Here is a 68,570-nt window from a genome sequence, read left to right as displayed (position 1 = left end):
TAGAATAAGGTCCTCCTGGTTAAAGATGGTCTCACTCAAGTTATGAAAATAAAGAATGACAGGATCACTTTCAGTCGATATTGAGTGGTTAAAACCATTTCAACAGATTTCTTACTCTTCTCACAAAGTGTGTGTGTGTGTGCGCGTGTGTGTGCGTGTGTGCGCGTGTGTGTGTCCACATCGTCACCCATCAATCATCTATGTCTCTCTACTTGGGCTTTGCAGCGTTCCAATCCTTCACATCACACTTGAAGCCTGAACTGACACATGTTGTTGTCATCACTGACGAGAGCTTCTAGAAATATCTGGTGGAAACCAGCCGAGCAGGAAGGGGGGGGGGGGCGCTCAGAAGGGACAGGAAGTCAGGTGACCAGAGAGGAAAAACAATCGCACTCTGCTGCTACAGTATAGAAACACTCCGACCGAGAGAGAGTTCATCAGCGCCACACAAAGCTGAACAATAAGGCTCACACCCGAAGGAGACATGTTTAAGTTATGGAATCAGCCCCCCCCCATATCCTCCCTGAGGCGCATGTCTACCAGATGTCCAAAGTAGAGGGGATATGAAAGGACGCCAGAGGTTTCTGCTATCCAACGAGTTATTACCCTATTGATATGACATCACACATGGCGTCAGTCCCTCCAGGAGCAGAGCCACGCCTTTCCATTCAGGTGACCCTTCCTGGAAGAGCAGAGGATAAAGGTGACGATGACGTTTCCTTTCCATCCAGGACTCTCGGGTCTGGCCCTGAGAGATCAGGCCTTCAGTGTTTGCATCGCACAGATTAAAGTCCTCAGGTTGACCTTTCATTTAGCTTATGCTGCCCTCTCATTCATGCAGCATGGGATCATGGGACTTGTTGTCTTTTGGGGGTTAAACAATCCCTGCTGACTCACGAGCGCAGTCATGTGTTAAAGATTTATTCGGGCTGCTTTCCACTGACTTTTCTGACTCTCCCGGAGTTTCAGTGCCAAGCGACCAAAATGAAACCCACATTTACCCCGGATTGGGTTACACGGATCTCTCCGGGTCTGACCAGCGCTCGGAAACATTCGGAACTAGAACGTCCCTCAGCAGACGGCAAAACCGCTGCCAAACCCAAACACTCAGACACCTTACATCCATTCGATCTGGATCCCAACAAACATCTCGAATAAAATCATGACGGATGTTTGTAAACCCGTAGAACTCTGAACTCGATTAGCTGAGCTGCTATCTGCCATGTTTGTTAGCATATACCAGCTGAGAGCGTCTCCGGTCGGGGTTAAGAGGTCTCATATGCGGCCCTACGAGGAAGGGCTCCGTACCTCCTAGCTACGCCCCTGCTGATTTAGCACAGGCCGAAAGAATGTAATTAAATGAGGGAGCCTGGAATCCGTCCTTGAGCTTGTTGTAAACCATCTCGTACACATGCGGGGGAACCGGATCCAGCGCCCGACTGGAGTCGCACCGTGTGGCACACATGTATACAGACCCCCGCTAGATGAGTATCTGCCCCCTCGGCCCCCGGGAGCATTTCGGTGAATAGATGAGGAGGAGGGGAGGCAGTACCTGACATTTACTCAGCAGCACAGGATAGACAGGCCATTGTCTTTGCTGAAATGAGAAACTCTGGTGCAGTAGAGCGACCGGGGGGGGGGGGAGACAGAGGGCGGTGTCAGACAACCTGATAGCAATCTAATGAAATAATAGTGAGTGCTGTGACGAGGATATCTGGGCTATCTAGACTTCGTACCCCCCCGTTGACGTTCGTCTTCGACCTTGGGAAGCACAGAAACACAAAGAGGGACGTCAGGGGTCCGACCGAAGCAGCGCCGCCGGCCCAAATGTGCTCCTGGTGGTTTCTGGGACTGTCTGGTGGAAGCTAACAAGCACATAAGGGCGGCCGAAACCACCCAGCCTCGCCGGAGAGAAAGAAGAAGTGGCGCGCCGGTGAAAGAGGCACAGAGGCCAACCAAACATCTGCTCCAGATCCCTCTCAGCTCAGCTCCTCGTTTTGTTTGTTTTTGGGTCGGGACAAACAACGAGAAAGCTAATGCGGCTCACATGGGCCGGGTCTTAGCGGCCCGTCCGGCGAAACAACAAGCGGGACTGACAACAAATCAACGTTATCTTTTCACTGGTGAGGGGCGAGGGAGAGAGCCAAAAAGAACAAAAACAAGGAGAGAAATGGAGGGAAGAATCAAAAGCCTCCTTCTGACTCGCACTGACCCACATACACTCGCCCAGCTTTTCTGGGCCTCCATCGCTCTTGGCAACGGGAAGCCTCTGTGAAAGAATCTGAGCGTTCAGCCAAAGGCAAAGCCCATGTGAGGGGAGGAGGACGCAAACTCCTCCTCCAGGAGGCCTGTTGCTCCTGGCCCAGCGTTACACGGAGCAGCGGAGGAAGTACAAGCACATCAGTATAAAAACCACCCTGAAACAACGCGGTCCAAAACGTTTGAGCACCGTCTTCTGCCAAGATATGAAAAGAAAGTTCTTAAAAAAGGGATGTGAATACAAAAACCCAATAGAGCGACTCCACGCAGCCTCGGGGGGGGGCAAATCCAGGGTTTAACCCCGGTCTAACGAAGCTCTGGAAAGGATTTAACCCTGTCAGTTCACATGCTCATTAACGTTAGCACGTTAGCGCCAGGCTACAGGTGAATCTGGTTAAAGGTCGCCATGTTCTCAGACTTTAAAACCCACAGCTCTCGGTCCACAGAAGGGATTCAGCTTTTTAGGTTTATTTATTTGATCCAAGAGGAACAGAAATGGAAATCACGTCGTTTTGGAGCGCCGGGCAGCTGCAGTCGGGGGCCGACCTGAAAGGGACCAGTCGAAGGTTTTAATGGGCCGTTTGATTGGCTCGTCCAGACGCGACGCCTCATGATGGATGAATGCGGAGCCTTCTAAGCGACAGTGACATAATCAGAGAGCTGTAGGTCAGCGAGTGACAGCTGAGTGGTCGGAGAAAGGGCCCATTCAGCCCCGGCGCTCGCGGACACCTATCCAGCTTCATTAGCAGTCGGGTCGGCTCCGGGCCCCCCCGCTGCAGCCGAGGCATGACCCACTCACAACGGGCATCACACAACAAGCAGCATTTTCTCCCTGAAGCGAGTCCGTTGTTGCTCCGAATGGTCCAGAGCCGCGAGTTTTCTCCCCTCGACCCGCTTCGCTAATGGTTCTGGCATGGCGTTTTATCTATAAACAATAAAAGGTTGGGGCTGAAGCATTTCTCTCTGGTTTGGCCCCTTCATGTCTAATCATCTCTGCACTCTCCCCTCTTTTCCTGCCATTAAGCCGCGATTGAGCCAAACCCGCAGCCCGGCCAAAGAACCTGATAGTCGTGGAACCCGTGCAGCGCTACCCCCACCTTGGAATGCATTTCTGCTGCGCTGCACTTTTTCACCATCCAGCAGGGAATGGATGCAGCCCCCCCCCCCGCACCCCCACCCACCCACTCAGACACAAACACACCACCACCAAACTCTGGAGCAAATTCACTCGGAACCGCGTCGGTCCTCCGAGCGCTGTGCCGCATTACGCAGTAACTCTGTACTTTTTACTCAGTTACATCACAGCTGTAGTTACTTAGAAGAAACACACAATGATCACGTGGGATTAAACGAAAAAGGAGTCCAGCTCAGTGTCCTCGGGTTTCAGCTGTTTGAAAAGCTGCAAGCGTCTCAAATGTCTTAGGCATCCATAAAAAAAAAAAGATTTCCAAAACCGAATTTGTCTCTTTTCTCTCCTGCTGCATTAAACGACACACCCTCTTCCTCCTCATGTCCACTGCCAGCTCTTTAGTTTTTGTCATGCTGAGCTGCAGATGGTTTTGTTGGCACCGTTTGACAAAGTTTCCGACCTGTATTCAGCCTAAATGACCTTTTTCCGGACTCATCTGGGACCTTCTGGAGACTTGAACTGAACGGACTCATTTTAGGTTTGCCTTTTAAAACTGTTCTTCTTCTTCTTCAGGTGTTTCAGTTAATAAAAAGACATTTTGAGGTCCGAAACTTCTCCTGGCTTTCAAGCTAAGTGGAGGCGAGGCGATCAACACTGAATTTGAGGCGATCAACACTGAACTTCTTGGCCTAAAGCATCAAACTAGACCATAAAGTGTCTCAGAGGAGAATCAGTCTCATCCAGCATGATGATGATGATGATGATGATGATGTTTCTGTGGTTTTACTCAACTTTACCTCGTGAGAAAGTCTCCCACTGTACTCCCGACACCCGATCTCAGGGTTTAAAAGCTTACGTTACAAATCAACAAGCTCTCGGTCAAACACGCCCTTCTCCTCATAAATGACCACAACTAAACCGAGACTAATCCCCCCCCCCCCCCCCCATCACGCTCCTCGGGTTCTCTAAACCACAGCAGAAAGGAAATGCCGTCCAGACGATTGTTCCTCCTCGCCGAAGACCGGTTTGCTTCACCTATGACCTACGATGCCCATCCCCCCTCTTGTGCACGTCTGCGCGCCGCTCCTCTGGACGGCCCGCTGCCATACAGTACAGGAGAAAATAACTCCATGATTGAAAGCAGCGCGAAGAGGAGGAGGGACGGAAGGCGGGCGGGGGGGGATTAGAGTCCAGAGGAAGAAAAGCAAAGACAGGAAACCAGAGTGTGACCTGCATCCTGACAGCGAGGCTCCTGAGGGAACTCTTCTACTGCCCCCTGGTGGTTCATCACACAACCCTCCCCACATTCCCACACTTCAGACCCCCCCCCCCCCCTCCCCCCCTTCATTCACTCTATCTGCAATGTGCAATGACTCAAATTATTCACCGCACTCGTTCTGTAATTACATCGACTTTAATGTGTGCGTCAACACAAAAGCTCCACCGCGCGTTTCGGGAGCTGCTGCGTGATGATTGGTTCCACGCCCCGGCCACCCTATACTCCTCACCTGCACCTCCTTTCTTAAAAGACATCAACTGATTACAGGTGGGTGAATGCGGAGGCGTGAAAAAGACATCCAATCTACCTGAGACTGCTCCCCCCACCCTTGTGACGGGCGTAGCCGTGCAGCTTTGTGGGCCTCCCCAGTGTACTGAAACGCATTTCTAATAGTTAAAGACTGCTTTAACAGACAGGATCCCGTCAACCTGCTCCACATTAGGAGGTGACGCAGCTCTCTGAAAGCACGAAGAGGAACGGACGCCTCCATTAACCGTGACAGAGTCTGCTCTGTGTTTGTGGCGTCCAGATGTTGGACGGCTGGTCCTTGTGATGCTGGCGAGTTTAAAGGGAGCCCATGGTCTTTCTTATGGGTCCGTAAGCTCTGTGGGGTCCTAGCCGGCCCCACCACCCCTCCTTAGCCTGCAGCTGAGCAGGTTATGGGCTGTGGCTGCAGCACTGGGAATATAATGGTCTCATTGACTCCATCATAAGCTCAGACCAGCCTCCCAGTTTTGTGAGAGAGTTGCAGAGTGTGCATTATAGTAAAAGGGCTTCAGAGCCACTATTAAACCACATTGTGTGTGTGTGTGTGTGTGTGTGTGTGTGTGTGTGTGTGTGTGTGGTGGATGTTTTGATGTTCTTTACTCCAAAAATAACCGGAGTGCAGTTTAGAGTGTATTACGGGCTGTTTAAGTCGATTTAACGGTTTCTCCGTTCGGTCGGTAGAAATCAGAGGGAAACATTTCCCTTTCAAGTCAGATCGATATTTGAACTCTGCCGCTGCGTGACTTCCTGCAGTTCTCGCATTTGCTGAATCTTAAAGTGCGAATGTACCGCAGGACTTTGGGAAAGTGCTCGACTGACAGCTCACGTTGTAAAACAGGCTGTTGTCGATAAAGATTGGTTTGAAAGCTCTTCTGTAGCAGGCAGGCGTTACTTTCTCAGCTGTGCTTTACTTCTTCTATATTCATCCCATAAGTCAGATCTTTAAGCAGATTTATGGGCGTAGAATCTCAGTTTACAGTCACATTGATGTTCCACCGTACCGACTCTATGTGCTGCCAATAAGACCATAAGGCAGATCTCCCAGGATGCATTCTGGGTAACAGCGCTCATATCAAACCCTCCTGAGATTTTTGTGGTTCAGATAATTCCCTTCATTGTTATTTCCTGAAGTTCCCACGTCTGTCGGCAGCAGAGCCTCGTCATGGGTCAACGTGTCTGGTAACGTCTTTCTGATCCATTTCCAGGGGTAGACGCAGCTGCCCCGGGGTAGATGCAGCTGCCCCGAGGGTAGTTACAGCTGCCCAGGGGTAGACTGACAGAAGCCAGGCTGCCAATTTCACTCGCTCACTACATTCACACAGACAGTGTGGGTGAAGTGTCTTTCCCAAGGACACAACAACAGCAATGTGCGGGAGCCGGGACTCAAACCGCCAACCTCTCGATCACAGGGCGACCCGCTCAACCACCTGTGCCACCGTTACCAAGTGCCGGTTAATCAATCACTTGCTGATTATTACTTTGTACATCAGATAGCGTCCGGCAGAAACAATGACCCGTTTGTGACCGGGTGCAGCCGTTCCGTGGACAACATGACCTCTGACCCTCGGTAACACGCTAAATATTTACCACCGTGTCATCGTAAATCTGTCCGAATTTAGGCGTCATTTACCGCTTATTTGATTTATTCTTTATCAGAATTCTCTCAGATCAATCAGCTGAATCAGTCTGACTGGCACACACACACACACACACAGAGGTGCGGCTCGAGTCTCCAGACACATCGTGTCGGTTGCGTCCTCTCTGTTTATCAGCACAAACGTCCACTTCATCTTTTATCACCTTTAACGGCCGGGACGTTTCACATCTGCTCCGGGACCGTCCCATAAACTCGACCGGTCGCCTGCCGTTGGACTGAATCAACAGCGGCGCCGGAGGACTTTGTCCCGAGTGACTAGCGGTGAACCGAGGTTCCCTTTACCCCGCCGAGCCTCCACCGGGCCCGTCCAGCACCGGCCCCGACGACCGGTCCTCTGTCTGGTTTCGGGTTCCCGTCACACGAGACCAGAGCAAATCAATCTCAAGTATTTATTGACTTCATAAAACACGAGTGAATTTCTTTAGCGGATACTGAGACTTTGGAATTAACTTTCAGAGGCTCTCAACTGTCCCCGAGGGTGTGGGGGGGGGGCACACACCAACCTGTCCACGGCCATCTATGCGCGGTTTCCCAGGTCGGAGGGGTCCAGATGGGCCGGGGGCTGCTCAGATGGGCCGCATTCCTCAGAAAGTTTCAACCTGCCGGGACATTTTTGCAAATATGGGTGGTCTGCCGGCAAAACGTGGGATGGGCGAGGCTGTGGAGACGCACCAACTGGCAGTGATACGCCAACAGCAGACATCAAAAGGCGCCGGGCGTCCCGTGGAAAGCGACCCATCGGTCCAGTCTGTCGCCCCCCCTCCCCCCTCCTCCTCCTCACAGCATCCCAAAGGACCACAAAGGACACTCACATTCCCAGCATCCCAGATTCCCAGTCAAGGTCACAGTGTGGCTGGATGGGACTGGGAGGGCCAGTTCAGAACCCTGAACCCAGTGACCTTTGACCTTTGGGGGCCAGCCCTGACTCACAATAGTTAAATGAGCAGATTCATCAGCTTCCTGGTTGAATCTTTCTGTTAAACCCAGAGATGTAAGCGTGCGATGACATCACAGTTGGGGGGGGGGGGGGGGGGTCATTGTGAATCTGACCAAGCTTTTTGTTCAGGGAAATTAAAGAATGAGGTCAGTGATGAACTCAGACAATGACACAGACCTGCTCACTGCTGTAAACCCAAACCTGCTGTTCCAGTTCTCGAGCCATTTTCCACCTCTCGTCACCCGTCAAAGTCTGAGTGTGCTGTTTGTCTGTGTGTACGTGCCAACCGGCTCTGTGATTGACGAGGCCGATCGGCCTGAGCAAACATTACAGGAGCCTGGTGAGCCCTGGTGAAAGGTTGAAGGGTGTGTGTGTGTGTGTGTGTGTGTGTGCGTGTTAGCTATCAATCACTAACTCAACGCACGCTAGCTAACAGAGGTCAAAAGCAGCTCAGGTGAGACAAAAGGCGAGCCCTCAGGTAGCGTTCCCACCGTTACGTCACAATGGCTCTCAACTCTGTGTACCGTCTACACGCTGGCTCTCAGCCAATCACGGAGCTGGAAGGAGGGAAGGCCTGCCAAGATGATGGATGAGGATTAAAGACTACCTAACAGGTCGGGTCCTGCCTCGGCGCCCCGGCGGTGTTTTCAACGTTGAAGAGGGTGAAATGTGTAAAGTGAAAATGGGTCAAATACTAAGACACGCCCCTTTACCTGCCTGTGTGATTCCAGTTCAGGTTTGTACAGATTTCTCTTAAGTTGTCTCCATGAGAATGATTCAGGTTTCAGAGGATGTGACCACGTGTCAGATTTTTGTCAGCTGTCGGCTGAAGCCATGAATTATTCCTCAGACTGTCTTTCCGCTGACAGGGAGGTGACGTTTTTACTGGAGGTGCTTTTTTCTGCCTGTCAGCAGGATTACTCTAGAAGTTGTGAATATTTTAGTGGCATTTTTATTTTTATTTTAAAAGGAGAGAAAGAACGTCCCCCTCGGAAATATACTCTTTGTTCACACAAAAATGGTTTTGCACAAAACAGTCTCTCTGCATGTTAGTGTTGACTTTTTTTTTTTTTTTTACTGCACACTCATTAGCATTAAGATTGATTTTTTATTTCACAAGAGCACTCGATGCAAATAAAGATAAGTAAAATAGCGAAGCCTCACATATTCGTAAAAATCCTTTGTCTGGAAAGCTTGAACTGATTTTCACTTCGCCTGTCAATCATCATAATTTCTGATAAAACATCAATCAATAAATCACAAATAAGGCCTGTGAGCCACTGATCTGATCGGTACATGTCCCATTTATTGATTAGTTATTTTTAAAAGGACCCCTGGCCTCAAACATTAGTCATTACACCGGACATTAAAAACGACTCAGCCAGGTTACCTGCAAGTCGTTTAAAAGCCCTGAACCGGGACCAGAGGGGGGGGGCTGCTGCGGATCAGCAGACATGATGTAAAATAACTTAACTGCTTCATAACGTGCAGGAGGGGGGGGTGAGGAGGTCCCCATGAGGGCATGGAGGTCCGGGCCAAAGTCAACATGAGTAAACTGAGCACATGTTTTACTTCTTTTTAGGCACGCGAACACGGCCGACGAGTCGTTCCTTGTGATCAGACATACAGGCTCTAACATATAGGCTCAATAAAACATTAATAAAGGGTTTATAACAGAACGGATCCGCTTCACACCACAGCTTCACTCTCACATCTGTAAGTTCAATTCTTATCAGATGGGAGACTCTGGGACGAAGTCTGATGACGGGGGGGGGGGGGTCTCATAAAAATCGGTTCAGCTCTCGGCGTGAAAATGTGGAGTTGGTCAATCCCTACGAGCAAAACGACTCCACGAAGAAATAGTGCTGCGATGACGGACACGGCGGCGACTGTGATGAGTTCCAAAGTGGCTCCGGCTGTTCTCGTCTGCTCCGGCCTGAGGAACATCCAGAAGATTTATTTACGGGCTTTGGTGGGGATCCAGATCTGGTGGAGGGACGGCGTGCAGGACTGCTGAGCCCCGGCGGAGAGTTCAAGTCTCTTCTGGACGTCAGTGAACGCACAAATACGATGACATCAGCATGGGAGTCGGATCTGGATGCGGTAGAGATGCTCTAATCTCTATTTAAACGGTTTGATTTCTGCGTCTGCGTGATGATGGTTGAGTGACAGCTCAGTCTCCTCCATCAGAGGAGGCGTGGCCAGCTCGCAGGTGTCTTTACGCAGCGTTCACAGGGCGTAGGGAAAGATCGGCTGTCAGTCATCACATCAAAGCGACCTCTGTAGATGAACGCTGACGGTGCCCCTCTGCCTTCAGCTGGGGGGGCGGGTGTAGGGGGGGTGGGGCGAGCAGTCGGTGGGCTAAACCGCAGAATCTACCCGAGACGGAAATTGCCCTGTTTTCCTTCACTCTCAAACGAGGGCCGTTTGAACGGAGTGAATGGTTGAGAAAACAAAGATGTGAACGTGCAGCATATTTCAGAAGCAGACGTCATGCTGCAGCACACCTGCACAAACAGCAGCAGCACTGTGGACCCCCCCATGCAGACAGCAGCGAGCACCTCTGCAGCTCATGCAGCGCCATGTTTGGGCTGAAGATGGAGTTTAACACAGATTCATCAAGGCGGGGGCCGTGTGCTCGCCGGCGTCTGTCCGTCCGTCTGTTAGCAAGATGACCCAAAACGACCTGGACAGATCCTGATGAAAGTTTCAGGGAATGTTGGGAATGTTACCAGAAACAGAGGATTTAATTGGTGATGATCCAGAACAGATCCTGGATCACTTTTCTTCTGGACCAAACAATGTTTTATTCACATCTTGTTTCTGCTGCTTTCAAATAGCCCCCAAATGTTCTTCTTTTCTTTTCTTTTTTTTAAACACGCACACAGCTTCTGTTTTTTTGCGTGAAAATCCCCATCGGACGTTGCTAAATCTGACGAATAGCGGCGAGGCAACCGACCAATGAGAGCAAACTGTCCTGAACGCAGCAGCAACATCCCGCCGCTCCTCTGGAGGCCCGTTTCAGACTCCGCCTGGAAGCCTCGTATGGAAAACCCAAACACCGGCCAGTCATCCTCCCACACATGGAAAACGTGACAAAGACTGCAAAAAGAAGCCCCGACAGTTTTGCCCTTGGGTTGGGGTGTAAGGGGGGGGTGGGGGGGGTGGGGGGGTGCAGCTCAATTCTTATCTGTTTTCGTTGGAATTTTGAAACGGCTTGATCAGCAGCTGTCCGTAACACAAACAGACAGGTGACACGATGCCGTTGAATACAGTTGAATAATAACTCGGGGGGGGGGGGGGGGGGGGTTGCTTCTACCTGAAGCCACTTTGTTTCGCTTCGCTGAGAGGCGGGGGGGAACAGAAAGATGAACGACGATCACACTCGTTCAGCCACGACAAACTTGACCTATGAAAATGAGTTTTCCCGAGGCTGTCGGGGAGAATCCGGCAACGTTTGACTCCACCTTCCCTCCAAACAAAGCAGCACCCTTCACAATCATTGTCCTGTCAGACGTTTCTTTCACACCTCGGGTCAGCAGATCATTAAACGGAACGGACATGAAGACACGGCGGCGGCGTCACGGCGGGGCCGCTTCATGGTCGCTGCTTGATGAGGAGGAGCCAGAGAAACAGAGCCGGCCTCATTTGGGTCCCATCAGAACCAAACTATGATGACATTCGAATGTGCTAAGTGCCAGATTTACCACTTCAAAGGGTGGGGGAATGGGGAGGGGGGGGGGGGGCAGTATAGTGTGGAGTCTGTTTGAGGCCCAGCGGCACAGACGGGGGCGGCTGCCATCGGCCGCGGCGGACACTCTGATCTGTGACCAAAAGTCTGAAAAGGCCGAGAGGAAAGGAAGCGGGACTTTAAGCCGGGATCGTACAACGAAAATAAAAAAAAGGCGTAAACCAGCGCTCCCAGGATAAGCTCCTCCCACAGCAGGAGAACCAGCGACACATTCAACCGAATAACCGCTGCGCTGCACACCTGGAAAGTTACAAGTACTCAGATACTCCAGCAGAAGTACAATTAAAGTACTAATACATGTTTACGCATCATTGTACATGTTTAGGTTTAGCCACACTCTATTTTTATTTTCCTGCATAATATATGGGGGGGGGGTCATGCTTTCCACCGGTAACACAAAGGCTGTTCACGCCCCGCGGTCCGACCACGAGCTCCACGCAGAAGGAAAGCCTCTGGATCTTTCCCGGAGGATCCGATGCACTGCGATGAATCCTTTAACGCTAAATCGACTATTTAAATTGCACGTTTAACTATGGAAAAACGGCGAGACGAGCAGCGCTGTGGAGCGTTCGTCCTTGTTGGCGGCTTCTCTTCTGACCTCAGGCTCGAATCCTACACTTCAGTGCCGTGCGGTTACATGAGAATGGCGCTAATCTAGCATTCAAATGGGGCTGTTGACATTGGACACCCCTGCAACAGCTCCCAACGCCTCGCCTTAGCGCTTAGGTTTGGTATAACAGTTGATCCGCAGTCGTTAGCCGCGGCTCCGCCGCAACAGGCTTCTGCTCTGGAATAAAAGCAACGTAAAGCCGCGCAGGAAAGTACCGGCTCTTTATGCAAAGTCTTGCAGGAGATAAGCCGCGACCGTTTGCAGGTTTATTTATCAGCCACATGTTCAAACTGTCAAATGTATGGGCCGACTCTCTGCCTGTTGCTGAGGCTCCTGCGGGACCGTCAGGCAAACGGGCCCTAAATATAGACGACTATTCAGGGTCTTTAAAGACCCTCATCTCTGAGGCAGAGGGTGTCTCATTTCACACGCCTTCAGACAGGAAATGGATGCTGAGTGTTTTAAAGCTCACCTCAGGGAAAACACCTGGGACCGAGGAGCTTGCAGAAAATCCACAAATCAACGCGACTCAGTTGCAACATAAGCAAATAGCCTCATAATGTCGGCTCAGGGGACAGAACTCTTACCTTTTCAATGCGTTTCTTCGTAAGATGACGTCCTGTTGTTGGCGCTGAATACTCTCCAGGTCCAGTTCTGGAAAGACAAAAGGACAATGTGTAAAGGCCCGTCTGCAGAAACAAGACAAGCAGTCATCGGACAGAAATGATGCACTTTGGAGCAGCGAAACTACAAAGGTGGACAGAGGTCATGTGATCGTCGTGTTTGTATTTGTGTAAAAGTTATAAATACATTTTGATTAAAGTCGATGGCGGGAGGGGTCAAAGGTCAACGGATAATGATTTGGTTTTCAGGTAGATCCATGTCTCTGATGAACATTTATAAAGCGCGGTGCTTTGTCTGAGGACGGTTTCCTGACTGCTCCAGGTTTCCTAGCGAAACCGCTGCGTCAGCTGAAGTGGCGTTTTGGGGTGTTTCTCCTGCGTGTCCGTGGCCTGTTCTCAGGGTTGTTTGTCCTCGTCAGGTCAGTGTGAAGACACACCATTCAGTCGGGCCAAGAGGAAGAGGAGTACATCCTCCCTCTGCTGCTGGGCCAACCGACTGCCAACAACCTACTGGAGGGGAAAAACTGACTAAAAACGCTTTCCCAGCAGGATCTGAGAGAAATCCAAAAGTTGTGAAGGCATGAATGTGTTTCTGCAGAAGCCTGACGCGTTCGCTCATTCACACATCAGGCAAGTTTCCCCTCCGCGGACGGCTCTTTTCCTGATTCGGTGGAAATGCAAATGTTACAGTCTTACCCTGATTTGATGGAATGTTTCGTTTTGTCTACTTCTGTGCCCCCCCTGCCCGCCGCTTGATGCTCCCTATGACGGCGTCACCTGGCCCCCCCACTGTCCACTGCCAGCCTGACATTCAACATCCAACTAATGCTCTCCTCCTGCAAAAACGTATTCATTTAAATATTTATACAAGTAAAACTATAGAGAAGTACTTCATCCAGTTCTTCAGTTTGTATAAAGTAAATTAAAGTTATCGATGTCCAGTTGCTTCCTCCTTGGCTGCGACTCTCCAAAGGGGGCAATGAATTTAGCAGGCTTACTGTTTTCCCTGCTCAAAGTGGCTCCGATTTGAAGAGTTTCATCCAAACACAAATGTCCCCAGAAACATCAAGCCCAAGCGAAGCTAATTCAAACCACATCTTCCCTAAATAACATCATCATCGTCTTCCCCTCAGGCCAACAGGAGGCCGGTTTCATCAGCAGCGAAACATTTCTTCACAGCCAGACAGCGAGTCTAACAAGCAGAAAGAGTTGGCATGCTAACAGTCTGAGAAGGTTCCTGCAGCAGAGGAATAAGACCGAGGTCTGTGTTCATTCCGGGTTTGTCTTAAACTAGTCTCATTTTAAACGCATTGCTACCTTAAACCGCTGCAGATTAAGAGGATCCCATTAAAGCAGGTGAATAGAAATGGGCTTGACCAGTCGCTGTAACAGAGTCTCAGTGACTCAGCCTTGCTCATCGCATCATTTCATATTTAGCTTCCAGAAATCAGGCAGAAACTCTTGAAGCCAACGTATGAACTGAGGGCTTGTGTTCTCACACAGAGCACAGATTAGCCTTTTAAACAACAAGCTTTCTATGACAAAAACATTTGAGTGTGTCCCGTGGGTAGTTTCAGGGACATTGGGTTACAAGATGGTTTATTTTAATCCCTTGATGTCTGCCCATCTCTACTTCCTGTTGAGCAAACTGGGAACCCGATGCTGAGAACAATGAAGTCATGCATGAAAATCGCCTTGAAACTCAACACACCGCTGGATGTTCATGTGAGCCCAGCGCTTTGGCCCTGAAATGAAATCTGCCTGAGGAGGACACATGTCATCAGCTCTGCTCAAAATGCAACTCCTTATTTGAGGGGGAGGGCGACAAAGCTGGAGCCAAAATGAAGCGGAGCCAAGGTGTGTTCGTGGCATTATGCAGCAGAGTGTGTGAATCAGACACACCTTCACACAGGTAAAGAGACCTTGCTTTGGTGGAGAACCCCGAGACCGCAGGCAGCCAATTAGAGGATTTGTCGGGACAAGTAAAATAACCTGCAGCCAGGTATAAGGTGTGGCAGCGGGAGGGCGGTTGGTGCTGGAAGTCTCCTCTAAAAACACAAATGGAAATATACCGTAGCTTTATTTTAAAAGAAGTGGAAAAACCATCACAGCCCGACGGTACGTTTGGTTTACTGCCGATAGTCATTACCAGCTCACACACAACCAGTTCAGGTGGATCAATACCACAGAGATCAGTGTTTTTACTGACCGCAGCCTCTCTAAATGATCCAACCTTCTGAATATCATCATCACCATCACTAACAGATCACATGTAGTTCAAATTCTGTGCCTACCGTCATCATCGTACTTCAGCAGGTCTTGACCCATCAGCTTCAGGACCTTCATCACCGCTGATCCAGAGGCCCAGAAAAAAGGCTCCAGCAGCTCAGAACCATCGAGATCAGACGCAGAACGCGTGGGACGCTGTTCTGTGGATCTTTGGAATGAAACTGGACCTTCTGGGTCAGCTGTATGTCTGAAGGAGGAAGAAAGAAGTTGTTGCAGTTGGTAAAGCAGGAATGTTCCAGAACTTGATGCTGCAAAACTGCATCAAGTTTTGCAGCATCATAGCAGCTAAAGGGTCTCGAGAAGTTGGAGACACTCATCATTAAGGTCTGAACCATCAAAGGCTACACTAAAAAAAGACTTTAATATCTGCTGTATCAATTTGTTTAAACTGATCTTGTTGGATTTATTTACTGCAAACAGCAGTTTCTACCAATAAACCTGATATTGGATGGGGATGGGGTAAAATTGCTTTCAATCAAACTCACATCTGGTCATAAAAGTCTCACAGGTTATTGTCTCCTGTACGGGAGCTATATTTTAAGCCAATCTTTGTCCCGTTGCAGGAACACGCCTGACATTATAAAAATACAAATAAATCAGGGGCAGATGGATGAGTCGGGTTCAACCTGCGAAGCAAATGGTTTCATTTCTGGTGAAAAGACGTCACCATGTGGCCACATGCGGTACTAAAGCGACATATCATTTAGTTTTTTACGCCGGATGCCATTCCTGCCGCAACCCTCTGCATGTATCCGGGCTTGGGACTAAATATATTTTAAGTCCAAACAAACCTGTTGTCAGCCTCCGACATACCCAGAATATTTTACCAATTAATTAATTTAACAAAGTCTCAAATAGAAACAGAATTTCATTGCGACGAGTTTCGATCAGGCACATCTCAGTTCACCTTCTTTGACTTTCAGGACCACTTTCGCGCCTGCGCAGAAGCGATCAAGGAACTAGCAATGCTGTTTTAGCCTTAGTCCGCGAGACAGTTGCTAATTTCATGACATAAGTATTTATTAGAGTGTTTACGCTTTCAGCAGGAGTTCATCTTTAATTTGTTGCCTGTTTAAAACTTGTATTTTCTTTTTTAAAGAATAATTAGCAATGCTAATTCTAGCCAAGCTAGTAGTAACGTTATTTATTTACTTTCTCTCGATTACATGATGCTACAATCAATAAAGCCCATTTTCCCCAGAAATATTCTGCAGCAGCGTCGACATAGTTTGAATATATACTGAAACTACACTTTAACTAACAGGAGACATTTTAACACTGTGAAATAGTGAAATATTTCATATAAGTGTCCAAGAACTGTATTAACTTGTGGAAAAAGGGTATATGTCTCCTTTAAATTTGACTTAAATTTCAGGAAATTAAGTTTCTCGAGTTTTTCAGCCCCTGCTGGAATAAATGGAAGTTGATTATTCCTTTCTATTGATTTGAAGCGCTCGGATTTTGATTCCCTTCCATCAGTCGTCGTAATTTGACCCTCAGCGACAGCGGAACAAAAAAGCTTAGATGATTTCCGAGTCGGAGGATATTGTGAGGGACAACAACCGGAAGTCAACAAATGCTTTTTATAGCGTTAGCTAGCTCTCTGCGCACGTGAGATCAGTGAAAGTCGGTATATTATTTGTTTCTCAAGTATTTCGTTCGGTTAACAAAAATGTCTTCATTTGAGTTCTTGGGAAATGTAGTTAAAAGGCGAGTAACAGCTCCGGAAGAGGATATCTTTGGAAAGTTTGAAAGAACTGCCGCCAAGGACGAAGAAGATATGTCCTTTGACATATCTACGAAAACATATAGTTAGTATATGAATTGACAATGTTTTGAGATGTTGTGTAGAAATATCTGTTCTTGAATGTTGTTTGGGTTCAATGTGTGAACAGGTAATAAATCCGGTTTATCAATAGTAGTATTGTTACTGCAGTGACGAGAACAGATGCTTTTTGTTAAATTTAATCTAAGCGACATCTGAGAATTTAATTAAGACCTACAAGTTTCAGCCAAGAGACAAAATGATGCTGCGTTCGTGTCTCAACTAGAACGTAGGAAAATACCTAATTCTGTACAGAGAAAATTATTTCAATCATTTTTGCTCAGTAGAGTTGTTTACTGATCAACATGCCACTTCTCATTGGTCGACATGAGCATGATTGGCTTTTGTTATGGCCGTCAGATCATTCCTATGTTTTCAGAGTTGACCACGTGACTACATGTTCTTCAGTTTCTGTTGCCAAATTGGGATTAAGAAATTTAACTTCATGAATGAATTCGGGCATCAGTATTTAGAAAGTAAAATGCTTTGTACGAAAAATAACAAACAAGATGGTTTCTGATGCAAAAGTGAAATTAGGTGACCAAAATTCAATTTCATCCTCGGATGGAAAACTGCCTTCAACACAGTAAAATGCAGTTTTAAGAATGAGACGAGAAGATCAGAGGTTTTCCCACATAATTAAACAAAAAGAAGGGGTTATACTTTAGGCGTGTATAAGTATGGCAACAGTGTAAGTAATATTAACCGTATGTGAATATGTTTCATGCCTTCATGCTAAATAGACTTGATAGTGCCACTAACAAGCTAGTGGTAGACTTTCCAGCGATCTGATTGGCTGTCGCTTCTGTCCGTCGTAATATATTACTTTGGGAAAACAAGTAAATGTAACATTACTCAAGACAAAAAAGTAATTCGTTACACTACTCATTACTGGTAAAAAAAAAAAAAAAGTAATATTACTTTAAGTTACTAGTAACACTCCCATTATCTATTATGGGTTTTCAATAATAAAAATCAGAGGCAGATGAGTCAGGATCAACCTGCAAAGCAAATGGGTTCATTTCTGGAGAGAGTTCTGCGGCCCGCGACACGACAAAGACGTTTAAACGACATCATTACCTCATTCTGGTAAAGCTGGTTTCCTCTCCAAAAGCGGATGCTGCTTCTGACTCAGGACATCGATCACTTCTCTCCAAACCTGCAACGTTCACTTCCGTGGCAAACCAGACACTCCAGGTACGGAGGCTCCGTTTACATGAGGTGACCGACCTACGTACAGGTGTAACAGTCAAGAGAGGAGGAATGATTGCACCCCCTTGTGGACGGCGCTCCCTTTTCCAGACTCCGGTGCATCACGTGAGCGTGCCCACGTGATTAGCTCAAATTATAATTTGAGTTTTACGTGGAATAAATCGATGCATCAAGGGTAACTTCACACTCTCTTGAGGAGCCTTCAGGGACCGCTCGGTAAAATGAGCTTTACTTTCTCCACCCGTAATCAAAGCATTCAGGATACTCAAACAGTTGAACGTGATAACACAGACCTTTAAGACTCGCATTGAAAATCTAACCAGCAGAATGAAGATCGAAATCTAGTTTCATTTGGAAACATTCGGCTTCAAACTCTTTGACCTGAGATGTCCCTGCAATAAATTCCATACAGCTCATTCATACATGCTCTGAAAACCACCTTGGAGTTCAGCATCCATCTACAGACGAGCGCAGAAAGGAAATACAAGCCTCACTATTTATCCATGACGAGTTAATGGATAAATAACCACATCCATTTCTGGAGATCAGCAGTTTGAGCTGGACGGGAGAACAAAACAGTGTAACAGAGGAGTTAGGGTATTAATTATTCTTATAGGACAGCTTTATTCTCTGACCATAATATTAAACAAAGATATAAATCCTCCAGACATTCCATCGTCGGGGAGGAAAAGAACGACTCTGCACCGACAGAAGAAGGAAATCAATTATTTTTTTTTGTAATTCTTTTTTTTAATTATCTAAGCATCGATGCAGTACTTGTGAAAAAGGTAGAAAAAACAGCAAGTCTTAATAACTTAACTTATCCTCAATAAGTTAAACCTCTCCGGCCTCAGAACAGAAGACTCATTCAGATCCGTGGAACACGAGAGTTAACGTGTCGCTGAAATCAAAGTGCATCTCATTGAAATTGAACTTGTTAAAACCAGAAATAATGTGAGCGGCGTATGTTACAGTACGGCGCCCTCCTTCCTCCGGGCTCGGCAAGTACTTCATGAAACTTCACAAGTTCCATCGTTTGATCGACAAACAATAAGCGGAGTTATAGTTGGTACAAAAAAAAAACAATGACAATAATTACATTACAGTTAGGAGAAATGTGGGTAATAAACACAGTCCTGTACAGCCAGGCTCGTCTTCTGATTGGCTGCAGCCATCCACGGTCCGTCGGTCTTCAGCGCCGTGACAGACCCGTTTTGACTGAAGAATGGTTTACTGAAAACGTATCCCGTGCCACGCCCACCTCCACTGCAGGAACAAACAGACGACGCGGTGTCATCGTCACGGAAACACCCGAAACACAGTAGAAACAATCCACAGGTGGCACCCTGGGTCCAAAGTCCAGGTCATAAAATCCAGCAAAACCAGCAGATCTCTGGTTTGACCTGTGGAGCGGAGCGCTGGGCTGCTGCGTGAACATGACCCGAATCAGGACGGGCCCGGGTCTCACCTGAGTGGTTTTGGAGTGGATCCCAGAGCTTTCAGTCCAGTTCATGTACTTCATCCTGCAGGGAGACGGAAGCTCTGACGTCGCTCATCCGTTTGGTCATGATGGAGTGAAGCGGAGCCAGAGCTTTGGATTTACTTCCTGCACGCACACACACACACACACACACAACATTGAGATGAATTTTAGGAGAATGTTGAACTGCTCCTTTAACAATCAGCTGCTGCTGAGAATCAAACATCCTTAAGGAACACTGATTCCTCCTGATTTAATTAATGAAGAAAATAAATAATAATAGACAATAAATATAATTGAGGATTTGAGTGGCTGCGTTTTAAGAAGAGAATAAATGTAAAGCTAATCCCGCTTGCGTTATCCCAGTCTGGACTCGCACTCCAGTGCCTGTGGATACACTCGCCAGACCTTCCTTCCTCCTCTCTGCTGTTACCATGACAACGTAGACTGTAGCCTCAAGCTGAAGCAGCAAGGCCGACCCCTCTCTATCGGTCCTTGTCTCACCTCACGAGGGAGAGGAGAAAGTGGGACATAACCCCCAAAAAAATAGCGATCCAAAGGAGCCGCTAGCGCCTGGACAATCGAGCAGAACAGCAGAACAGCTATTATAGATTATCTATTATATACAGAGAATAATAATCAATCAATCAATGTAAAAAAAACAACAACAACATCATAAGCTGCAGGTGCTGCAGGCTCGCTAACGTTAGCTGCAGCTGCTGCAGGCCCGCTAACGTTAGCTGCATTTGCTGCAGGCCCGCTAACATTAGCTGCAGCTGCTGCAGGCGCGCTAACGTTAGCTGCAGCTGCTGCAGGCTCGCTAATGTTAGCTGCAGCTGCTGCAGGCTCGCTAACGTTAGCTGCATTTGCTGCAGGCTCGCTAACGTTAGCTGCATTTGCTGCAGCTGAACTGTTGATTTTACTGTTTTTCTCTGGCCGCCGCCCCCTAAAGTCGGGACCCGCCCCCTCCACTAACCATCCAGCCCGTTGTGCTGTTCGTAGGAGCGTTTGCCGAGGATAGTAGGGGAGCTGTTGTTGAGGATGGGGGAAGACTTGATGGGGGTCAGGCTGCCTGTAGAGATGGAGCCTCCACGAACCGGCAGGTCCGGTTTCGCTAGACGGGGGTGTGCTTCTGGGGGGAGGGGAGAGGAGGAACGGACCAATAGTCATATTAATCACTCGTGATCAATACCCACTCTGAGCCCCTCCTCACCTAAATACCGAACCACAGACTCCAGTGGTTTGCGCTCCACTGGTTTTAGTGGCGAAGGCTTGTGGGGGCCATCTGGCAGCCGCAGAGCACCTGGGGGGGGGGGGGGGGGGGGGGGGGTCCAAACACACCTTGGTGAAAGCCGTCCCCTGAACACGCCGGGCTCATGAATGGGGAGGGGGGTCCTTACACTCTGCCTTGATGGCGGCGGCATTGAGGGGGAGGTAAGGGTGTCTGGCCAGGTATCGCGGTCTGATGGCATCCTGGCAGAGGCGGCGGGCCAACCTGGTCAGGCCGGTGGTCTGCAGGTAGAACGCCTGCCGCGTCTTCACTGCGAACTTGGGGCTGCCGCTGTGGCGCAGGGGGAGGCCGTGGGGGGTCTGGAGGGGTCAGCAGACGCACAGTTAGACTCCGTGGGGATAGTCATCGATGCAGACGTGTGTGTGTGTGTGTGTGTGTGTGTGTGTGTGTGTACCATGTTGTTGCGGTTGGGGCCGGGTCGCTCCCCATCCAGTCTGGTGGGCATCTTTAACCCTCCATACTTCTTCCAGTACGTCCAGCAAGAAGCGCAGAGACGACACTGCATGTTGGGAGGCCCCCAGGAATACCACTGATAGGAGCTGCTGGCTGCAACACACACAGAGAGACACAGAGACACACAGAGACACACACACGCAGAGAGAGAGACACACACACACAGAGAGAGACACAGAGACACACAGAGACACACTCTCACACAGAGAGACACACACACACACACAGAGAGAGACACAGAGACACACAGAGACACACACACAGAGAGAGAGACACAGAGAGAGAGAGACACAGAGACACACACACACAGAGAGAGACACAGAGACACAGAGAGAGAGACACAGAGACATACACACACACAGAGAGAGACACACAGAGACACAGAGAGAGAGACACAGAGACACACAGAGACACACACACACACAGAGAGAGACACAGAGACACACAGAGACACACACACACACACAGAGAGAGACACAGAGACACACACACACACAGAGACACAGAGACACACACACACACAGAGACACACACACACAGAGAGACACAGAGACACACACACACAGAGAGACAAAGAGACACACAGACACACACACACAGAGAGACACAGAGACACACACACACACACACAGAGAGACACAGAGAGACACAGAGACACACACACACAGAGACACACACACAGACACACATCTTGTCAGACATATTTGACAACTTGATTATTAGAAACATGAATAAACAGATTCTGAAGCAGCTCTTGAATAGAGGAGGAGCTGGAGGTCACATGACGCACGTACTGTAGCAGCTCTCACAGGCCCTGCCGAGGGCGGGGGTCTGTCCTGGACCTGCAGGACCTGCAGGCCCTGCAGGTCCTGCAGGTCCCGGAGCCACTGCTCCCGCCCCTCCCGCCGCTCCGTTCACCAGAGCTGGTTTCACGCTGTTGCTCAGCTGGTTGGGGTTGGGTTTGTTGCTGTGGGATGAGACAGAACATCGCTGTGACGGATGTGTGTGTTCACCGAGGAGGAAGAGGAGGGACTCACTAGTTGGGGATGTAGACCTGCTTCAACTTGCTCTCCGCCTCGGCTGCTTTTAATCGTTTCTGGTGGAGGAAGTGAAACGATAATGTGATGAGAGACGTTTAAATGATGATGATGATTGTCTCCTGTGAATCAGAAACATCAACGCCACGGCGACCGTCTCTACCTGCTGGACGTATCTGTCTGTGGTCTTCCACATGTAGTAATACTCGATGATACTCGTCAAGGATTTCCAGGGCAGCTGGGGGGGGGGGGGATACAACAATCATTATTTCAACAACGGGAGGAGGCCCGCCCTCGATGGCGTCCTGCTGTCGAGAGCAGGGTGGAGCTCTGAGCAGCACCGACGGAAACCAACCACCAGATGGCGCAGTAACTCAGTGACAGATGGCGTCCTGTCATAACTGGTCATTCTCACTCCGTTTTTGGCGAACTGGCCCTTTTTAAAAACACCACGTCCTGCTTTTCCACTCACAAAATCCTGCTGGATGTCTGTGAAGTCTTTGCCGTACTTCTCCAGCGCCTCCTCGAACAGGTTGGCCTCGGAGGCGCTCCATTCCTCCATTTCGTCCCGGCAGAGGACGGGCCCGCCCTGAGGCACGAGGGCGGCGATGGCTCGGGTCATGTCGTAACCCGTGGCGTGGAGCGTGTCCATGGCATGGAACTGCGATGACATAAACACGCTCAGGTCTGCCCCCTAACGCCAACGGGCTTCACGAGGTGAGACGGCCAAGAACTCGTCTCACCAGGGTGATGTCCCTGGAGGCGGCGGCGGCGCTCATGTGGAGGCTGGGCTGCCGGACAGAACTGCTGCAGTCCAGCGCTCTGGCAAAGGTACCGACGGACCTGCAGAGGATGATGATTAGACCTCGTGGATCAATCACTCTGATCGTGTTCGTCTGGACTGTCAAACGATCTCAGAGAGGAACCAATCGCAGGTCACACTGAGCTCATGTTGGCTCTCGTGATGCGGCCGACCTTCGACCCCTGCTTGAACCCATAATTGATAACGGCTGCACGCTGCTGCCCCTTGTGTTCAGACTAAAGTACTGCAATCAACTCGAAATGCGTTAAGAGGAGCAGCACGGCGCCGGACGGCGGCGCGGTGTCACGCGGACTTACCGAGCCACGACCAAGAACTGGTCGATCTGTTTCTCCGTCAGCGAGCTGGTCGGGTTCCAAACCCTCTCCTCCAGCTTCTCCAGGTCTCTGGAGTCTTCCTCTCCTGCACAAAGGACACGGTCAGCCCTCCGGCTTCCAACGCCATCACGGCCACACGCAAAGAATTCGTTTAGAAACGCTTTCCTGTCTTCTGAAGCGCTCGCTCAGCTTTAATGAGTCCCAGACTGGGCCGGCCGACCCGCCTGATTAAACTGGGTTTAATTAGAGAGCCCACGACACCGGAGGTTTCATTTCTTTCCACTTTCTAAGAATAAAAAATCTGGCCAAACGCTGAAACTGGCAGAAATGTTTTCGAAAATACCTTTCAGATGGATTCAGTGGAAATTATTTAGAAGCTTTTTGGTGCTGATCCAGATCACCGTGTGGACGGTGTAAATACAGTCAGGAGGGGAACGAGCTGCTTGGAGGAGGTCTGTGATCTCTGAGTGATATTCTAGTTATTTTATTTTCCCCCTCAATAAGAATTTAAAGGACATCTTCACTGATTATTTAATCTCCGATTACTCAGATCCTTACAATCCTATTGGTTCAGCTCTACGCATAGATCCACAACACGACCTCTGATTGGTTGCCTTTTACTTCATTCATAGAAAAGCTGAGGAATGATTGAAACCAGATTTCATTATTGATTAGAAATCTCCTGGGAGGATTAGAATCACAGGCAGCATCTTGTTGGAATCTTTAGCATAGTTTAGTCCGATCAGTCCCTGATGGCAAATGCAAATAATTGTCATGCTTCAACCGTCTGTAAACAACATGCATGCTGGGAATAACGCTCTGAATGAAGCACACCTTCCGCCAGGAGGTCGGTGATGTCGGCCTGGAACTTGTTCCCAACACGGATCTCCCCCTTGTCGGCCAGCAGCGTCTTCTGCTGGGGGTCGTACACCAGCGAGTAGAAGAAAGCATCCTGGGTAATCGCAATACAGGAAGGGGTGAGGAGGGAGAGGAAGGAAATGCGAAGCAGAGATGCAGGGGTGAGATAAAGGAGCGCACTCTGCTCGTCTCCTCATCGGTAAAACGAACGTTCTGGGTCAGCAAGCTGAATAATTGATCTGGAAACGAGTAACTCGCTGAAAACCGAACACCAGCGCGTGAAAGAGCACAAACCTCTCTGTCCAGGTACGACTTGCGAGCTTCCGTCCCGTTCAGCAGCGTCACACAACATTTCCCCCTGAGGAAGAGAGGAAGAGTGAAAACACAATCTGCCCCGGGCCGGATGCTCCTCCATTGTTGCTGCAGGTGGAAAACAGGGATGATTGCAGATGAAGAGTGCGAGCGAGGAAGACGGGAACGGGGTGTGGCGTCCAGTAAGGTTCTCCATCCGGGTGGCGTACCTGATGTGGGTGGCGGGTAGAGACTCCAGCTGGCGGGACAGGAACAGCTCTCGATGTCTGAGCTGGTGCTTCTGCTTCTCGGGCAGGTCCGTCATCTCCGGGTTCTCCATCTCGTCCTCCAGCTCCCCTGGGTGGTAAGAAGGGGTCAGACGAGGTGGAACAATGACCGCCACGGGGGGGGGGGGACGAGGTGGCGAGATGCAAATCTGTTGACAAACGGTCTGAAGAAGAAGTCCATAAAAACATGTCTGTACATTTACAGTAAAACAGCGGGCCAGTGCTCTGCAAACGTGGTTCTCTTTACCCCCGGTGGTTCCCAAACTGAAGCAGATCCTCCATGGACCACCTAGCTCGGTACCGGTTTTTATTTGGATCGGCATCAAACGGTTCAAAAATAGGCCTACATTTTAAAAAGATGTCGGTATTCCTTCCTTAGAACAAAAAACGTCAAATATCTGCCGACCTCACCGCACTGATTCCAGATCAATAAACTGCTTCGGGAGGAATTGGTCCAGCTCGCCGCATCGCTGAGGAGGAGTCAGTTTGTTAGGGTAATAACGGCGCTCTCCTCACCCCGAGGGCCACTCCCTCCCTCCCCCCCCCCCCCCCCGGGGTTCACCGTCTTTGGGCTCAGGAAGGCGACCCATTCACCAATAATTGATAATTGACTGGGACAGGTGAGATGGAGAGGCAATTTGCAGAGGTCGGTGGGGCGGTCAGGTGTGTGTGAGAGAGAGAGAGAGAGAGCATATTCAGTCACCAACAGAGATTCAGCTCAGCAGGTGACAAGATCCCCACTTTCACCTGAAGTAAACTGAGTTCTCCATGTTTCCATGGTAACACACACATCCACGTTGACTGAGGGGGCGGGGTCTGAAGGGGGGCAAAGGGACAACCAACGAACACGGTTAATAATCTCCTTCACATTTTGTTGCTTTCATATAACACAAGATGGAGCGAGCCGCGTGTGTGTGAGTGTGAGCGTGTATGCGTGAGTGTGTATGTGAGTGTGTGTGCATTTCATTGATTTTGGCCACACACCCCTCCTCCTGAAATCCCCAGATTGCTTTTGTTCTGCTCGTCTCCTCCTCCATCTCTAATGAAAATCCAAATGAATTCTCTCTCTCTCTCGCCAGCATTTCTCCCTCTTCTTGTGTCTTTCTCCCCACCTCATCTTTACTTCATCTTGCACCTCCTCATCCTCATCTGATGAAGGTTTCAGGGCAAGTTCATCATCACCAAGACTCTTTCCCGATTGGCTCAGATCTACATCACAAACCTTATCTCTCGTCTATCACTCTTTGAGGAAAAACATCAAAAGCCAGACTTGCGTGTTTTTGTCATGACGTTTGTCGTTTTTCTCCATTTTGGTTTGTTTGATTTTAAAAATTCGACGGGCGAGACTGGCCGATGGAACCAAATGCCTAACCAAATTCAAATGCCTGAAGGGAGGGGCCACAGAAGTCCATCACAGCTGTGGACCAATCAGAGAGCCGCTTCACTAACAGGGGTGGGGCAAATGAGGAGGCCCTGTTGGAGGGAGTGGTCCAGACCCCTGCAGGCAAAATATTTGATCAATGACTCACAGGAGGCTCCCGCACGAGCACGCACACACGCACACGGTTGTGCACATGCACACACACACACACACACACCCCCAAACGGCCCTCGGTGGTTATAGTGATGGCAGCTACAAACACACAGCGAGAGAAACGCAGACAGGACGCAGCCACCGCCAGTCCTCCGTGCATTTTTAACATGCGTGTAAATGTCTGGGAGCCCCTCCCCAAAACTGCAGCTGGCAAAGCAGAGGCGGGACGGGAGGCCTCATCCGGGACGGCCCGCAGGAACAGCGCATCACATGATGTTGGTTCATGTCCGCTGGAGGAACACAACAGAACCCGACAGAACCCGACAGAACAGCCAAGATAAGATAAAACCAACAGAAACCGGTCACCCCCCCAACATTTACCCACTGAAGGGGAACTCCAGCCCACAGACGGCGTCTGTCTAGTGGCTCTATGTCAAACAGGAAGACCAGGTTCAGACCAGGTCAAACACAAAGACCAGATTCAGACCAGGTCTAACACGAAGACCAGGTTCAGACCAGGTCAAACACGAAGACCAGGTTCAGACCAGGTCAAACACAAAGACCAGGTTCAGACCAGGTTCAGACCAGGTCAAACACGAAGACCAGGTTCAGACCAGGTTCAGACCAGGTCTCACACGAAGACCAGGTTCAGACCAGGTCTAACAGGAAGACCAGGTTCAGACCAGGTCTAACACGAAGACCAGGTTCAGACCAGGTTCAGACCAGGTCTCACACGAAGACCAGGTTCAGACCAGGTCTAACACGAAGACCCGGTTCAGACCAGGTCAAACACAAAGACCAGGTTCAGACCAGGTCTAACACGAAGACCAGGTTCAGACCAGGTCTCACACGAAGACCAGGTTCAGACCAGGTCTAACAGGAAGACCAGGTTCAGACCAGGTCTAACACGAAGACCCGGTTCAGACCAGGTCTAACACGAAGACCAGGTCCAGGTTCTGACCACTGCTTCAGGGTCCTGGGGGTCGTCCGGTCACTCACTTGCGTGTTTGTCTGCCAGGGCGATGAGGGTACTGGAGATGTCCCTGTGCCGGTAGAAACACACCACTTTGGCCTCCACGTTCCCATTAGCCGTCTGCAAACCAGAGACAATCAGCGTTACCACGGCAACAAGAAGTGCCACACACAGAGAGCACCCACACAGACACAGAGGAAAATGCGCTATCCGTAGACGAGGACAGTCCTCAACCAGACCTGAACGCACAGTTACCAGGACGCTGCGGCGTCTCTGATTGGCTGCATGATGATGTTTTATCAGAATCGATGACGCTCGCCGGAGGACGGATTTGTCCTGTGAACCGCTTACATATAAAAGAGAATGGACTGGAAGACACCTTCAGTCTGCATGTGTTGGATGAAGACTAAACTGTCCTCGTGTTTGACGAAGACATCAGAAACATTTTGGAGTCTGACGCCAAATTAAATGTCATCATTTTAAGTACATTATTCACAGTTTTTTTAAATCTGCTTTCTCTTGTTGCATCATCAGGTCAGATGCAGATTAAACCAGATCAGTACTCGGATTAGATATACAAAATATCCACCTGCATCAGCACCTCACGCCGCTACTTCCAGATATATTTATAGTCTCCCTCCTCAGGTCGGATGTTTTTAATGCTGCTCCTGTAGCCTGGAAGCTAATGCAGCTAAAACCTTAAATGAGGCGTAAAGTAGCATTAGCCAAAACAAAAGCCCGCCATCCACTCCATCTGATTTTGACGGCGCAATGTTTCTTCTTCTTCTCTGATAAGGCTGACCCGTTGCTTCAATGTGCTGCTGCCCCCTACTGGTGATTATTGATTAACTTACTAAAATTACAGTTCCTGTGGCGTAAATCACAAACAAGTTAATGTTGGGTACTGGTGCCAGTACCAAATCCTACCAACAGGGCTACAATACGCAGCTGTCAGATCCATGCTGCATTCAAGGGTTCATATTCGACGTGGGACACTCACCTTGTTCAGCTCCTCTATCCTCCTGATCAGGAGCGGGTTGCTGGATGAGTTCTCAAAATAAACATAATCTGCAGAGGCAGAGGCAGAGGAAGAGGAAGAGGAAGAGAAAGAGGAGGATGGGAAGAGATGGGAAAGAGAAACGTCAGCCAGCGTTGTGAGGTCACACAAATGCACTCGATTCCCACCGAATGTCACTTTTCATACAGAACGTCTCAAACAACACGTTCGGCTGTAGATGGAGGTCTGACTGACTCCCGTTTACTCCTCCGTTGCTCCCGTTTACTCCTGCGTTGCTCCCGTTTACTCCTCCGTTGCTCCCGTTTACTCCTCCGTTGCTCCTGTGCGTGCCTGTTGTCCTTTGCATGCATTTGCATTTCCACTCATGTGTGCCTTACGATGTTTGTGTGTGTGTGTGTGTGTGTGCGTTTCCTGGCGCTACTCCCAGCCCATTGGAGGCTTAGCTCTTCCCGGGACGTCCCACAGGCCCAGTCTTGGTAGGGCGCCTGCTCTTAGCCCTGCATGTGTCCTGGCTGGGCGCCGTCAGATTATAGCCCACGCTTGGCAGGTTGCCTAGAGGCGGAGTTATCCTCCCTTCACCCTGAACATCCCCCAAAACCCGTCTTCTTGACCAAAGAGGCCAGAGATCGAGCGAAAATCCAGCGGCATGCCCCGCGAGCCACAGCGCCTCCCCCATGTCCAAGCTAACTGGCGTATGCGCGCCCCAACTGGGACCGGCTCCGGCATGGAGACAAACGCGTGTAGTTTTAGGCTGCTGATTTTCAAATCTTCCTATTTGCTCACTGTTGTGCTTTTCTGCATCGTCAGTCTTAGAACTCAAGTCTGGCATCAATCAATCATCTTTGTGATCACCCAATCTTCAAATTAGAACGAAGTCAGTCGACTCGTTTTACTGTCAAACATCAGAAGAAAAGGAAAATGAGGACAAGCAGCAGCATCGGCAGAATCAACTGGACTCGTTCAAGTTTGATTGAAGACGTTCCGTTGAAGCGAGCTGGACTTAAAATGAGAGCGAGAGAGAGAGAGAGAGAGAGAGCGCCTGCGGGCTCAGAGCAGCGACTCGCCATCTCCCATCAAACCCCCCCTCCGCCAGCCCCACAGCCTCCGGTCCTCGTCCAGCCAATCAGCAGGCTGCGCCACCCCGTCGCGTCACAGAGCAGTCGGATTTCGTGTGAACCAATCACGGCGTGTTACCGAGCTCCCAAAAGAGGGAGCATGCTGGGCTGACTCAAACCAGGCCGGAGATGGAAAACATGAGCGGAGCGGCGGAGGTGATGGAGGCAGGAAGCAGAACCTCGGAGGACGAGGAGGTCGTTTCTGGAGGAGGCGGAGCTGCAGACGACACCTTCATTCCCAAACCCGGTTTCTGGACTGGCAAGATGCTTATTTAGAGATACATTTTAAAGTTTGATGGTTTTGTTTCCTGGGTTGGACAGCACCCAGCATCCGTCCATCCACCCGCTCACATGTGGGTGTGTCTGACCATCATCATATTGGGAGGGGGGGGTTTCTATGGTGACAGAGGGAATTTTATACAAATCAATCCTACACCTGTTTTCACTCCGTCACAGCTGCTTCTAATGAGATGTGCGAGCACATCTGTGGGACGCCACCGTCCCAACAGCGCACACGCCTCTGCACCAATTAGGACAGCGAGTCTGTCATTGGTGCGTTCAGATTAGAACTCTTGTCTCCCATTGGACGAGACGAGCAGGAAAACAGGTGATCTTTCTTGTCGCCATGCGACACAGCCTCAGATTAGAAAACAAAAAGTTGAGCAAAGCTAGCTAAGAACAAAAGTATTTTATCCATTGTTCAATGGGGGGGGGGGGGGGGTTCTGCGTGGAGGGGGTCCGTAAAGCCATGCTTGGATGACGGAACAGCCTACCCAGGTGAGACGAGGGCAGGTGGGAAATCAACACCAGGTAAACAGTCAGTCAGACTGGAGAGGAGTAAACACGGCGACGCCTTTCACCGCCGGTTAGCATTTAGCACGGTCCACCTTCGCTCCTATTTTAATAAAAGGGTTTAAACGTGTGAACCTTATTTCAATATCTGCTAAATAAATATTTATGCTTCTCTTTGATGTGAATCAAAATAAATCAATGACTATAAGGAACAACGTGCCGGGAGAGAAATACTAGTATGAGAAAACTCGAGTACTTAGATTCCATCAACAGCTACCTTTGAGTTTACGCCGATGCGACGAGATGAGATGTTGCTATGGTTTCCATAGCAACAACAGCCCGATCTGCTGTGTTTTAGACCTTTAGCTGGACTGACTTAAAATATGAATGACAGGGTGACAATAACTACAGCTGCAGAGAGAGAGAGGGAGAGCGAGAGAGAGAGAGAGACAGAGACAGAGACTAAGAGACAGAGACAGAGACAGAGAGAGCGAGAGAGAGAGAGAGAGAGAGGGTTAACACTGAAGCACATTAAACTTTCAGTCTGCTGCTGACCGATAGATGAACCGATAACAGAACCGGGTTCGATCCGCTTCCCCCTCCAGGACGATCTGATTGGCTGTTGACAGACGCGTTCCCGCCGCTGAGTCACCGAGATGCCGTCAGCCGGTCCGAGACGCCGTCAGCCGGTCCGAGACGCCGTCAGCCGGTCCGAGACGCCATCAGCCGGTCTGAGACGCCGTCGGCCGGTCTGAGACGCCATCAGAGACGCCGTCGGCCGGTCCGAGACGCCGTCAGCCGGTCCGAGACGCCGTCGGCCGGTCTGAGATGCCACCACATGCAGATGTGCCTTCATCCAAATTCACTCCTGCGGTTTCCACGGAAACGCTTTTTGCATCTTTATCTGGCCGACTGCGTTCGAGTTTCACCAAATAAAAACCCCAACGTCCCAAAAAACGGTACAGATGATAAACATTCATGAGGAAGGCTCATCAGAGGGATGGAGGCTGTCACTTATTGATGATGACGATGATGATGATGGGGGGGGGGGTCTTAGTTGAATCCTAACACACCTGCAGAGACGTGAACCCTGAAGATAAAACACGTGATCATTCCCATCGATCAGAGCCGATCAGCTGAGCGATAGTTGAACGGAAAACTTTCCGTTCCTCTTTAACGTACACGCGCGACGCATGTTGCGTGAGATGCACGCTGAAGTTTGGGGTCGTCGCAAGTTCCAAGAAACACAAAAGAAACCCAGTGCGCTTCATCATCATCATCATCCTCCTCCTCCTCCTCCTCCTCTTCATACAGCAACCATCATCATCATCATCATCATCATCATCAGTGAAGCACAAGGCTCTTTAGCTTTAGGGGATAAAGAAGGGAAGGAAAGACGCTCTGCGCTCGGTAAACACACCGAACGGCCGCCGGTCCGCTGCAGAAACGCCACGGGAAGGCTGCCCCCCGCCCGCCCCGCGCCTTACCTCCAACCCGGTACATGTTGGCCGCCATGGCTGCCCCCGGCGCCTGGCTTCCTCTCCAGGTAGAGGGGTGGCTCTCTCCGTCTGTGCTGCCGGAGCTGTGCTAGCGCTGCCGCCGCTGTGTGTTGGAAAATGGAGGATCGATCAATACGAAACAGACGAGCCGAGGCGCCTTAAAGAGACAGTACACCCCGGCTCAGGTTCTGAGGCGGGCAGCTCGCACACGGGCGGGGTGATGAACTGCTGCTTTAATTACCAGCGTTACTAGAGCGTTACCGCTAGTAACGCAAGCTGATTGAGCGCAGAGACTAAACTAGATACAATAAGAATAATACACTTTATTTATACAGCGCCTTTCAAGAAATGAAATTCAAAAACAGACAAAATCAAGAGTCCAGAAAATAAAATGAAACAGTACAAAACAGAAAGTAAACACAATTTAGGAAGGTGAAGTTAAAATAGATTTTTAAAAAGCAACAGTGGCGTCAAGGGACACAGCGCGTCCTAACGCATCCTCCTAATTACCTGTTTTAAACTTTGAAACACAAAGAAACAAAGAAAACAGAAGCACCTTCAAGAGACTGTTTGATGACAGTATTATTAGTTTGCTATGATGAACATTGGTCGTTCATATCCGATGACATCGTCTGAAACTATTGATTCATTCATTTTCTTAACCGCTTGATCCAAAATCCGGGTTGCAGAATCTCCTGGAGTCTATCCCAGCGGTCTATGGGCGGGACAAGAGGCGGGGTACACCCTGGACAAGCCGCCAGTTCATTGCAGGGCCACACATAGGCAGACAATCATTCACACACACACACCTAAAGACAATTTAGGTGTCTGACATCATGGATTCCAGGCTACAGGCCGGGGAAATAACATTTTGTATTTTGATTTTGGTACGGTATAGAGAAATGGAATACTTTTACTAGCGGCACCGTTTACATGTGAAATGAACAGCGCTCCTCCTCTGCGGGGACGTTCCGTAGCAGAGCGGAGGAAACAGAGCGTGTTTCGTGTGTCTGAGACGACTTGTCTTCTCAGTTTTCATCGTGGATTCAAGCGTGGAGCTTCAGTGCTGGGAGGAATGCTGCGGCTGCATCTGATCTATACCATATGGAAGCCTCAATTACTGTGTTCCTACACTGGGGACCACAGGCCGCGGCCACATGACGGCTGTGAACCAATGGGACGCTCTTACAGTACACACTCCTGCTCGATGTGCAGCTCGGTGTTGGATCTGTGCTGCATAGGACGGATCCTGCAGAGTGACCCGGGGGCTTCTCCGGGGAGAAGGCGTGTGTGTGTGTGTGTGTGTGTGTCCACCATTGTCATTCACACTCGATTTCAATGTATTTTCAGAAATAAATTGGTAGGTGCGTGTCTCTGTAGTCACACTGTCTCTACATGACAGGATATTATACACATTTGCCTGTGCAGGAGGATTATTTATACATCTATTTATTTAATTTACTGGACCATAATCACTTCTGAATCTCAGATTTCACATCAGGCTGCATAAACAGAGACATCCTGTGTTTACCGACACCAGCCTACAGAGGGCGCTGCTGTCTTACTTTTAGCACTGAAAGGAACGTCCCCCACCATGAAATGACGCTACAGTGCTCATGAATGCTATCGCTGAATTAGGTCATGTAAAACAATGACCTGGGATCCATATAAATGCATACAATATATAAACATACGTCATAATAATAATTACAAATACATAATTATAAAAAAAAAAACATGAAATATCCATAATTACCAAACATTATACATGCAATAAAATCAAACAAGTATTAAAATACCAATATGTGTGTCTTTAGAGCTATCATGATTGATAACTTGGTTTGTGAGAGATGAGTGTGAGAGATGAGTGTGAGAGAATGTATCTATAAATAACTGCGGAAATTAGTTTTCGGAGCAGGAAGTGTTAAATGACCAATGCTAGCGTTCCTGGTATAATAATTGTGAGTGTTGGATGATTTCAAAAAGTGTTTATAAAAGTATACCTGGTGTTTGATTTAAGATAAATGTCTGAGCTACTTTGGTCGCCTCCAGAGATGATATAGGGAGCGAGAGGGAGGATCACAGGACGAGAAGATAGAGGGATCAAAACCTCCAGAAACTCCTTCCAGCTGACTCCATCTCCCCCACGCCTCCTCAGGAGCAATCGTCTGGATTCAAGGCGAAGGTCGCTCCTCGAGTTGCCGCACATTCCCTGCTTGATTCAAGGCATAGAGAGAGAGAAAATGACCAAACGCATTGAACAGGATGAAAATTAAAACAGCGTTTAGAAAGAAAGAGATGAGGGAACAACGAGAACCTCCACAAACCACGCAGCGGAGACGTCTGCCAAGAAAAGCAGAAAGCAGAAAGATGGCCTTCCGTGGAATCTGAAGTGGGAGTAGCATACCTCAAAAGTGAGGCCAACAATAAAACAGGAGCCGCCTCCTAGCTGCAAAGGACTCCTCAGGCGCAGCGCTGAACAAAAGGTCAGAGATAAAGAGGTCACATTGACCCAGTGGAGCCCCCGCTGTTAGACTGCTGATGAATATCGTGCTGTAGAATTCTGAGACATTTAAAAATAATTATGTATGTCTGCTAAAACTGAGGAGCCACTATTTTAACATTTGAGCCATTCATTCGGGCTCTCTTGTCCCACAGACGTGATCCCGCCCCAGAAGATCATGTGTGTCGTGAAAACAGCTCAGAGATTATCCCAGGCTGATTTGAAATGTTTTTTTACACACTTTTTAGGCTGACATTTTCACTGTAGCTGCTTTAAGACGCCGGACTATTTGACAATGACAAAGTTATCCAGATTAGGACGGAACGATGCACATCCTCCATTCTTTCTCTCAGCGTCTAAGCACGAGCATACTTTAAATCCTCTGGGATCGCCTCACCCTTCTCCGTCTATTCCCGTCTCTCCCAGCGAGGCTGGATGCTTGGTCTGCTGGATTCTATCTGGATTCTGGATCAGCAGATAAAACACAAAGAGAAGCTATTGGCCTGGATATGTCTACTTCAGGCGCTGCGGGACAACCAGGGCTTCAGATGCGTGAAATCACAGCCTGTCAGTCAGAGGGAAGACGAGGAATGTTTTCCCAAAAAGCATTTTGGAACTATTTTAGGGTGATTTTCAGGCATTTTCTGTCACAAAAAAACTAACAGAGGCGATGAACTCCTGCATCAACGCCGCCAACGCCTTCGCCGCTGAGCTCAGAGATGAGGAGGAAGCCGTGATGGGGATGCTGACAGGGGCCAATCAGCCACAGACACAGATGTGAGACGTATCAGACGGTTCCCGGACCAGGACCTGGACTATGTGGGCACACCTGGAAGCGAATGACGTCAGCCACTCTTTAGAGGCTAAGTGGAAAGGAGGAAACACGCTGACAAAAAAACGACTGAATGAAATGCAGACTTCTGGACTGCGAGAAATTCAGAAGCTATTTCCAGGCCTGCCGGGTTTGTCCTGACGCCAACGGGCCTCCTTAAAGGAAAGCCGATCCGCCGGGCCAGACTCGTCTTCTGCCTCACAAATTCCTACAAGTCACCCGCTCTCAAAGGGAGCTTTGTGATTCTACCGGGGAAGTGCCTGCTTCCCAGAGGAATGCCTTTCCACTTGCCCCCCCCCCCCCCCCCAAAAAAAAGCTTCCCCCGGCCTGAGACAGACCACAGGACAAGAAATGCTGCTTTTAAGTGCTGCAGGGATATTTTACAACTATATATATATATAAAAAAATAAAGATGGAGAGGCTGGATCTTGCTGAAAGTGAGACGGAATGATCTGTTGGCGTGTTCGTCCTGACATCAAAACATCAAAAAGATTTCTGCCACTGTAACAGCTAAAAAGCTCCAGAAATAGTTTTATATTTCAAAATTATTTATTTGTCGGAATGATCTTTATTTAGCTGCTATGAGCTAACAGCTCAGGAAACAGGAAAGAACAAGTTTAAACTCTTCTTCAGGTTTATCTGATGATCGGTGGTGGGATCCAGATTTTAAAAAAAGTGTTTCGCTGATTCTAAAATTTATTTTCCACTCTATAAAATATATATTTTTAGGACAAACCTCCTCCTTTAATTTTAAAATGAAAAAATGACACTGGGATGGGGAGGAGCAGAACGCGTGCGTAAATGTGGATATTTCCCACAGCCCTGAACGAGACACGCGGTCGGTTTGGCGTTGGGAGGGGGCGCGTAATGTTAATGAATCGCGCTGCTGGCGGCTCCTGAGCGCGGAGCGGGACACTTGCTTGCGGAGAGACGCGGAGGACGGACGCGCGACGGAACCGAGAGACATCATGGCGTCAAAGTGTCCCAAATGTGACAAGACGGTGTATTTCGGTGAGTCGTGGACGCGCAGCGTCCTATCGGTGTCCTGAGAGGTCCTTCATTCAGAGAGAAGCAGGTCTTCAGTCCTAAATAGACAAAACCGCTGCAGTCAGAGATTAGCTTGTGAATGGACAAAGCGGGTTCTTATTTGTAATTCTTTTAGGGAGGGGGGGGTTCTTTGTTTCCAACATCCTGGAGGATTTCGTGTTTACTGGACGCGCCGGGACAGCAGGGGGACAGCGGACCCGGAAAGGTCCCAATTAGTTTAGGAGTGGGAATAATGAGCCTTAAATTAGAGGGAAACTGATTTAGATAATAATAATAATAATAATAATAATATGGTTGTAAATAATAATAATATTATTATTGGGGTGTTTCTGCCTGCACGTTAACGGTAATCTCATTGTTTAAAGCTTTCCCCTCCGGAGTGGGTGAAACCTTAAATCCGTCCTGCATTCCTCAGATGATGCGTCTTTTGCTGCCAATCATGTGTCGCCTGATAAAACTCGCATGTATGATGCGTGTTTCCACAGTTCACGCGTGGAGGTTTCTGGAATCTCTCCCCCCCCGTGTTTGGCGCAACGACTAAAACGGGCAGCCGGATATTAGTTTCTTTAATCCCCGATCAGGAAGGTCAGATTCCAATTGATCAATCAGGAGGAAGAGTTTCTGATGGGAATGATTGACAGACGGAACAAACGAGTGACGCAAATAAATCATTTCTAAAGAGGACGCCGTCGACGCACGCAGGCGCAGAAAGACGCTCCCCGTTTGCGTCTAAACCGGATAAATGAATGAATGAGTGACGCTCGGTCGGCTGTTTTGCGCGCTAATTGGCGCGTTTGCTGCACGTTGAGACGCCACGGTGCGCAAAGGAAGGAAAACGTGCAACCAAAGTGGGAAAATAAATGTGTGTGTGTGTGTGTGGGGGGGGGGGGGGGGGGGGGTCGGCGAGATGCTGCGCGTAATCCCGCGTTGATGTTTGCTGCTGATCCTTTCCACGCGTCGCCGCACGAATGAGGTCACGGCCAATGGTGCGCGTGGACGGAGGTGTTGCGTAACCTCCAGCTGCTGCTCCTCCCACGGAGTCGCCGTGGAATCCAATCAAATCCGCGCAAATACGGTTCATTCCGTTTCCAGACTGTTTGCACATGAAACAAACAGCCCCCCCCTGTTATCTTTATGTAACGGGGCTATTTCTGTTTGGGGCGTTCACACGGATGGAGGTAATGATGATGACTTTGAGCTCGGCTGGATGGAACCACGTCAGACAGGGAGGTGGGGGTGGGGGGTTCTGCCCTTTTTCCCGTCACGGTGACGTCACCGACATCATCTGGCCCCGCCTTCATGCCTCTCAACTCTCCAGAGATGCCAAACGTCTCTTTCCTGTCCCGACTTGAAGGGCGTGGTCGTGGTCTCCACCTGCTCCTCCAGCTGGTGCTGCCCATCTTTGGGCCGGGCTGAGCCCCCCCTAGCAGTCTGGGTGAGGTTTGAATGACTTTCCCTTTTGCTGTTCTAAAGGACAAAAGGCGTGTCGGCTGTTAACTAACAGGGTGCTTGGGACACGTCCCAGCTCCAGAGCCGCTTGGGTCTGTGTGCAGCTGAGTGAATCCGCTAATGGAACCCCCCCTCAGACTGGGAGCCTTTCTTTAAAACGGACACTCTCATGCATCCTAATGTGAAGCGCCTCAGCTCTTAGCGACTCAGGATACTGAGTCCTGGTTGTGAATGTGTTTTGTTACGTAACGCTTCTTGAGTCGTCGCCGCCTCCTTGTGGTTGTGTAACCCGACGGTTCCATCTCCGTTTGCCTCCGCCTCTTTGGGGCACCAGCCAGACCCCCCCCCAATGGAGGGTGGCGTTCAAGCCCGGCCTCCTCCCGACACAGGTGACGGTCCACTTCGTGAGGTGCATTGTGGGACGAGCAGCTCCAGGGGTTTGTGGCGGAGGCGGCGTTTGGCCTGCAGCTCCTCTGACGTCGGGGAAGGAAACCTCGCCTCGGAGCTGAGGTCTGCCACAGGGAGACGGGTCCAAACGGTCCCCGCCCTGCACAGACAGCTGCAGGAACACGCTGGCCCTGAACGCACCGCGGTTTGTTTGTTTGTTTTCTTTGCTAACAAACACAAAGACAAAGCCGTTTGTTGTCGTCTCATTAAACGCTGCAGTCTCTCAGGGTGGTGTTCCTTCAGAGGTCAAAGGTCAGGAAGGAAGCTTTCTCTCTTTCGTCCTTCCTTCGGGCGGTCGGTCGGTCAGCGATGAAGAGGATTTACCTTCATTAAACTCATGTGGAATCAGCCTCGGCCTCTGCGTCGTTAGATCCTCCCAGCCCTGATTGATCCATCGAGCGATGAGAGAGCAGCCCAGATTAGGTTTCAGGGTCCGGCCCCAGTGCATGCTGGGAATCCAGCCACGGTGAAACTGGGATGAACTCTGGATCACGAGGCGCCCGAGGCCAGAGCCGTTGATGTTTAGTTGCCCTGTGATTGGCTTTCCCGAGACGGGAACAGCTGGCCTTCAAACTGACACGACGGTAACGATCGGACGTCTGTTTCCACTCAGGCCCCGGCTTCAGATCAGTCAGGAGGCATGTCTTCATTGACGTCGCTATGGATACGGGGCGTCTAACTGCTGAGGAGTCCCGAGGTTTACGGCTCACAGTTTAGGAGTAAATGAGTCGCGGAGAGGGTGAAAGACGACTTTCATTCGTTTGAGACCTCACCTAAAGGAAAGTTACACCCAAAATGATTTAAACGTGTCCCGTCATGAAATGGACTCTGAGCGACGGAGTCACCGATGGACCCTGAAGGCATCTGAAGTGAACGGGCCTCCAGGGTCCGGCTGATAAGGGAAGGTGTTTCCTCCGGTGCCTGAGAGGTTCCTCAGGGCCCATTGTGAGAAGCAGCGGGGTTTGTTATTGGACGGGGTATTATTAGGGTCGGGGGGGGACGGAAATGTCTGCAGTGAGACGGGTGTGGTGTAAATAGAGGGGCGGGGTTACACAAAAGATCTGGGTTAGATGTATGGACCCCCCCCCCCCCCCACTGAGATGGCACGGGGACAGTCCTTCCCTCGGGACACAACACTCCAGATCCAAAGTACAAGCTAATCGTTATTCTCTGCTGCGAGTCGATGACGCCATACAGGCTGCTTTGTGCGAACGTTGGCGCTCACCCCCCCCCCCCCCCGTCTCCGTATTCTGTCTCCTGTCCAGCTGAGAAGGTGTCATCGCTGGGGAAGGACTGGCACAGGTTGTGTCTGAAGTGTGACCGCTGCAACAAGCTGCTGACCGCCGGAGGACACGCTGAGGTCAGCCAGTCGCCGCCGGCAACGGGACGGCCCCCCCCCACCCGTCCCCGCTGACACTGAACACGTGATCCATCTAGTCCGATAGAAAGACATCTGAGAAACGCGACTTGTCCTCACGTGTTTGTTTTATTCTGTCCTTCAGCACGACGGAAGGCCTTACTGCCACAAGCCCTGCTATGCTGCCCTCTACGGGCCAAAAGGTAAAGTGCATGCATTTAATTCACCTTAATCACACAACAAGCAGCAACATCTTAAACAAACCTCGACTGTTTCAGGCGTGAACATCGGTGGTGCCGGCTCTTACGTCTACAACGATCCGGCTAACAGCAACAGCCCGTCTCCCGCCGACGTGGACTCGGGCCCCAAAACTGAGGAGAAGCGCGTTTTCCAGCCGAAGGCGCTATCCAAAGGTGCGTGAGAAGCGAAGAGCTGCTGTGCGTTCTGGGAAATCCAAGTCCTGTTTGTATTTCTTTGTTGGTCCAACTTTTAGATATTAAAACTGACCTGAGATCAGTTTTCTTGACTCCTGCTTGTTGGCCGTTTCAGTTTTTGTCTTCTGGCGTCCCCTGCAGGTCCCAGTGCAGAACTACAGCTATGAAAACATATCAAGCTGCTGATATTCAGGACTGTATTTATTTCCATTGTAATTGTGTGTGTGTGTGTGTGTGTGCGCGCGCGCGTGTACAGCTGGTAGCATCACCACTTTCTCTGGAGAGGCCAACCTGTGTCCTCGCTGCAACAAGAGGGTTTATTTTGGTGAGTATTTTTTACACTTTTTAGGAGACGGTGTGAAGCTGCAAACTGGTTGTCTGACAGGTGTGTGTGTGTGTGTGTGTGTGTGTGTGTGTGTGTGTGCGTCGCGCGCGCGCACGCTAACAGCTGAGAAGGTGACGTCACTGGGGAAGGACTGGCACCGCCCCTGCCTGCGCTGCGAGAGGTGCAGCAAGACTCTGACTCCTGGAAGCCACGCAGAGGTGAGATGAAGATGTGATGAAGATGAAGATGTGACAAACTGGATTCACGTCATGAAGGATGAACTTTTGTTCTCTATTCCAGCATGACGGCCGGCCCTACTGCCACAAGCCCTGCTACGCTGTTCTGTTTGGACCCAAAGGTAACCGCTAGATGGCGCTGTCAGCTCGCCGGTCGACAGGGACTCCACTAACATGTCTGAGTGCCAGCAGCGTGACCCCCCCCCCCCCCCCCCCCTCGCTGACACCCCTCTGCTGTCCCTCTGCTTTCTCCAGGCGTTAACACTGGCGGCGTGGGCAGCTACGTCTATGAAAAGGAGCCCAGCGCAGTGACCCAGCCCTGAACCAGTCACCCCCCCCCCCCCCCTCCCCCGACCTACGACCCACCTGTGTTTATACCTGAGACCGCCAGCCCCGCCTTCATCCTGACCTGCTCCCAACCCCGACCTCACCCGGCATCCCGACGCTCCAGTCATTCCCAGGAATTATTCCACGCCAGTCAAATCATTCCGACCATTCTTTAGCGTGTTTCTACATCTGGGCGGGTCAGGGCAGTGCTCCGGAACACTTTACCAATAAATCTGCGTTCGATCCATTCACACATTCCTTATTAAAACGTATTTCCTAGAAGGTGGGGAACTGATAATGATAAGCACCCTAATTCCATCCCATCATCTACTCCTATTTAACACGTTCCTATAGCATAATGCTAACGTAATGATGCTAACCTTTGCCTCCCCTCTGTTCGCTGGGATCATGGCTGCTGCCACCGACAACCCTGAACCAGTTATCTTGTGTGATGTTTTTACATTTGGGCAGAATGCGATGCACTTCCTGTATTTATTTAAATTTGAGACCTTTACGTTTCCTGCTGCCCCCCCCCCCCCTTGGGTCTGATCGGGGTACAACAGGGCCATGAAGGCTGCACACACTTGGTTTATTTCTGCTGTTAATGTGAGTTGGTTTTTGAGTAGCTTTGAGACACCGGAGACGAGTCGTTCTGTGAGACTCCGCCTCCTACAGTATTATGTTCTGACTGTTTATTGGCTGCCGTAGGGCTTCGACGTTCTTTTCTTTAACTCCCCCAAATAAATCTATCAGAAACTCTGCCTGTCGTGCTCTGTGTCACTCGAGTATCGAAACGCTGCAGCGCTCGCCTCTCGCCTGAGAAACGGCCGACAGGAAGAATGGCGACAGATCAGTTTCTTTCCTGCTGAACGAGAAGTGAAAACCGGCTTCAGGTTTCATTTCAAGATCATTGAACGACAGGTTTGCTTCCCCAGCTAGAACCGAGACCGAGTGCGGCGACCCTGAAGAACCCATCCTGGTTAGAACCTTTAAGGAAGCAGCTGCTGGACACAGAACCGGGCCCCCCTCTGATGGAGGGGGGTCCAAACGGCACCGACTCATGGTTCTGTCCGCATTGTGGGGTGTGCAGCAGAGCCTGTCTCCGGACAAAAGGCCCAGTGTGCATGAATACCAGGAAAACGAGAGAGGAGGGGGCGCTGCGAGCGGTTTGTCGTTTGCTGATGGGCGGCGGCCAACGCCTCTGGGCAGCCCGTCCTCTGTCAGTACCGAGGTCGGGCTGCCAAAGCCGTGAAGGCCCGGAGGTGTTGATGCCCAACTTGGACGTCCTCACACTGCAGCTGCTGTCCTCGCTCTGGGCATCATCACCCTGACCCGTCAGTGGATCAGGGTCCGACCCAGAACCGTGCTGACCTCCACCGTTGCCCCCCCCCCCCCCCCCCCCTCCACAAAGTTTAGTGAAAAGTTGTTCTTTGGTTTCTGTGCATTTATGGAAAACGTGGAAGGAAATTCCAGGGCGTGTCCCTTCATCCAGCTTCACACCAAGCGTTCAAGGGGTTTTCCCGGACCCATCCGGCATCCTTCAGCGACAGGAAGTATCCGTGTTCTCAAATAAAGCATGGAGAAATACAAATCCTGCTGGAAATGTGTTGTTTAACCGTTGCCGGCGTCGCTGTAAATGCATCAGACCCCAGACCGAGCCAAACGGCGGCGCTGACCGGATCTCATTTCAAAGACCCCCCAGCTGTTCCCGAAGAGTGGAAGCCCACCACAGACCGTATCGCCTGGAAAAACGTTTGTGCCTGCCTGCCCAGAGAATCGAGGCCTGTTTGTGTTGTTTGCGAGGCGGTTGTCATGGATACCCAGGTTTCTCAGACGGGCAGGGTTACAAGTCATTTTGAACTTTTTTTTTTTCTTAATGGTTTGGAGAAACTCGGAACTTGATGATGCAGAGATGAAACTAGAGCTGCCTCCTCTTCACGTGTCTGCAGACTGTTTAGAGGAATAACATGTTATTAGAGCTCGAATATTCGCTGGCCGGGGTCGTAGCGGCTCGACTGCTCGCCGGAAGCATCCATTCACCACAAGAATTTATATTTGATTTGGTCTCAGAAGAAATTCCTGCAGGAAAACCACAGAATCCGAATGGTTTGTGCATCAACCCCCCCCCACTGGGAGGGAGTTAAATAAATAATAATCTGATTCTGATGTCACTGAGCGGATTATAGACCCCTAATCTCATCTGGGAACACTTTAGAAGCATCGTTTCCAAGCCTGCGTGTAAAAGCAGGACCCTCGTGGATGCTTTTAATTACCGCCCCGCTCTGGGCCATCATGTCTAATGGGCTGCAGAGAACAGCGGCGGGCGGGCGGGCGGGCGGCTGGAGAACTCGTGGAAATAAAAGTGTAGCAATCCAAACACGCAGCGGGGAGTCGAGGCTCAAGCCGGAACCCGTTGATAGGATCATTTACGGCTGGGAAACCAGGGAATAAAGACAAACGGCCACCGGGTGAATAATGGATCTCCCAACGGGATGAGACGTTCGCTTGTTTTGTAAGCAGTATGTCAGAAACATGCCGCTCAACCACTCACCAGCAACTCCTCGGGAGGAAGTGATGACACGGCGTCCTCGGAGACACGCAGCCGGTCGACTTCCTGTTTCTGTGGCAACGGAAAGACAAACAAACAAAATCAGTTGCGGAGGAAGTTGCAGCGCACTTTCTGCATGACCGTTGAATAGTCGAGCGTGGGCCGGGTCCCAGCAGTATCAATCCTAAACCGGTTTAACCGGGCCGGGTTCTGAAGGGATATTCTCTCTGGATGGGGCCTCAAGCGGCTCCTCCTCCTCCAACAGTTCCCATCCGGTTCCTGTTTTGTGTTTGAGCAGTTGCATAAAAACACGACTTCAAAGTCAAAACAAAGAGGCCTGTCTTCATCGTCGTCTTCATCATCGACGGGTGTTTTCAAGGTCTTCTCCCAATCGTAGTTCTTTGAACCTCAAGCTGGTTTGAGTAGTTTTAGATTTAGATAAATGCTGCAGCTACTCGCTCATTCCTCAGCATGTAAAGGTCAGACCGTCGTCGTTGCCGGGGGTGATGCGTCGCATTGATTATTAATCAGGTGAGTTATCTCACCTTTCAGCTGTCAATCGACTTGTGGGTCCCGTAAACCCACGAGGGCAGAGCAGGGCGGCGTAGCGTGGAAGTAAATGATTAAAGATCAGGAATTGTGTTCTGTAATAAAAACATTAAAGTCATTCTCAGTCGTCATAATCTTTATTCTTATATTTATGATGCATTTACGATGAATCACGCTATATAATAGCTCCTCCTTCTGCGTGGACGTTATATTTCCTGTTTAGAACAACAACAACAAAAACCCACCGTTTCTTCTGGACTCGGCGGACGGGTCGGAGTCCAGACAGAACCAGTTCCACGTTCTCATTTTAAGATCTGCTGTTCTTTGTCTTCATTTAACGTTAGAGGCTGGACCCGTGGGACGGATTGTCCCACATTCAGAAGCAGCCTGGACCTCATGGTGTCCCCCCCGGCCCCAGGTCCGGATCCTGGTCCACCGGTACCGGATGACGGGGAACTGACAGGATTCCTGTGATGATTGTACTTTATGGTGGTGGAACACAAACTCCATCCCTCCTGCTCCACCAGGCCTCTCCCACTGGCAGGAAAAAAACCACAGTCTTCAGTGGGACTATTTCCTGGGCGTATAAATACAGGACGGAGCGCGCAGCAGCGCCTCAGAGCGGAGAGTCGGATCCGCCAGGTGAACCAGTCAGTGCGCCCGCAGTTACCGGAGCAGAACCGGAGCAGAACCGGACCAGACAGCTGCCCCAAGATGCCGAAGTGTCCGAAGTGCAACAAGGAAGTTTACTTCGGTAAGATTCATCAGATGTCCTTCCGTTTGGGCAGAGACATAAAGGAGGAAACGGACGGGAAGTATTTATACACAGATAATTATTGATAAGAGTCAATAATCAGCGCTGCGGGTTTAACCAGTATTACATTAGAATAAGAAGTATTTAAAGTGTGTAAAAAATAAATGCAACGTCGGAAATGTACTTCCTTCTGCTCTTTTCGTAACGCAATATAAATATGACGTCACAGAGCGGCAGTAATAGATTACATCTGCTTGTGAAATGTGAAAGTTTAACCGGAAAATACTTTTGTTTCTAAAAGTAACCCTCTGGTTTAAAAGTACTCTAGTAAATGTACTCGGATACTCTGAGAGAAACGACGCTAAACGATTATGATGAGGAGCACAGCCCTCTTATTTCTAATACTTTGTGTACTTCAGATGTAGAGGTGACACAGCAGTAAAGTAAAAATAAAATAAAAGATAAAATACAATAAAAATGATTCATACCTCTGTGGTGTTTAATAACCGAAATAAACTATTTTCTTTTTTTATTCCTCCTGGATGAAACAAGCGAACTGGTTTGTTCAATAAGACCAAATTCTCTTTATAGTCCCCCCCCCCAAACTATCCATACACCTCATTTCACCTCCTCTTAAAGCTGCTCCTGCTGCGACCCTCTCCATCCTATTGGTGTCTCCTTCACTTTGTGCTAAGTTAACTGGCTGCTTATTTTTGTTAGACAGATATTGGCTCCCCGTCTCGCTCCTGGCCGGAAGCAGGATCGATCCGATGAAACCCGGATTTATCAGCCAGACTGAACGTTATCAAATCTCTCCATCGCTCTTGTTTTGGGGATGGAATGCAGGAATGTCGGTGCAGCGTCCCGCCTTCAAAGTTTTTCCATTGAGTTTAAGGTCTGCGTGTTTTGGACGGCGTCCATGACGCTGCACTCGGGCCTCGTTATTCTGGTCATATTGCCCCATTAAAATAAACGGCAGCAGATTAAAACAACCCGGAGGCCTGCTTTTGTTCAGACATGGCCTTTATTTGAATTTAAACTCGGCTAAATGCAAACCCTGACGGTTGACCTTGTTCTGTTCCCGTGGAGCCTGGGGCCAAACCCGAAGGCAAATCGGGCTGTTTTTTATTGTCAAATGACATGACCGGATTTCTGTCTGCTTCAGTCCTGCTGATAAGATAGGGCCTCGAGATAAAGAGGAGCCTTATCAGTGTTTATGAGGACCGACCCCTCGGGGAAGGCCCGTCCTCCTGTGAGGAGCCACAGCCCAGAGGAGGTTCCGTCCTCTGAACCCGTCTCTTCTGTCCTGTGGCGTTTGCAGCTGAGAAGGTGTCGTCTCTGGGGAAGGACTGGCACAGACCCTGTCTGAGATGTGAGAAGTGCAACAAGACGCTGACGCCAGGATCGCATGCAGAGGTGAGTCCTCGGGACATCCTGGACGGACGACGACTTCCTGGGGTCTCCAGTCATTCTAAGTTTAAGTCATTTGTCATTTGAACGTAGATCTGTTGTTCCATAATGGAGAATCTGGACCTGATTCTGGTCTAGATGGAACTTCTTACCTTCACAGAAGTCCAATGATCTCAGCCACCTGTAGGGGGCAGTGTCAGATCTGTAGACCTCTGTTTCTGTGATGGAACACATCCTGAAAATGAATGAATTCTGCCTCTCACAGCGTGAAGGGAAGCCGTACTGCCACAAACCCTGCTACAGCGCCATGTTTGGACCCGGAGGTGAGTGATGAAGATGATGATGATGTCATTTCTACCTGCGAGACCTGTGTGACGAGTCTGCGCGTTAAACTCATTAAAGCTTGCATTGCTACTAACAGCCATGATGGTGGAACGCTGCCGTCAGAGGAGGAAGTCGATCTCCAAAATAAAAGTCTCCAATGATTATGGTGTTTTATTTTTACGGATGATTGTTACTCATACTTCCTGTTTTTTGCAGGATTTGGACATGGAGGAACTGAAAGCCACAAATATTAAAGACAAGTGAGATAATTAGTCACGTTTTTATTCATCTCAGACATTTTCATGGTTTTATTTATTTTCCTCTGCTTCATCAGGATCGGTTCCAAGATGATGCCCCAAACCCAGAGGGAAGAATCCGGAATGGGGGGGCAAGAAGAAGAAGCAGCAAGCAGCAAACAGTTGAAGAATCATTTATGGGCTTTTTTTTTTAATAAGTCTCTTTTAGTAAGACGAAATCAAACACTTAAAATTTGTCTGGCTTAATTTCTATCTCCTTTCAGAATTGGAGCAAAGCGTTTGGGTTTAATTTAATTAAAATATTATGGACCATTTAAATTCACGAAGCATTTGCATTGGGCCAAATCCTTTCATGTAATGGATTTTACATGTCATTTGTATTAGTACAGGCATCGGATTCTACGGCAGCGCCCCCTTCTGCCCGCCGGTGGTACTGTAGTCCAAGATTTGCACAAGTGCTGAGAAATAAATAAACTTCCTCAAAAGCCAATGGGACCATTTCACAACTTTAATATACAGTGCGTCATAAATCATTACGAAAAACACAGGTGGTAAAAATCAAAAACAAATAAGTTACTCTGTAGTAAAAAGCTCTTGAGATTCCCGTGGGCGTTGGTGCGAACCCCAATATGAAAATAGCATAGAAAGTACACAAATGTTGAATCTCATGCTCGTATAGTTTCTAATCTTTAACTACATAAAATTCCCTTCACCAACTGGAGGATTTGACAAAGTTCTGTGTGTTGGTTTTCATCTTAAACCGGTTCCTGGACGACTTCCCTCTAACAAAAAGGATGTATAAATTAATGCGTGTGTAAAAACCTAGAATTTAACTCGCTCTGTGCATAGACCCAGATTTACTGGTGGTGGAACTGGAGCTCCCCCAGCGCCGCACTGGTTTGTCATTTAAAGGAACCACAGCTTGAACCGTTTTATCTGCCAGGATATATACATATATATCCTTCGACTGAGGCCATTTAATGATGCATTAAAGTCTATGGGACGAAAGCAATCTCACCTCAATGCATACATGCATGCAGGTTTTATGTCAGGAACTCAAATCGCTGTCAGACGGTTTCTCGCTCACATTGGTTGATGTTCAACCAGAAGAGAAGAAGAGCAGGAAGGGCGTCACCATGGAAACATCGTTGGTGCCGTTTGTTGTCTTTCCTGCTCTGTTTATCTGGATCTACGGAGGTTCAGATGGGATGTGTGTGTGTATTGCACATTATGTTTCTGCTTTTTCTTCACTTCCGGTTTCCAAAACAAAACCTCATATTTATAAACAAGCAGCATTATTTACGTTTAAACAAAGCCGACGACAGAAAAATAATTCAATTTCAGCCAAAACCAGGTAATAATAATGAAAATAATATCTGCAAAAAAACCAAAAACAACCTTATATAGCTACACATGTAGAAAACTTCAACCTGTGTGTGTATATATATATAAACAGTGTAAAACTGATTGTCATTTGAAGGTAAAAAGCATCAAAACATCAAAAGGCATCGACAGCGAAGACAAACAGGAGAAATGACGGAGGATTCACAGAACGCTCAGGAAACCGCGCGGTTCAAAACATGTGTCTGAAAAGCTTCCGGATTCCAGCGGAGATTAAGGGCGGGGCTACCGTTGAGACCCCACCCACCGATCCTCCCCCCCGTGGCCAGATTTAAACGACGTTTCCGAGTGGTTCTTCGTCTGAAGGACGCGGTGAGAGACATAAAGTTGGCGCCGTGGTGACCGAGCCCTGTGACCAGTAGAGGAAACTCCTGAAAGGCTTCTCCAGCAGGGTAAAGGGAGAGTCCGTGTTTACAGATGCACATCAGAGTCCCTGAATGCGTCACAAAGGTCCTGCTCATCTCAGAATAAGGCCTCGCTCAATGCCAGTCGTCGTCTTCGCCGTCCTCCTCGTCCGACGAGTCCTCGTTGGTGCTGTCCCCGCCCATCTGTCGGGTCCCGTTCTGCTGCCGGGCGGCGAGCAGGGCGGCGGCCTTGGCCCGCTCCTCGGCCTCCTTCTGGCGGAGCGCGGCGGCCTTCTTCTCCTGCTCGGCGTGGCTCTTCATGTGGGCGCTGCGGCTCTTCACCTTGAAGAAGATCCTGCAGGAGAGAAAGAGGAGCTCGTCGCTATGGAAACACAATGGCTGATGAAAATAACCGTTGTTTAAAACTGAAACCTGGTGGGGGGTGAATAGTCAGAGGACTTGAAGCCAATGGCGCATTTACTTCCTGTTTGTGTACGTAAACATACTGATTATTTACGCCTCTATTTTCTTAATGACGACACAATAAACAAATAAATCTTGTGTGCGATCATGTGACATATTTTAAAAACAAACCAAAGATCTCATAATAAATCGATGGGATAAAAAGAGTTTGATATACAGTTTTGGCAGCAATCGCTAACAGACTATCTGTAGGTCAAAGGTCAATAATGGATATCCCAGCTGTGAATCTGTAGCATAACCCCCCCCCAGAAAGGGGTGATAAGCCTCTGGATCTGCCCCCACTGGAGGCTAATCTGTAGCCACAGAATGGGTAAAAGGTGACGCCAGCCTACCTTATCTACTGTGTTTCTGTTGCTAGGAGACAGCTGGCAACAACACGCTCTGGCTGTTACTTCACCAAACACGAGTCTCCATAACAGCAGCAGGGAGATTTATCTGTGCTCACCTGCCGCACTTCTTGCAGGGGAACTCTCCCTCCGGTCCGGCTGCTCCTTTGTTCCCCGTGGAGGGGCTGGTCCGCCGGGCATTGCCGTCGCAGCGCGGTTTGCTGCTGGGGGGGGGCGGGTGGGTGACCCGGGGGAGCGTGTGGTCGGTCATTACGTCCTCCGGGCCCTTCACGACGAGGATGGTCCCGGGCTGGAGAGAGAGAGAGGTCAAAAGACATTTAAAAAACAACAACACCTAAACTGAGACCCAGCCCTGGTGGCCTTTAGCTGCATCCCCTACATGTCCAGCAGGGGGCAGCAGATCCAGGCAATACGGTAACTAGATTTGATATAATCCCCTTCATCATGTTTCCTCTGCTTCCTCTCTTCTCATCTGACCAGCGCCCCCCCCCGCTGGACCAAACATCTACATGCTTTCACACATGAATTACACAACAACACAGAAACAAGACCCCCGTCCTGTTTATGGATACTGAACAAAACAGCCCCGTAGCTCCTTCCACTGTGTGGGCGGTGCTTTGTGAACTCTGAAACGTCCACAGGGGGGAGATTTAAAAGCAGCTAGCAGTTGGCTGCTAGCTCAAAGAAGATGAAAATGATTGAGGAGACGGTGTGAGGTATGGGAGCTCCTTATTGTCCAAGAGGATGAGGAGGAGGAGGAGACCCACCACCATCTAACAGGGATGCTTTCATGTGATTTTCTCCATTTACAAAGCGCTGCTGCTTCTCTGCACGACAACAAATATGGCTGAACACGAGCACCAAATCCCAGCAGCCACTAAATCAGAATGTTTCCTGCAGAATAAACTCCTGATTATTCTTCAGCTGCTGAGAATCAGAGCTAAAGGAGGACGGAGGCCGGATGAGCTCCAGAGACTCCTTCCTGTGAGGGGCGTCGGCTTAATCTGAGGTCCAATCAGGAACAGATACCTCCTCCACTCCTCGAATGTCGGCCTCACACTCACGTTCTGAGTCGCCTGCGGCACGTGTGCCACCCTGGAGGGGCCGACATCCTGTTTCCTGTCGGCGGACCCTTCCCACTTCCTGCTGTCCTCCTCCGGCTGTGGCTCCGGTCTGTGGGCGCCCTGCTAGGACCAACGAAGAAGGCGGCCATTCAAGTTCATTTCAGGACTCAGCTGATCATTTAAATTGATTTGTTATTTGTGGAACTTGTCGGTGACCTTGTGGTCCGTCACCTCCTCGCTGCTCCCGCCCTCCGGAGGCGCCGACGCGCCGTAGATCAGCATCCCGCTGCGTCCCATCTTAACGTGCTTCTTGTAGGTGTAGTAGAACTCCACGCACTGCGCCACTGACTTGGTGACAACCTGAAATTAAATTAGAAGAGCACTCAGAAGAGAGCAGACCTTCGCCCGACTGTGATACTGGAAGTGATTCCGGGAGGAGGAAACCAGCTGATTCAATCGTACCTGCTTCTGCACGATGAAGAAGTCCTTCCTGTACGCCGCGATGCCTTTGTTGAACTGACGTCTCTCAGCTGCAGTCCAGCTGTCTGATCCTGTGGGGGGGGGGGGGGGGGGGGCGCAGCATTTAAAACCCTCAACGAGAGTCTCTGAATGCGTGGCGGTGAACCTGAGCCGATCATTCCACCCCCGAGCCTTAAAACTTCACACGCATTAACAATAACCCCCCCGGTCTTCTTCTGGGATTAACCACATGCTGTAACCCCCCCCCCCCACACACCCACCCCTCGACAGTCACCACAACACTCTCGCTGCTGCAGCTGCCACGACCGAAGCCGCAGGAAATAAACAAGCCTCTTCTCTCATTGGTCCAATCAGTCAAAAAAAAGGTAGCTAGTAGCTAACTAGCGTCGATGCTACAGCTCCACCCTGTTAATGATTGGACTTCCAGCCCGTTCTGACTCCACCAGGAGCAGCAACAACGGAACCCAGAGAGAGAACCGGTTCTCCAGCTGAAGTCGCTGAATGCGACGGAACTGGTGGAGCGTGGACGGAGGCGAGACTGACCCGAGTAGTGGTACTCTGATAGATGATGAGGCTTTGGGAAGATGGGACTCCTCAGCATCAGGAGGGACAGAGCCACCTGAAAGACAAGCCACATCAGCAGCCGCGACGACGGACGGGTCACATCGTCATTAGCGCGCGTTAAACACGGATCCGCTCTAAGGAGAAGCCGCCCGATTGGACAAACGGCGGAGAGTCGGGCCGCATTGATCACCGTTCGGCGCCGTCTCACCATGATGTCCCCTTTGCACTCGTGCAGACAGTGGTGGGCTAACTCCTGGTTGGTGCCTCCGCCGCAGAACACGCTGGAGCAGGCGAGGTGCATCAGGTCGTCCACTGGAACGGAGAGCCGGACACACAGGAAAACGCCAGCGTGAAATATCCACGGGAACGCGAGTGGAAGGAGAACGAGGCCGGACAGCAGCAAATCAGCAAGGCATCAACGTGGCAACGAGATTGAATAAGCAGCTAGCATCAGCTAACCGCAGCTAGCATCAGCTCCCGCTGGTTCCAGGCGACATCATGAAACTCCACCTCTGGTTTTTCCTACCTTTCTTCTGGTGGTCGGGTTTCCCTCCCAGTTCAACCAGTGGAGCCCAGACCAGCTCAGCTTGGTGACGATCCAGCTCCACAGCCGACCGGGGCCTCAGCTCCGGAACCTCGGCCTGATACCGTGACCCGATATTGATCCGTCTGGGAACAAGGACGCCAGCGTAAGCGATGAGGCTTTGAACCAATCGGATCTGATCTTACGTCTACGTCGCTGCGGTTTAGACGTTTTATTCACTGGAGAATATTTCATTTCTGGCTCTTCTGATCTTTAACTCACGGCTCGATGCTGACCGGCGTGGCGTCGCCCACAGCAGACAGGACGGGCGGCGTGATGTCACAGCTGTCTGAGGGGGGGCAGCAACAAACCCCACTCAGTGACATCATCAACGAGCATCGTGTTACCTTCTGAGACACGGGTGACCGTCACTCACTGGAGCGCAGCAGGCTGCGCGCCGCCGACTTGGGCGTGGCGGGCGGAGGGAGGCCCTGGCTGGAAGACAGGAAGGTGGCGAAGTAGAGACCGGAGCCCTCGCGGACGGGGCTGAGGATGGGGGGGGGCGTGTAGGGGGGGATGCTGAGGGGGTTGTCGGCGAGGCGGACGGGTGAACGCAGGTGGCTCTGGTAGGGGGTGATGCTGGAGTAGACTGGCGGCGCAATGAACAAACTGGCCTTCGGAGGCGGGATGAAGAGCGGCTCGGGCCGAGGCCGCCGTTTGGACTTTCTGCCATCGTCATCTTTTTCTCCGTCCGTTCCCCCATTCTGGAGAGAAAGACCGTTTAAAGAGGTGAACTCCATCAGCCTGAAGGGAAAAGCCTGAAGACCCCCCCCCTCATAAAGACGAGGGTGGCGGCGGGACAACCTGATAATCTGCTGGAACTGGGACACAAACCAATTCACCAAATGAATAGGAGACAGGGAGAAAAGTGTGGGGGCGGGGGAGACGGCAGGCATGGATGGGGGGGGGGGGGAGCTGGGGGAGCGATGTGGCATGAAAACAAGGAATTAACGGCAGGAGCGGAGACGGCGTGGAAACGGGCGGGGGGGGCGGCAGAACAGACAATCTCAGCGTCTTTAAATGTAAACACAAAAAAGGCAGGAAGTGCGTTCCCACCTGCTCCGAGTTCCTGAGCGACCGCCTGCGAGCGACAATGACCGACAGCTTGTGGTCGCCATGGCCCGGTTCCTGGGAGCCGGAGAGCCGGGGGGGCCAGCTGGAGGACAGGACCGCCTCGTCTCTGTCAGGGGAGGAGGGGCCCTGCCGTCGCACCGGGACAGACACGGGGATGACCAACGGGAGGAGGCTTTCGTCTCGAGGCCGCTTCCCGTTCGGACCCTCGGGGTCGGCGGGGCTCCATGGCCGGTGGGGATCCTGATGAAGAGGAGGAGGAGGAGGAGGAGTTAAGGGAGCTGCAAACGCATCGCTGGAATACTAAACGCTGAAAGAAGGAGTTAGAGAAGGAAGGAAAGGATCTCCACATTTACAGGAGGTGAACCTCAACGCCGTTACCTCGCTGCTAGCCATGTTCGTTAGCATATAGCGGTGATGCAAAGCCATCGGAGGCGGAGCCATCGACATGCACCCGGATTCTATACTCGCTGCTGCTGCTGGAAAACTCCAGCGCCTACACACCAGAGATATTCTGCTGAGCGCTGCATGCAGGGGGGGGGGGGGACGCAGCCATGAAACCAAACACCATCCGACCGGCCGAGCTGCAGAAACACTGACGCACAACTTGTTGCACAATCAAGACATTCAGCGCACAAACAGAGATGAGAGGCTTCTGGTCGGGGGGGGGGGGAGTCGCCGCACAAGAAGCCGATTGTCAAGTTTATGTCCACAAAGCGTCTCCGTCTGTCCACGAATACGTCAAGCGTCTCTTCCAGCACTAATCACGTCTTTTGCTCCGGTTGTCTCGGCACAATTATAACCTGGGATAATAAATAAAATGGATTCTGAGCGATTAAGAGTTCCGGCTTGCAGCGAGGAGTCGAGACATGAAGCGCGATGCTTTTGGAACGCTCCGTTCTCTTCTGCTTAGAGATCACATCAAAGGAAAAGGGAAGAAGGAAAGGGAGAGCGGGACGAGGGAGAGGACAAGCAAGTGATTTGGACTACCTGACCCAGTTCTGTACTCAGGATCTGGATCCGTACGCCGACAGGAGATTTATTTCCCTTTGATTTACAGAAATGTTAACGACGCTGATGCGTCGCTACACCGGGGACGCACCGGGGACGCACCGGGGCTACACCGGGGCTACACCGGGGATGCACCGGAGCTACACCGGAGCCGCACCGGGGCTGAACGCGTTTGTCTCTGGTTCCGGAACAAACCCACGTAACTTCCTGTCATCCGGGACCAAACCAACAGAACTGAACACTTACATGTGGCGGCAGAGACTCCATTTCTGAGGCCTTCTGAGCGAGCGTCTCCAGGTTAGCCTCCTGGGACACCCTCCGCTTCCTGTGCGTGCTCTGGATGACCCCCGTCGGCGCCGCTTGGATGTCACCGGCGCCGTTCCGGGAACCCTGCGGGCCCGACGCGGCCAGGTCCGGGGAGGCGGCGAGGAACGGGTTGTCCGATGGGGCGCCGCCCTCCTTGGAGAGCCGCCGTGTTCTGCGACGCTGCGTCTGGGGTTGCGTGTGGGCCGGGGGCCCCGAAGGCTGCTGCGGTTCTGGGGTGATGTCCTGGATGACTGGCTCCTGGACCTTTGGGGGCGCTGAAGCAGAGGGGTCCTGGGAGTGCAGCACCAGCGGCGGGGGCTGGGGTGCATTTTGCACGCCGGGGTAATAGTGGGGCACACGAGGCTGCTGGATTTGCAGCTCTTGTTGTTGTTGTTGTTGTTGTTGTTGATGCTGCTGCTGCTGGATCATGTGATGATGCTGAAGCGGGCGCGGCGCCGTGGCTTGCGGCGGGTAGACGGGCGGGTTGGGCAGCGTGGTCCGGTTCCCCTGGAAGGACTGGTAGTAGGCCGGCAGGTGCTGCTTGGGCTGACCGAACGCCAGCTGGAAGGGCTGCAGGACCGAGCTCCCCCCCGGGTGGGCGGCGGCGTGCTGCTGGGCGTTCAGCGCCCCGGGTTTTAAAGTCTCCTGCTGGTCCCACTCCATCCCCCGAGCCTGGACGGCGTCCCGGTACGCCTCGGCGGCAGGATTCAGCAGCTTGTCCGCGGGTCTGCTTGCCGGGTCGTGCATCATCTTGGCGAATGCGTTCTGCGTCCTCGAGTCCGTTACGCCGATGTAGTTGCCGATATTTTGCCCCCAGCTTGAGACGGCGTTCCAGGACGCAGCCCTCTGCTGCTGGGACAGGGACGGCTGCTGCTGCTGGCTCGGCTCCTGCTGGGTCCACTTCATCGGTACCGTCTGCTGATAATGGCCTCTGCTCTGGTCTCCCTTGTCCGGGCTGAAGATCACGGAGTTGAGGTACATGTGAGGCCCCTCTGGATTGGAGGTGACGGTGCTGGCGGCCTCGCTCGGCCCCGGTTCCGAGGCGGTGCCCGCCGGGACGTAGTACGTCCCCTCGGGTTGCTGAGACATGTCCTTCACCGTGGCGTTTTGTTCATTGAAAAACGTGATGCGTTTGCCTGTTCTTTTGGCGCCGGGTTTCTGCTGAGCTGGTACGCTCATGACGGGCATGAATGGCAGGCGAGCGGTTCCTGACCGGCGGCGCCGCCGCCGCCGTTAACGCTCCCGCGGAACGGGACGTGGACCGAGATAATCCCGTCTGAGGTCCTCTGTGGAGACGTCTGCGTGTCGTCGTCTTTCATGGGCGACACCCTGTGAAGAGAAAACCAGAGGTCATGAATGGAGCCGCCAGACTAAGGGGGGGTCCAGTCCTCCGTTCAGACCCGGAGCCGATCGCCACATCGCGTCCCGGTCGTCTCATCCGCTGCTGGATTATGCTGAGTCATGATTAATGACATCAGCGACCAAAAAAAAAAAGAAAAGGAAAAATGGCTGAACATCCAGAACCGATCGTCTGAATGAGAATCTTGTGAACCGTGGCTGCAAACGTGAAAAAGGAGGGCAACTGAAAGTGAGCGAGCGTGAGTCATCGTGACACGAGCGCCGCCGGGGAGACGCCGGAGCGGCGTCGGGGATCTTCAGAACTGCCACGGAAAAGCGGCGGAGCAGATTCTGACGCCGCGTTTCCTGCCAAACCTAAAGACGCACGCCGGCTGTTAGCGTTCCGATTTCATCCCTCCGTGCATCTGCGTGAATAAAACAAAGAAACGATGACGCTCTTGTGCAGGAACGGACTTGAGCTGCAGGATTTGCGTTTCCAAACACAAACTGTGCGTTCGGTCGTTTACTTAACGGCCGCAGGAATGTCAACGCGCGTTTTAGCGACTCGGAACCGGCCTTCGCTCCGGCGGCCCGGTCGAACGCAGGCGTCCTAAAATAGAGGCCTGCAGCTGTTCACATCCTGCACTGCTCAGCTAGCAAACAGCCCGGCCCGGGCCCGGGATGCTAGAACCGTCCCATCTCACACACACACACAGGTCCGATCCGAAGGCGAGCCACGTTCGTAGGTCGCACGACGACATTCCTGACTCGGTGTGAATAACAGGGAGCGTTCACACGGGACAAAGGACCCGGCATCCCCTTCAGGCGGCGCCGGCTCGCAGCATCGGCAGCGACATCGCAGGTAAGACCCGCCAGAACCGCCCCGCTGGGATCGGATCAGGTTTAACCTCCTCACCTCCATGTGCTCAGCGGGTTGTTGTTGTACGGCATCACTAAGCCCCGCCCATTTACCCCACAGATATGACATCATCATATCGAATGCTCATGCACAAAACTAGCTGCTGGCTAACATGCTGGCATTTTGATTGATGCGTTTTCCAAAACGTATCTTCAGAAAGAGCTGGAAAATGAACCTCCAGGAAGACGCAGACGACCTCCGGACACGTGGACGCGTCCCTCGTCCAGCGGCTGGTTGGACTGTGGTCCAGCGGGTCTCCAGGACCGGCTTTGGTGGGTTTCTGCTGGTCCAGCGCTCGGCCGTCCCCCTCCCCGTGTCACCGCAGGTGCAAACCATGCATGAAGTAAAACAAACGCGTTCCGTGTGTGAGTGTCCTGTTCCAGACTGGGGGGGGGGGGGGGGGGGGGTTCTGTTGATACCTCTGACGCGCTGCTTCCTGCAGAGCTGCTGCAGATCGACCACCAAACAGCCCGAGGTGAGGGTGACGTGGTGACGCGTCACTAGTGCAGCCGTGCACGCGCACGGGGTTTAACCCGCACACAAAGAAACACGTCAGACGGGTTCAGGATGAATGTCAGGCGGCATTACCGCCGCTAATCCAGCCCCGTTTCCTGAGGAGGCCTGCCCCCCCTCCCCCCCGCAGCTCTGTTGATCCTCTTTGTGGCACCGATCCCTGCGTGGACGCAGAACTGCGTGGAAAACTTCCCCCACAACAACGCCGTCGACCCCCGCAGCCCCGGATACTCACCGTGCCCGTCGGCCCGCGGCGGTGCCTGCACGCATCCCCGGCGTGGCCTCACGCCGCGCCGCCGACCTCGCTCTCCGGCCCGGTTTCGATCTGCAAGACGCTCCGTTGCAGCTTTTCACACCGCGATTGCACAAAAAAAACAAAAAAACTCGCACCGCCAATCCTACGCGGGTCCGCCGCCGGAGTCTCCGGTTGTCTTGTGACAGCCCCCCCGCCAGCAAACAGCTCCATGAGCACGCCCACTTCCAAGCCCATATAAGGTGTTCCTCCGACATGGAAGGAAGAGGCCCGGAGCAGGCTCTCAGAGCATGCGGGAAATTCCGACACGCGGGGGGGGGGGGGGCGCAGCAAGGAGGGGCCTTACAGCCGGAAGCAATATTATTCAACCTCCAGTGAAAGTGAGTTAGAGTTGAGCAACAAAAGCAATCACACAGGGGCAGCCTCAATAGATCAATAGAGCAGATAGCAAAGGTTATCACTGGGTGCGACGTCAGTGATGGGCGGGGTCGGGTGAAGCTAACGCGTTAGCAACAACGCTTCATCACGGCTAGCTCTATTGACAAACGGCGTTAACCGGAGAGTACTTACGTTAAAGCGCGTCCCTCCACGGTTCACCGGTCTTCATGCCCCCCCCGGTTTTTCCGCTGACGGGGTGCTATGGTAACGGCTACCCACCGAACTTTCATTAGTTGAAATTCCTCAACCAACGCGTCGCCTCGCAGCTCCCCCGGCGTTCGGCTCCGGTCTGCGGGGCCCTGCTCGCCTTCACAAGCATGCTGTTCGGTTCCGATGCAAATGCGGATACGGTTACTTATTGAACATGTTTGATAGCTGGAGAATTAATGAACAGAGTCTCTCCCCCCCCCTCACGTACACACACTGTGTAACGTTAGCCCAAGCTGCACGTAGAAAGAGCTCCGTCGGTCAAGATAGTACCCGTCCACGTCACGCAGAGATCGTTAGACTGACTCGCGTTGGCGTCCAAATCATTCATAGAAATGTCAGTTTATTATGTATTTTTGTGCAAGAAAACCGCAACGACTGGACGGCTGGAGTCGGATGTGACCGTTATTGATGAATATTTGTGATTAGAAAGGTAGGGAATAAAAATAATGCGATGCTAACTGAGCCCGACCAAGCGAGCCTCAAATCGAAGACGGAAAAGCATAACAGACACTCCTCTCGCTTTCCCCAACCAAGAATTGATCTTTGGTTGTCTCGCTGTGACCTAAAGGTCTGACGCCCCTATTTACATATGCAAATCATATGTAAATGACCCCTGCTCCTGAGACTCTATCGAATTATATGAGATAGATCAGGTTCTCAAGTATCGACAACGAACCGTTCTCTCGATATTTCGTTTTTGAAATTTGCCGATAGAAATTAATGGGTTTGGGACATTTCTGGTTTTATCCCACAAGTGGCCACAAGAGGGCGCACGGGGCCGCTTCGGCGAGCGTCACAAGTTTACAATCAGCATGAATATGCACACAATGTGTCTCACCAACTTGTAACTTGGCACACTTATAGATGACACACACACACACACACACATATATATATATATATAGGACTAAAAAGTTGCGTATGTAGCTACTTAAACATACAAACTATATATATTATATCTGGAGAGATAATAAAATAACTGCTTAGCTGGTAGCCATCTTGATTGTTACAGTTAATACTGTCCCCTCCAACAAAATGAGTCTTGGACACATTTTTATTCCTTGTTGTTCCTGTGCTATTCTGTACCGGCGGGCCAGCTCTAATATTAATTTTTGGTCGGGCGTGGTCTTAATTAAAACGTACATTTCTAGTCTTGGAATCTGATTGAATAATTAATAATTCATTGTAATCTCACAGCACTGATCCAGATGTGAACTAACCCGAACCCTAATCCATCGGTGGCGACACGGCTGCACCAGATTTACTAAGGAAGACGTCGCTTTGTATTTTAAGTGGTTTCAGTGAAGTCTCTTCAAAGTTCCAGATGAAATGTTGAGACCGCGCTGAGACGGAAGGCACGTTCTGTGCTAGGAAATGTTCACACTGACGTTCTCTCCAACCACAAACGTCTTCGAAGGCCCAAACGATATGTTCACAAAAACAACGTGTTGACAGCAATAAAAGATCCAAGCTGTTCTGTTGTACACTGCTTTGTAATAACATGCATATTAAGTAAACAACGCTATCTAGAAACGGGACAGTGAAGCTGCTCAGAGTGGGGCGGGGTCGGGGGGCGGGGCGTTGAGGCTTCAGGGTGGAAATAGACAGCAAAATGCATCAGTCAGGTTTGAGGGAACGGTGACGCCTCAGCGCGATTACTGTCAGGAAGGAGCGACGCTCTTGCTGTTGTCACGGATGTGAGGGAGGGGGCAAGTCCAGGCGCGGTAGACCAATAGCAGGCCGAGCCCGAGAGCCCAGGTGCGGACAGGTGACAGGAAGAAGGCGGTGGAGCCGTAGGTCTTCAGCAGGAAGTAGCAGGAGTGCGCCTGCCAGGTGAGCAGCAGCAGCATGAAGAGGTGAACCGTCAGCCAGCGGCAGCCCGGCCGCAGCAAGTGGGATCGGAAAGTGTTGCCACGGCAACGGTGGTGAAGGCTCCAGCACAGATAAGAGGTGAGAGGTATGTTGAAGAAGAGGAGCTGCGAATATGAAGAGAGGAGGAAGGGGCAGGAATGCATAAATGCTGCAGGACTGAAGTAGCGTCGCGTGTTCTTACTTGGATGACGCCAACAACGTAGGTCAGACTGCCTTCCAGGAAGTGCCCGTCGATAAAGACTCCGAAGGCGAAGCAGGCGCCGCTGTGTCCGTCGATCATCTCTCCTACGAACCAGGGACCTGAGGAGAAGCGCAGGAGTCACTCCGACAGGAGGGTTAGGGTTAGCATTAGCTGGAGCTTCACATGATTTCATGTGTAAATGACAGAAGAGGAGGAAGAAGAGGAGGCGGCCCACCTAAGGCCGTGCACAGGTTGAAGAGCAACAGGGAGTAGAAGAAAGCATCCATAGAGCTGACCAGATGGAGCGACATGAACGCCTGCGAGGACAACCCTGAGGAAATAATGCCAGCGTGAGTTTGTGATATGTAGAATCAGAGATTCGATGACGCTGATGGGCGGAGCTCACCCCTCCGTGTGGGAACGGGCAGGAACCGGAAGGCCAACAGCACCCCCACGTTTAGCAGCACCGTGAACACGAAGGCCACCCGGCCCAGGACGTAGTGGTCCGTGAGGAGGATGAAGGACTGAGCGAAACCGAAGCCGGGAGACAGGTCGTCCTCCAGGGCGAAGTGCTGCTCCCGCTCCGACGACCGGCCAGCCGAGTCCTGAGTCAGAGGGGGGGGGGGGGGGGTCAAGTCTAACGGAGCCTCAAAGACCTGGCGGTGCAGCCGGACTGACCTCCACTTTCACTCTGATGGCGTGCAGCCCGGTGAGGTAGCGGGACGGGTCCCACTGGAGGACATAGAGAGGACCTCCAGCGTGGCGCCCTTTTCCCAGAGCCCCCCCGTCGACGCTCACGTGCACCGCAGTGATGGGAGCTCCCGAGAAGGCCAGGATCCTGTCCAGAACCAGGACACAGAGGTTCCGACAGTGACGAACACGGGCGACGCCATCGAGCCAACAGGCGCACAAAGAGAAACAAACCTGACGTGTGTCGATCTGCGGATCCGGCCCAGCGGCTCCACTCCAGGGTGGAGGTACTGCGCCTCCTTGGGGTTGGTGATGAGCACTGCAGGCCACTGCTCGAAGCTCAGGTCAGCGAAACTGAGCAGGTCGTGGTCAAAGGCGAGGACCCTGTACCTGCACACAGGCGTGAGACAGACTCATAGAGACATGGACGCGCTCCGATGGCGTCGTCTCCGTACCTTCGGTTGTCCATCCAGTCGCCCAGCTCCAGCTCCAGGGCGCCGCGTGGATGTCGGCTGTGCAGGACGGGCATCAGGCCGCCCAGCGTGTGCAGGTGGCCACACAGATATGCGACAGAGGACCTAAAACGGTCAGAGGAAACCGTGTCCTCCTCCGTCGCTAGCCTCAACGCAAACACATTTTAGCTCAGGGGCTTCTTACCGCATCAGGTCCCGGAGTCCCGGAGCCGGAGAGACGACGGTGGAGGTGGTGTAGTGGCCAAACCAGATCGACTGGTTGCTCTTCAGACTCTCAACTCTGAACGTGTCCAGCAGGTCCATCTGAGCCTGACGAGGAGAGACAACGCAGCAGCGACGTCGTTCTAATCCTGAAAACCTACGAGCCGCATGCGTTTTATAACCGCTCATTCTTCTTCTTCAGGTGTTTTGGCAGAATGCTGCGTCTTTTAATCCAAGTGTAAAAATAAAATAAAATAATAGAATCCGTTTTAATGGCCGTACCTGATTAAGAATGCCAAAGAAGTTGTAGGGCCTCTTGGGTCCTGGAGTCAGAGTCGCGTCGGCACAAATGAACGAGTAGTTGCCGAAAGCAGTTCTGTGAACGTAGTGGAAAGAACCAACCTTCTGGTTCGCCGAGTATTTCCTGGGGGGGGATGACATCATCATTAGAGAGGATGACGTCATCGTTAGAGAGGATGACGTCATCGTTAGAGAGGAGGGGAGCTGGTAAATGAGCTAAAAGCTAAAGTAAAACTAGCGCTAATGCTAATTCCGGTGCTGCTTTCGGGGCTTTCTCTCGGTCTCCCTGCTCTGCTCTGATTGGTCCATTCACGTCAAGTTATTTTTGGAAGACCCTCAAAAGAACGAGTCGTTCATTTCGTCTTATTAAACAGGATCTCTTTCTGTTTTCTTCAGACTCCGGGTGTTTCGTATCGATGGCTTCATACTGACCGGAAGTAATTGTTGATGCTGTCCAGCGACATGATGTTGAAAGCATCTGTCAGAAGGAAGGAAATAACAGTCAGATTGATAAGAACAAACTATCCCTGCTGCTCCAACGAGACGCAGAATGTCTGTCGATCAGATTCCCTGTGGAGCGAATCCGGGAATCTGATGTTCTCATGTTACAGGAGAATACTATTGGAAGCCGCTAACAGATAAACCGACAGGACGCCGCGGTCAAACAGCAGCAAAGATAACGATCCAGGAGCTGCCATTTTGTTCTTCCTTACAAAGATACCTTCTTTCACAGCGACCCAACGACAGAAGAAGAAACGCCGCTGCACTTCCCATCTGGCAAACCTCTCGGGACCTCTCACCGTGATTTCCTCGAATGTCGATCCAGCGCGTGCGCTCCATCACGCGGGACCGCTTCAGGACGTTGTGGTAGGCCTGCCACTCCACCTCGTGCTGGAGGGAGCCCACCTTGTTCTGCGTTTTAGCGTCGGTCAGGTCCCCTGGGGAGGGAAACACGGAGAAACCCGTAACCGGATTGGTGGCGACCAACACGGTTCAAAGGTCGCGTTATAATCAGGAACGGTGAAGTATTACAGTACCTGTCGCGAGTACGAGAGCCGGTTGGATCACTTCCACCGTGTCGGTGCAGAACCTCTCAAAGTCAGGAACGCGTCTCGGGTCGTGAAACCGGCTGATGTGGATGTCGGACACCTTGAAACAGACAAAGAGATGAAAGCCTGATCGCTGACCCCGCTCCAGGGGTCACTGACCTCTCTCTGTCAATCAGCCCCCTCTCTCAACACATACCGGTACGTGCTATAGCTAACGAGACAGGAACCCCCCCAACACACACACACACACACACACACACACACACACACACACACACACACGCACCTGTATAAACCAGAATACGTTGTTCAACTCTCCACCGGGGAAAGGTGGGTCGCTCTCCTTCGTTCCGCCTCCATCCGCCGGGTGCCAGGCAGTGTCATAGCTCTCCAGCACCCAGGAGGTGATGCACGCCAGAACCAGCCCGAGGATAACCAGCGCAGCGAACAGCTTCAGCATCCTCCCGGAGAGGGGCGAGCTGCCGTCTGTCCCGGACAGAGAAAGGGCTAGCAGCTACGGGCACGGAACACACGGGCTAGCTACGAGCACGGACAGCCGATTAGCTACATGGCTAACGTCTCACACTCGGACCGTCTCTGTCACTGCCATCGCGGCCACTGGCGACGCATCGATGAGCGGCTCCGTCCGCCTGGGAGGAGCCGGGGAGGGGGGGGCGAGTAGGACGGAGCGGGTCCGCTAGCAGCTAGCAGCTAGCAAGCTAACAGCTCCCAACACATTGACAGGTTGGATTGGGGAACGTCACCGTCACGTGACAGGAAGTGTGCAGCGAATCAGCTGATGGTTTTCTTCTTCTTCGGTTTCGTCTTCTTCTTCTTCTCCCTATTTAAATTACAATTTATTCTTAACTGAGCCTGCTTTATTTTTAGATTATTTTGTCATTCCATCCAATATGTTGTACCTTTTTAATTAACAAAGACTATATTAGTACACATATGTAATATATATATATATATATATTCTGTATGTAATTATAACATTCGTAGTATGTTTGAGGTTGTTGTTGTTGTTTGTCATTGATTTTAAAGTAAATAAAGTTTCAACAACACACATGTTCGGGCTAAAGTTCCAGCAGCGCCGTCTTCTGAAGCGGAGGTTTATGACGCAGAAGGCTTCTGGATTTATTTACAAAAAACCAAAAATGTTCTCCGTGGTTGACTTCAAACAATAAACAAAAGAAAATGTTTCACCAGCCAGCTGTCCTCACTTCTTAATTATAGGAGCATGATGGCCTGATTAGGAGTTAAATCATCAATAATCCTAATAAATAGTAATAATACAATATACAATCTGGAACTAAAGCTAGAATCATCATCATTAGTTATACCATGAATGTAGTATATTGGCTCCTACAACACAGCTGCTGAATGTCGCCCTCGCGCGGTCTAAATGTGTATTTTGTACCCGATTTAACAAACTACATTTGACACGACTAACATCAAACGAGACGAGCTTCATTCGACAACATGTCGGTTTGGACATATATCAATATTTGACGAATTATGATCGATTAAAACAGTAAAACGCTCGTTTGGTGATTGTCCTCTGGCGCGCGCATCGAGCGCCTATGCGTGAATGAGCTTTAAAGGTCCACTTCGCGCGCTCCCGCGCTGTTGCGAGGGGCGATCGAATCGTGTCCGCGCGCGCAGCAAAAGCTGCTGATCGTAATCGAAGCGTCGCGTCACGGATCCGCAGGCAGCGACATTTACGCAGAGGTGACAGGCGGACCGAGAGATTCACCGCCGCGCTCCGACATATTCCTCCGCCGCCTGCTCATCCTTCAATGGGCGGGTCGCCCTCGATTGGATCCAGCCCCCCAGCCCCCCAGACGTCCAGGATTTTGTGTAACCAGGTTTAAGAATCGAGTCCAGCCACGCGAGGTAAGGATCCAGAAACTGGAGGCCGTGTTTGCGCCTCCGTCCATGACGGCCCGTCTCCTCCTCCGGCGGCGGCGGCGGCTGGAGCGCGTCGGTTATCTTGCGCGTCGTCACGAGTTTAACCTCCAACATGTCACAGAGGATGAGGCGGCGTGGCCTTCCGTGGACGCGCCTGCGTAAATCTGCTGTGGTAACCAACGCGCTATGCAACAAGCTCTCCATGGCAAAGCGCGGAGTCCGTCTCCTGCAGGAGGAGAGGGGGCTTCCTCTACTGCAATATTTGTTATAATTTGTAATTAAGATGATACTAAGTACTCCTAATAAGACACCGAGGCAATATTTTACATGTAAACTCACTATTCTGGAATAAAATGTGATGTCATAAGTAAGTCAGAACGCATGAGACAGTGAGAGTGAGACTAATCAGAATCAGAAGTAGTTTATTGCCATTATCAGTGAGGGTTCACAGACTAAGAATGTTTCTCGGTGAAGTCGTGCTACATGTAACAGTAATGACAAAATACAAAAAAAATACTAGTACAGACACATCACAAAACAGCAGCATCGGGAGTGGATACACAGATGTGTATTAGCAGCAGTAAAACTAGCATAATCACGCAGTGCAAATGGAACAGTGCGTCGCGTCCCATTATTTGACATGCAGGGAGGGGATTCCGGGTCTTTCCAGGTCTTGATGCTGCAGGAAGCCGTGAAGTCCATCAGACAGCGGATGAGACGGACTCGGCAGCATCATCACCAGAATACGAGGCGGGAGGCAGCGTTAACGTTTCCTCTGCAGCGCTAAAGTTTCCTCTGCAGCGTTAAAGTTTCCTCTGCAGCGTTAAAGTTTCCTCTGCAGCGCTAAAGTTTCCTCTGCAGCGTTAAAGTTTCCTCTGCAGCTTTAAAGTTTCCTCTGCAGCGTTAAAGTTTCCTCTGCAGCGTTAAAGTTTCCTCTGCAGCGTTAAAGTTTCCTCTGCAGCTTTAAAGTTTCCTCTGCAGCGTTAAAGTTTCCTCTGCAGCGTTAAAGTTTTCCTCTGCAGTGTTAAAGTTTCCTCTGTAGCTTTAAAGTTTCCTCTGCAGCGTTAAAGTTTCCTCTGTAGCTTTAAAGTTTCCTCTGCAGCGTTAAAGTTTCCTCTGCAGCTCTAAAGTTTCCTCTGCTGCTTTAAAGTTTTCCTCTGCTCCTCACAGACCGTTTTCATGCCTTTCACCAAAATGATTTTGAAGTGACAACAACCCGGGGTCTACAAATCAACCCTTGAACCCATTTGGGTCGACTCATTAGTCTTGTATCTCAGTGTTTTCTTTTTTTTTAGGGTTCTTGATCCAGGCCCAGATGTCCAGCCCGGCCTGAGCCTGCTGGTGGAGCGGGTGGGAAGCAGAGAATAAAGCGTCCCTGGTTCCAAGTCGGGATGAGTGGAGGGGTGGAGCAAGCCGACATCCTGAGCGTGCTCGCTCTGGTCAAGGAGCGATGGAAAGTGGTGAGTGCTGCTCCGCGACAGAAGCCGGCGCACGTGAAGGAGCGAGCGCTCCACAGAGCTCCAGAGCCGCTGTGCAGCTGCCTCTCTTCCTCACCTGTGGACAGTCTGTCCCAGGTAGGACTGCGGCAGTATGGGACATCTAAAAATAGCCTGCATGTTATTTATATTTATACCAGTGCAGTGTTCCATGGGCAGCAGCAGCATTGACATTATTCCTGACCGGAAGCCTGGCGCCTCCTCCTCTCTTACATAAGAACCCTGCAGCTAATCCAATGACTTGAGCGGCGTGTGTGTGTGTGTGTGTGCGTGTGTGTGTGTGTGTGCGTGTGTGTGTGTGTGTGTGTGTGTGTGTAGGGCATGTGGTGAATCAGAGCTGCTTAAATAATACAAATAATTGTAACACAAAGTTCAACATGTGCAAAAAAAAAAAAACATGTTCCCATTTATTCCTGAAGTCATAATGAAATATTTGATGGTCACTCCTGGCCTGAGGTAATCCAGCCAATCAGAGTCCATCTCCAACTCCCTTTGAAGCCCAGGTGTGTCTCACCTGGAGCACTTTTTTTTCTTATGACGTTTCATCATCTCCCTCCAGACGAAGAAGATCGGAGGAGGCGGTTTCGGGGAGATCTACGAGGCGGTGGACCTTTTGACGCGGATCAACGTGGCTCTGAAGGTGGAGTCGGCCCAGCAACCCAAACAGGTGCTGAAGATGGAGGTGGCGGTGCTCAAGAAGCTGCAGGGTGAGTGGAAAAGCCACTCGGTGGATCTGCTCACATTGTCTGGAACTGATTGATCCTTCCTGCACTATTGATTGAGACAGTGTCTTCGGAGAAGGGACTTTTTTTTCTTGCCACTAATTTCTAAAACATGGGAAGTGATAAATAAAGTCCGCTTTATTAGTGGTTTATAATAATGATGAAAGCAGATATGGATCATGTGACATTTGAAAGCTAAATCTGATCCAGGGTTCACTTCCCGATGCAAAACAAAATAACCCTCCTTTCCTTTCCTTCTGTGTTTCGGGTGGGGGTGGGGGAGGGGGGGGCGTCGTGCCGTTCTGTCCATCCCCTCATCTTCTCCTTCCTGCCTTTGCTCCGTCTCCTTGGAGAGGAAAATCAATGGGCTGGGATCATATTTGCTGCTAATGGCTGCGGCCTGGGGCCTCATGGCTCTTGTGTTTCCTGGCGGGGGGGGGGGTGTAACCGGACACCATACATAGACCATATATCGACCACCGGCGGCTCACACCGGACTGGATTTGGTCACAGGAAATACGGGGCGTGTCTTGTATTGACGCTGATGAGCTAACCCTGAACCCTGTTGTTCTCAGGCAAAGACCACGTGTGTCGCTTTGTGGGATGCGGCCGCAACGACCGGTTTAACTACGTCGTGATGGAGCTGCAGGTCGGTCAACAACGCCGGGGGCTTCATGGACTCACACACACACACACACACACTCACACACACACACCTGTCCTTGTAGCCAAACACGAGCGAGTATTACCATGACCGTATGTCGGCCAGCTAGCTTAGCTATAATTTGCTATGTCTGCTCTCAGGGTCGCAACTTGGCTGATCTGAGGAGGAGCATGACCCGGGGAACCTTCAGCATCAGCACCACCCTCCGCCTCAGCCGGCAGATCCTGGAGGCCATCGAGAGCATCCACTCCGTCGGCTTCCTGCACCGCGACATCAAACCGGTGAGTCCGAGGAGGCGGACGGCGTTTCCACAACGATTATCTTCACTCATAAGCTGCGTTTCATTTTTCTTTTTTACCTTTCCCCTCGTCTTTCTGACCCAGTCTAATTTCGCGATGGGCCGCTTCCCCAGTACTTGCCGGACCTGCTACATGCTGGACTTCGGTTTAGCTCGCCAGTTCACCAACTCCTGCCAAGAGGTCCGACCCGTAAGTGTCGTCCGGACAGTGGGGCGGAGTCGGGCTCTTTGGTCCCGCCTTGGGAGCGCTGTGTGAAAAGTGATCCTGAAATCTGTCTTGAATGTCTCAGCCACGTCCGGTCGCCGGGTTCAGAGGGACGGTCCGCTACGCGTCTGTCAACGCCCACAAGAATAAGGTCGGAATCGCCTGCGCCGCCGCTTCACCGTTATCGCTCAAGTATTCCGATTAACTCCGCCCTGGTGTGACCCTGCAGGAGATGGGTCGTCATGACGACTTGTGGTCTCTCTTCTACATGCTGGTGGAGTTTCTGGTCGGTCAGCTGCCCTGGAGGAAAATCAAGGACAAAGTAAGTCTTTTGTGCTTCCGGGATGCCGTCCAGGTAGGTGGGTGGGGGGGGGGGGTGATGAGGTTGTGACGAGCGTCTCTGTTCGGTTACAGGAACACGTGGGGAAGCTGAAGGAGTCCTATAACCATCACCTGATGCTCAAACACCTGCCGGCGGAGTTCGGCGTGTTTCTGGAGCACGTCTCTGGCCTGGACTACTTCACCAAGCCCGACTACCAGGTGGCGGCGCTTTGGGTTCAGTCTTCCTGGTGGACGCGTGCCGAGGCTCGCCGTGTTTCACGCTGCGTCTTTTTGTGTGTCTCTGCAGCTGCTGATGTCGGTGTTCGACAACAGCATGAAGACCTACAACGTGGTGGAGAACGACCCGTACGACTGGGAGCGGACCAGCGCAGACGGCACACTGACGATCAGCGCCGCCGCCACGACGCCGCAGCATCACACCCGCCTCACGCCAGCG

General features: G+C 50.9%; 6 protein-coding genes across 6 annotated transcripts in view; 3 read left to right on the top strand and 3 right to left on the bottom strand.

Annotated features, from left to right (window-relative positions):
- Positions 1-18,543: 18,543 nt before the first annotated feature.
- mta1 (metastasis associated 1) lies at positions 18,544-31,619 on the bottom strand. The gene is made up of 18 exons (XM_068752431.1): positions 31,592-31,619; positions 28,180-28,247; positions 27,206-27,299; positions 24,616-24,742; positions 24,389-24,452; positions 24,071-24,188; positions 23,219-23,321; positions 22,843-22,942; positions 22,572-22,760; positions 22,263-22,337; positions 22,100-22,158; positions 21,857-22,029; positions 21,004-21,155; positions 20,719-20,908; positions 20,532-20,621; positions 20,295-20,450; positions 19,307-19,444; positions 18,544-19,104 (listed from the first exon to the last, which is right to left on the bottom strand). The coding sequence occupies exons 1-17, from the start codon at positions 31,617-31,619 to the stop codon at positions 19,338-19,340; spliced, it is 1,893 nt and encodes a 630-aa protein (XP_068608532.1). The 3' UTR covers positions 18,544-19,104; positions 19,307-19,337.
- A 4,250-nt stretch (positions 31,620-35,869) lies between these two features.
- Positions 35,870-40,579, top strand: crip2 (cysteine-rich protein 2). The gene is made up of 8 exons (XM_068751584.1): positions 35,870-35,949; positions 39,147-39,241; positions 39,384-39,441; positions 39,517-39,651; positions 39,929-39,997; positions 40,121-40,215; positions 40,298-40,355; positions 40,489-40,579. The coding sequence occupies exons 1-8, from the start codon at positions 35,907-35,909 to the stop codon at positions 40,554-40,556; spliced, it is 621 nt and encodes a 206-aa protein (XP_068607685.1). The 5' UTR covers positions 35,870-35,906; the 3' UTR covers positions 40,557-40,579.
- Positions 40,580-44,283: 3,704 nt separating this feature from the next.
- crip1 (cysteine-rich protein 1) lies at positions 44,284-47,751 on the top strand. Its single transcript, XM_068751606.1, has 5 exons — positions 44,284-44,411; positions 45,733-45,827; positions 46,087-46,144; positions 46,362-46,405; positions 46,480-47,751. Exons 1-4 carry the CDS (start codon positions 44,372-44,374, stop codon positions 46,397-46,399), a joined length of 231 nt encoding a protein of 76 aa, XP_068607707.1. The 5' UTR covers positions 44,284-44,371; the 3' UTR covers positions 46,400-46,405; positions 46,480-47,751.
- On the bottom strand, positions 46,896-55,244 carry mideasb (mitotic deacetylase associated SANT domain protein b). The gene is made up of 12 exons (XM_068751605.1): positions 53,997-55,244; positions 52,725-52,982; positions 52,045-52,372; positions 51,891-51,957; positions 51,612-51,754; positions 51,294-51,397; positions 51,065-51,140; positions 50,504-50,592; positions 50,258-50,401; positions 50,042-50,164; positions 49,076-49,266; positions 46,896-48,502 (listed from the first exon to the last, which is right to left on the bottom strand). Exons 1-12 carry the CDS (start codon positions 55,242-55,244, stop codon positions 48,283-48,285), a joined length of 2,991 nt encoding a protein of 996 aa, XP_068607706.1. The 3' UTR covers positions 46,896-48,282.
- Positions 55,245-58,621: 3,377 nt separating this feature from the next.
- On the bottom strand, positions 58,622-62,968 carry tmem62 (transmembrane protein 62). The gene is made up of 13 exons (XM_068751801.1): positions 62,780-62,968; positions 62,482-62,593; positions 62,245-62,382; positions 61,877-61,922; positions 61,427-61,568; positions 61,128-61,252; positions 60,926-61,048; positions 60,705-60,860; positions 60,459-60,618; positions 60,187-60,385; positions 60,016-60,111; positions 59,781-59,899; positions 58,622-59,703 (listed from the first exon to the last, which is right to left on the bottom strand). The coding sequence occupies exons 1-13, from the start codon at positions 62,951-62,953 to the stop codon at positions 59,389-59,391; spliced, it is 1,905 nt and encodes a 634-aa protein (XP_068607902.1). The 5' UTR covers positions 62,954-62,968; the 3' UTR covers positions 58,622-59,388.
- A 2,830-nt stretch (positions 62,969-65,798) lies between these two features.
- Positions 65,799-68,570, top strand: part of ttbk2a (tau tubulin kinase 2a) — a 7,089-nt gene continuing 4,317 nt past the window's right edge. Inside the window, exons 1-9 of the mRNA XM_068751991.1 lie at positions 65,799-65,867; positions 66,463-66,610; positions 67,201-67,274; positions 67,430-67,570; positions 67,673-67,777; positions 67,878-67,943; positions 68,022-68,114; positions 68,207-68,332; positions 68,421-68,570. The exon at positions 68,421-68,570 is cut by the window's right edge and continues 8 nt beyond it. Of these exons, the coding sequence (XP_068608092.1) occupies positions 65,799-65,867; positions 66,463-66,610; positions 67,201-67,274; positions 67,430-67,570; positions 67,673-67,777; positions 67,878-67,943; positions 68,022-68,114; positions 68,207-68,332; positions 68,421-68,570 (972 nt within the window). The remainder of the gene's footprint in view (positions 65,868-66,462; positions 66,611-67,200; positions 67,275-67,429; positions 67,571-67,672; positions 67,778-67,877; positions 67,944-68,021; positions 68,115-68,206; positions 68,333-68,420) is intronic.

The sequence above is a fragment of the Brachionichthys hirsutus genome, chromosome 18, assembly GCF_040956055.1.
Source record: "Brachionichthys hirsutus isolate HB-005 chromosome 18, CSIRO-AGI_Bhir_v1, whole genome shotgun sequence".
Taxonomy (NCBI): Eukaryota; Metazoa; Chordata; class Actinopteri; order Lophiiformes; family Brachionichthyidae; genus Brachionichthys; species Brachionichthys hirsutus.
The sequence above is the reverse complement of the archived record's forward strand: the minus strand, read 5'-3'. Positions and strand labels throughout refer to the sequence as shown.

What these genes read in the sequence shown, in the direction of transcription:
- mta1 (XM_068752431.1), bottom strand. Translation starts at nt 31,619, where the DNA reads ATGGCGGCCAACATGTACCGGGTTGGAG. An exon ending in AGTCGTACCTGGACAGAGAG is followed by an intron (nt 24,189 to 24,388) that starts GTTTGTGCTCTT and finishes GCGATTACCCAG; the next exon opens with GATGCTTTCTTCTACTCGCT. An exon ending in CAGGTCTACATCCCCAACTA is followed by an intron (nt 22,030 to 22,099) that starts GTGAGTCCCTCC and finishes CTCATCCCACAG; the next exon opens with CAACAAACCCAACCCCAACC.
- crip2 (XM_068751584.1), top strand. Translation starts at nt 35,907, where the DNA reads ATGGCGTCAAAGTGTCCCAAATGTGACAAGACGGTGTATTTCG. An exon ending in GCCGAAGGCGCTATCCAAAG is followed by an intron (nt 39,652 to 39,928) that starts GTGCGTGAGAAG and finishes GCGCGTGTACAG; the next exon opens with CTGGTAGCATCACCACTTTC. An exon ending in CAACAAGAGGGTTTATTTTG is followed by an intron (nt 39,998 to 40,120) that starts GTGAGTATTTTT and finishes GCACGCTAACAG; the next exon opens with CTGAGAAGGTGACGTCACTG.
- crip1 (XM_068751606.1), top strand. Translation starts at nt 44,372, where the DNA reads ATGCCGAAGTGTCCGAAGTGCAACAAGGAAGTTTACTTCG. An exon ending in CGCCAGGATCGCATGCAGAG is followed by an intron (nt 45,828 to 46,086) that starts GTGAGTCCTCGG and finishes TGCCTCTCACAG; the next exon opens with CGTGAAGGGAAGCCGTACTG. An exon ending in CGCCATGTTTGGACCCGGAG is followed by an intron (nt 46,145 to 46,361) that starts GTGAGTGATGAA and finishes TGTTTTTTGCAG; the next exon opens with GATTTGGACATGGAGGAACT.
- mideasb (XM_068751605.1), bottom strand. Translation starts at nt 55,244, where the DNA reads ATGCCCGTCATGAGCGTACCAGCTCAGCAGAAACCCGGCGCCAAAAGA. An exon ending in ATCAGAGTACCACTACTCGG is followed by an intron (nt 50,593 to 51,064) that starts GTCAGTCTCGCC and finishes CCCCCCCCACAG; the next exon opens with GATCAGACAGCTGGACTGCA. An exon ending in TCTTCATCGTGCAGAAGCAG is followed by an intron (nt 50,402 to 50,503) that starts GTACGATTGAAT and finishes ATTTAATTTCAG; the next exon opens with GTTGTCACCAAGTCAGTGGC.
- tmem62 (XM_068751801.1), bottom strand. Translation starts at nt 62,953, where the DNA reads ATGCTGAAGCTGTTCGCTGCGCTGGTTATCCTCGGGCTGGTTCTGGCG. An exon ending in ACGTATTCTGGTTTATACAG is followed by an intron (nt 62,594 to 62,779) that starts GTGCGTGTGTGT and finishes GTCTGTTTCAAG; the next exon opens with GTGTCCGACATCCACATCAG. An exon ending in GGCTCTCGTACTCGCGACAG is followed by an intron (nt 62,383 to 62,481) that starts GTACTGTAATAC and finishes TTCCCTCCCCAG; the next exon opens with GGGACCTGACCGACGCTAAA.